Genomic DNA, 60,948 nt, shown 5'->3' with positions numbered 1-60,948 from the left:
AAGGCATTCTTGATTATTACCCATGATTAAGTTCAGATTTTTCATCATCGATAAGTATATGTATGGCTCCTTTGGAAGAATGGGCATGGCAATTTATGGTACAAGGACAATTACTTAATGCCCTTGATGAGAGATTGAGGGCTAGAGGTGGGTTTGATGAGGGGAAGATTAAGTTGGATGAGTTAGAAAGTGAGGACATGGATATATATTTGCTCCAAAAAATGAAATCCAAGGATATATGGTCTGAGTTTGAACAAAATTATGGCTCTTCATTATAGCCAACATTTGGAGATATTCTTGATTATTACCCATTATTAAATTCAAATTTTTCAACATTTGAAGATTTTTCATCATTGAAAAGTATTGTATTTGCTATTGTAAATAATTATAAGTAAATATATTTAGTTTGTTGGTTTAATGTGGTATTGTATTTGCTATTGGAAAATATGAATTGTGATTCATTACAGGTGTTATAAAATAAGTATTGGAAAATATGTATTTTAGGTACATTACAGGTGCTAAATTTTCTTTTTTAAAAAAAGGACCTATACCAGCGCTTTTGAAAGCGGTGGCATAGGTCCTTTTAAATTATACTGATTCACAACCTATACCAGCGCTTTTGTGAGCGCTGAAATAGGTATAGTCTATGCCAGTGCTTTCAAAAGCGCTGGTATAGGTCTTTTAAATTATATTGATTTAAGACCTATACCAGCGCTTTTTAGAACGTTGAAATAGATTCTGCCTATGCCAGCGCTTTCAAAAGCGCTGGTATAGGCCTTTTAAATTATATTCATTCATGACCTATACCAGCGCTTTCAAGGTAGTACCTATTCCAACGCTTTCAAAAGCGCTGGTATAGATCTTGAATCAATATGATTTAAAAGGCCCTATACTAGCGCTTTCAAAAGCGCTGGTATAGGGCATATGCCTTTTCCAGCGCTTTTGAAAAGTGCCGGGACAGGTTCGGCGACCCTATACCCACATTCATTGTGTGGCGGTTTGAAGCGCCGGGAAAAAAAACGCCGAGATAGGAATTTTGACCCTATTCCAGCGCTTTCTGGGGCTATCCCAGCGGTTTTGAAAACGCTGGGATAGCTCTGTTTTTTTGTAGTGTAAAAACCTAGGTATGGATTTAGACCCAAAATTTCAATTTTACAACTTAACCACTTTTAAGTTAAGCTAGCAATTAGTTTCAAAAATAAGTTATTAACCAATTGAACATTGTATGGACCTAAATATAAACATCTAAAGCATATAAAGCAATAAAATAGAGTAGCAAAAGGATGCAAATCACAACATAACATTGGATGTATTATCAAAGAAGGAAATCTAAGACCCAGACTGTTAGGGTCATATTTTCTATGTATTGGCATATTCTTTGACAAGATGCATTGTACTTGTAATTGGATAGATCTAAGTTATGTTTAATGTATCAAAAAGTATGTAAAGTTTACATTACAAGTAGTATCATTATAGACATGAAGACTGAACCAAGAAACAAGTAAAGAAAAACTGATTCAGTGAAACTCGACACTAGCATCTATTGAGACTTAATGAAGAATTCTCGATACAAGCTCGATCTATCGAGAACTACGATTTCAGAATTCTCAGATTTGAATTTCAGCCCATGATGACTTGGGTTGCAAGGGTTTCGTTCTTTAAACCTCTAGACCATATAAAAGGCTTATTTTAAAGTCATTATTGACATAGAGACTTAATTAGAGAATACACAGAGACTTAATTAGAGAATACACAGAGACTTAATTAGAGAACTTATACACTCTATGAGAAGTTACTGTGTTTGGTGGGCCTTAGAGTTTTGTAACCAAGTACTTCTAGATCTTTAACGTGCTTTGGAGTAAAAAACTTTACAACCCATAACAATCATTTAGTTGCTGGGAGTTAGTCACATACTGGGATCCATGTAAAGGAAGAAATCTTCTGCAAGATCAAGTCCAAATGGGGATTGGAGCAGGTCAAACTATTGGTTGGTATTTGGGGATAGGCCTGGTAGTGTTAAGATTCTTTACATTTGTAACTACTTGTTCTTGCTTAGTGGATTCTTCAGAGTGGTGACCTGAAATTCACCCGGTGAGGCTTTTGCCTTGTGAGAGGTTTTCTTTATTCATCAACAAATCACCGTGTCTATTTTATTTTTACTACACTTAGTTTATTTGGTGATTTGTTAGTGCCTCCACGATTTGCATATAATTTGATCTAATAAATCAACTTGGGTAATTGAATTAACTAACCGGGGTCAATCTATTATAACATAACATAGACGAAAAATCCTTTTTGCGGCACTGACACTGAAACCATAAACTAGATTAATAGTTGCAGTATAGGATACACAATAAACCCTCCAATCCTAATGCTATCCTTGTACTTGAACTCTCCAAGTTCTAGCTAACAACTTGTTAGGACATATATAGAACTTGTTAGAACAATTGTCATATAGTATTGGCTAATCCTTTGACAGAATGCACTTTATTTGTAATTGGGTAGATCTAGGATGTGTTTAATATTTCAAGGAATAAGAATTTAAGTCTAGTATTGAAGCCATTCAAATCTGTCCAAGAATTAAGTGAAGAAGTGCTGTTCATTAAAACTTGACAGATAGCTCAACAGATGTATTTATCGAGATTTAATATGTGATTCTCAACAGCTCTCGACAAAAGTTGTATCTATTGAGAATTACGAAATTCAGATTTCTAGATCTGTTTTTCATGCATATCCAAGCTATTTGTGTAGGGTTTTTTTTTTTCTTCACAACCCTAGACATGTATAAGGATTATTTTAAGGGCTGTCTAAGATGATGCAATTTGATGCAAAGTGATTATTCACTCAAATTGTGAGCGAAGACAATTTGCCATAGTTCATCTTTTTCTTGAAGAAGCTGCTGCGTTTTTGTGTAGGGTTTCTTTTCTCACAACCCTAGACATATATAAGGATTATTTTAAGAGCCGTTTAAGATGATACAACTTGATGCAAAGTGATTATTCACTCAAATTGTGACCGGAGACAATTTGCCCTAGTTCATCTTTCTCTTGAAGAAGCTGTTGCATTTTTGCGCCAAGGGTTTTGTAACCATGGAGCTTCTTGATCTTCATCGTGTGGATGAATTGAAGAACTTTGTAGCCAACATTTTTTTCAAGTTGGTGTGTTAGTCATGTATTGGGATCCGAGCATCAATTGGCTAGTCACGTACTTGAAGCCGTGTACTGAAAGGAGAGATTGTCATTACATTACAAGTCCAATTGTATATTGGGGTAAGGGTTCAACTGTGGGTTGATATAAGATATTGAGATTTGTTTGCTTGTAACTGCTTGTTTTGATAATAGGGAATTCTCAAGAGTGGTGACTTTAAATTCACCTGGTCGGGATTTGTTTCGATGGTTTTCCCCATTCGTAAACAAATCACCCGTGTCAAATTTATTTTCCGTTGCATTTAACTTAGTTGGTGATTTGTTTGTGCTATCACACTTATTACATGTAATTGAATCTAATTAATTTCACTTGGCTAATTAATTGATTAATTTACCAAAGGGGTCAATACATTCTTGGCCTATCACAACTTATTACGCTGGGTCATTTCTTCATCCAGTTGCGAGATTTGCAAGTTGAGCCACCAATCGCAAGCAGCCAAGTCTCCTTGAATTAGTGGTATTGCTACAATGATTCCTAGCTTCAAAAAACTCTCAACACTCAAGTATGGTGAAGATATTGATGAAAATAATCTCCTCTCGTTGATATGGAAATGGGGAGAGGGAAAGAGAAGAGAGAAAGGTTGTGTATGTCTCTCTCTCTTTCTCTCTCAAATGGGCAATTTGAAAGGTTGTGTAAAACTCTAATATTGAACACTAGTACAGAAAGAATAATGTAAAAATAAGGACTTGAGCACCAGATTCTTATTAAATTTAATCCCTTTTTCCATCTCAATTTTTCGATTCATTTTTTTGGAAAATTCTTTATTGTTGTGAAAGGGTCATGACTCATGAGCATTGGAAGTTATATAGGACTAATACATCACCTTGACTTATAAAAATTACAATGAAACACAAAACTAAATAAGGAAATACATATATAGCCGAAGTTGGTTTGAAGGGTCATGAGTGATTATTTCCCTAAATGCAACTTTAGCTAGTACTAAAATTTCTTTGTCAAGCATATCTCTTGCTAATCCTCACCTTCAAACCATGTTTCATATGAAGAACAACGGAAATACTTGGTGAAACAGGATGATCTTCAACCACACGAACATGGTATTTCCAAATGATGGCAGTTGCAATTATTTTCATTTGAATGAAAGCTATATCCTTACCTAAACAAGTCCTCGCTCCCGCATTAAATGCTATGAACTTGAAAGATGGTACATGCACTATTCCGCCGAACTCAGTAATCCATCTCTCTGGCTTGAAGTCCAAGCAATCTTCACCCCATATGCTTTCCATCCTTCCCATTGAGTATAAAGAGTATAAAATTGTTGTATTTGGCCTCATGGAGTGACCACTAGGAAGAATATCAGGTTGAACTGAACATTTGTGCTCGAAAGGTATAGGTGGAAAAAGGCGTAAGGATTCGCATACCGCTCCATGAAGATAAACTAGCTTACTTAGCTTATCTATGTTCAAATCCTTTGACTTTCCGTTGTCCAACAAATGCTCCTTGATTTCTTCTAAAATCTTGGCTTCCACTGATGGGTGTGTTGCAAGAAGCCAAAAAAGCCACGTGAGTCCGGCACTTATGGAGTCTCTCCCTGCTGCCAAGAGATTAGTTGCAGTGTCCCTTAGAAACTTGTCGGATTTTGTAATAGTAGTACTCATTTCTCCTTCTTGTTCCTCCATAACTATAGCTGTCAACAAGTTGAATTTTAGTTCCTCCTTCTTTAGGGTCACTTCCTCTCGCTTGGTTGAGATGCATTCGTATACAAATTCATCAAAAACTTTCCAAGCATGTGATAGCTTCTTCTCCGATCCAATTTGAAGCCTTCTTTGTAACTTCCACCATCTTTCTGGCACAATGTGTCGGTATAACAAACATTCCTCTAATTGATCAAACGATTTTGCATAGGAAACATCTGGGAATTCAATGGAGAGGCAGTTTGGATCAAAACCCAAAACCACTAAGCAAGCACTGTCGAATGTGAACCGTTGAAAAATGTCTTGTAAATCCACCTCAATTCCAAAACTTGAGATATGATCAAGAACTGGAACGAGGCTCTTTTCCACTTTTCCCTTGACAAATTGTTCAAAGAACAACTTAAACTTGTTGTCCTTTAACATCGTGTGAAGTAGCTTCCTTTGATATGTCCACGAGTCAGAATCAGAATTGAAAATCCCATCTCCCAGAACATCAAAAATTTCCTGGAACTTCTGCCCTTTTGTGTAGTTAGAAAAGTTTTTGCTCAACATGTGGTTGATATTCATGGGATCACTCGTGACCATGAAGGTCATGTTAGTGAACCAAGGACCCTTAAACTTGAAAGTGCCCCCATTTTGTTTTAGGAGCCAGGTAACATACTCGTGCACATTGGATGCATTTTGAAGAAGGCCTGGGAGCATTCCGACAACAGGCCAATTTGTAATGGTTCGGCTTTTGTTCCATCTCAAATGACAAAGAAAAAGGAAGCATAGAGATATTGCTACAAGTATCTCTGGGTACAAAGGTATGGCCATCGGAGTTGTATGAAGTTTTCTTTAGGCCCCAAAGTTGTATGAAGTTTTGTAGGCTTGCATAGAAGAGTCTTTGCCTACCCTTCCATTGAAGTAAAATATCAGTTAGGATATAAAGAATTTAAGTCCACTTGTTTCTTATCTAGTTTAGGATAAGGTTGCAGATGGGTGATATGCCGAAGAGATTACGTTCTCTTGTCTTCCTGACTTGTTGTCAGTGATAATCCTTCTTTTCGGAGAATAGGATAATGAAAACTTCATCCCAACATTTATCCATAGATGCTTAATTAGTATACGTTTATTTGTAAATTTCCTTTTAAAATTATATGTACAAGAAGATTGTTTCAGGGGATGATTATTATATTTTAAACGTGAATATTAATTGTATATTTGATTCTCAACTTTTGATCTGTCTTGTTTTAATCCTTATGTTTGAGGAGTTACTCCACAAGCCTTGTGAGAAACTTACCTAAAAATCTAGGCAAGTAATTCTGGGTACAATAGTATGGCCATCGCCCATCGGAGTTGTATGAAGTTTTCTTAATTAGTTCCCAAAGTTATATGAACGTTTGATCTCAAGGCACGACCAGGAAGAATGGTGTACCATTACTTTGAAGACATTACGCTGTCAGATTGATCGTACCGGTGAGCATGGGGGCCTCAGGAAAATCTATCTGTCCGGGGCAATAATTCTGTGTGGAGAACGGAATAGTGAAAACTTCGTTCCGCATTTTACCTGTAGACGCTTAATTGGTACACGTTGTTTATTTTTGAATAGGAAATTATTGTTGCACACACAAGAAGTTTGTTTGAGGGTATAGTTATTACTTTAAACTAAGCTGTGACAGTGCTTATGCATGGGAGTAATTAACAGTAATGATGACAAAGTTATCATCACTTCGGAATTCGTGTTAAGTATCAATGTATCATATGTATGGGACATGTTGAATAAATGCAAATACTTTCATTTCATCGAACGGGCATAGGGTATTCAATGGCTTTTTTATTTTTTCTTTGGGTCTTGTTAATGGGTGCTGCACAGTATCTGTTAATGTGGTATAAAATTACAATAAAATACTCATATTTTATAAGGAGGAGGAAAAAGTTGAATTTGTGTTAGACGTGTGTCAGCTTTATTGAAAAATCAAGTTATTTTGCATACAGCACTAGCACCAGTTAATGTGATATAAAATTACAATAAAAGGAGTAGGAAAAAGCTGAATTTGTGTTAGACGTGTGTCAGCTTTCATTGAAAAATCAAGTTATTTTGGGTACAATACCCATTAATGTGATATAAAATTACAATAAAATACTCATGTTTTATAGGGAGTAGGAAAAAGCTGAATTTGTGCTAGACATGTGTCAAAACAATGCCTAGTGCACCAGAAGGTTATTGAGGAGGATAAATGTGATTTTTGTGGAGAGTGTGAATCATCGGCCCATGTTTTGTGGGGGTGTAAAGTCGCAAAAGAAGCTTGGAGCGAGACATGCTTCAAGCTGGACAATGCTGACCGCCCCCTAAGGGAGTTCCTTGATGTGGTTTGGTTGCTAATGGCTTCGTCAGGCAAGAAGGATTGTGAGAAGTTTGCGGTTACGGCGTGGCTGCTTTGGAACAACAGAAATGCTGTCAGGTATGGGGGCAAAGGCAAGAATGGGAAGACCATTGAAGGGGAAGCAAGGAGTTATATGGAAGAATATAGTGCGGTTTGTCTGAATATGAGCAACAAAACCCAGCCAACCACTCGGGGCAAACATTGGTCCCCGCCTCCTCAAGGTAAGTATAAGGTGAATGTTGATGCAGCGGTGTTTAAGGAGCAGGGGTGCTGCGGTCTTGGAGTGGTCATTAGAAATGACAGAGGCCAGATGATGGGGGCGTTATGCAAGAAGGTGGCTGCTCCTTGGGGAGCCTTAGAGGCCGAAGCAAAGGCTGCTGAAGTATGAATTATGTTTGCTTGGGACCTGGGATTGAGGGACATTATGGTGGAAGGGGATTCTCAGCTGGTAATGTTGGCGCTAAATGGCTCCAATCTCCCTGCTTCGGTCATCCAGAAAGTGGTTGAAGGCTCACAGAGGTGCCTTAGCCATTTCAAGTCTTGGAGGGCTGATCACACCAACAGGAATAATAATAGGGCTGCCCACTTACTTGCTAGGAATGCTTTAAATGTTGTTGATTGTGTTATATGGGTGGAGGACACTCCCCCTGTTATTGAACTCCAAATTCAAAATGATGTACTTCTAATGGACCTTGGTCCAAAACAATGAACTTTGCTATATGTTTGGCAATCAAAAAAAAAAAAATTGAAAAATCAAGTTATTTTGCGTACAATACCCATTAATGTGATATAAAATTACAATAAAATACTCATGTTTTATAGGGAGTAGGAAAAAGCTGAATTTGTGCTAGACGTGTGTCAGCTTTCATTGAAAAATCAAGTTATTTTGCAACTAGACCAAAGTGCCCTTTTATTTTATTTTTTTTCCAATTCCTTCATCTAACCGATTAGGCTAATTAGCTTTATGCCTTCATCTCTGGAGTCACTAACCCTTTTTTTTTTTTTTTTTTGTCCCTATACAGGAGTTGAGATTCCCGTTTCTTTTCTTTCTTCCTTTTTTTTTTTTTTTTTTTTGGTTTTTTTAAAAGGGTAATGCTAGGCTCCCATTATTTTTAAAACAAAAATATAATGAAAACAGTTTTTCCATAACAAATTTTATAATATTTTTAAAGTGGTCAATTAGATGTGACAAATTCAATTATTCATGAAATTGAAAAGAAAAAAAGGAATATATATATATATATAAATATAAAGTATATTACAAAACAAAAATGAAAAACTTTTGTTATATGTTGGGAAAAGTAAATATTAAAAGCACTGGCGGCTCCATGATTTTTTTTGGGGGGTTATTAATATCTTAAGTTAGGATTTTGTTGTGGAGAGTAAAAAATAAAATGATTAATTTTTTTTTAATATAAAGTTTTCATATAACATGCAATAATCTAACATAATATTCTAAATAGTATACAATGCAACTATACTATACAATAGTCTAAAAAAATTATTAATAGTTTAAAGATCGGTACGTAAGACAACAACAATTAAATGCATAAATAAATATAATTAAATAAATAATCATAAAATTTGTCAAAATAATAATAATTCATTATAATCATATGCAATACCGATTAAATAAAAATATATGATAAAAAAGAATAGTAACACACACAAGAGTAGGTATGGGAGTAAACGTGAAACTAAGAAAAAAAAATAGTAACTGATATAAGATTTTGCTTTTGAAGTGTATGGATTTTTAACTACACAAGTGGTCGTTCTCTTGGAATTGGAGTAAGTACTAAAAGACTTTTTGGACTCAAAAAACTGTAAAACACTTATCAAACTACTTGATTAAACATAAAGAAAATATAGAAATGAAAAAGAAAGAATGAGAAAAAAATCATATATTTAAATACAGAATATTTGGTATGGTGTAATTTTTTGCTGATGAAGAAGAAAAGTGCAAGAAAAAACAATTTTATTTTACCATCAAAGGTAAAGTAAATTAGAGTCCGGAGAGAAGGTTTATTTATTAACAAATGAGCAATTTTAATAATAGTGCTATTGACACAACATTTATGAAATAAAATCTAGATGTCAAGTTGTTAAAAGTATGTAAAAAAGTGACATCAATTATGGGATCAGATAAAAAGCCAATTACAACTTGTCATTTAACCTTTATTGTAAAAATATTATGAAAATAGCACTAAAATGATCATATTTCAAGTTTATTTCATTTGGGTTTAAACAAAATTTAGAGTCGAAATGTTCAAAATTTTATTTTAGGAGTCAAAAAAAAAAAATAATTAAAAGCAAAAAAATGAGTTTGTTTGTATAATTATTTTTAGGCTAAAATGCAAAACTCATTCTTTAAATTTCTTCAAAATTCATTTCAGTCCTCTAACTTTCATTTTTTTTTTTCCATTTCAATTCTCTAAATTTCAAATTTATTCAATTTTAAACTTTCCATCAAATTTTGTTAAAATTTTTTGAAAAAAAAAATTGGAAAATATTCTTCATCATTAATTCAATTGAATTTTTTTAATTTAAAAAATTTGAACAAAAAATTAAAAAAATTGGAAAATTAACCACAACATATAACAAAAGTTGATGAAAAAGTTATAATTGAATAAACTTGAAAGTTAAAAGACTGAAATGAACAGCCAAAGGCCTTGTAGCTGAATTAGCACCTCTCCATGTACAAAGTGCTTAGAGGTTCAAGGGGGAAAGGGTTCGAGCTGCGGGATTAGCAACATGTTGTAATTATCTCTAAAAAAAAATGACTACAATGAACGAAAGCAAAATTAAAGGATTTAAATGAATTCTGTTGAAACATAGAGGGTAAGTTTTATATTTTAGACTTTTTTTTTTTTGATATGAAGAGGGGCAATTCTTTAATGATGTTTGTCAGCTGACATAGAAAAAAACAAATGTTGCCTGCTTTTACTTAAATACCCCTTAAACCATTTTTACCAGAGTCTTTTGGGTTAATATTGCAAAATCTGAACTTAATTTGCGTTATAGGAACTGTTGAAAGTTATTTGGGATTTTAAGGAGAGAGACTGAATTTCGGTATCACCATTGCCGAAATTCAGCCAAAAGTATGAGAGAGAAGAAGAAAAAGGTGGAGAGAGAAAATGTTTAATTTCGGCAATGTGGATACCGAAATTCCTCTACCCAATTCTGCTGCCCGAGTCCTGTGTCCTGTGTGCCCGAGTGTGGAGTGTTCAAAAAAAAAAAAAAAAAAAAAAAGCAATTGTGGCAATGCCATTGCCGAAATAGGGAAAAAAAAGAAATTTTTTTTTTGGTAATTGTGGCAATGACATTGCCGAAAATGGGGAAAAAAAATGTGGTTCCGAAATCTGGGGAGGGTAAAAAAAAAAAAATTGTTACGTTCACAATAAATTGATTAGTTATTATTAGTTCAAATTTGAATTTAACACTGATAGTATTTTTTTAATCCAACAATAACAACCTGGCACTTAAAATTTGTTGTAAAAATTGTGTGCATGTATCATTTCTTAAAAAAAAAAAGTGGAATGGATTTGTGGCAATGGCATTGCCGAAATAGGGAGAAAAAAAATTGTGACAAACTAATTGTGGCAATGGCATTGCCGAAATAGGGAGGAAAAAAAAAATTTGTGAGCACCTAATTATGGCAATGCCATTACCGAAATAGGGGAATAAATTTTTTTTTTTTTAGCAATTGTGGCAATGGCATTGCCGAAAATGGGAAAAAAAAAAGTGGTTCCGAAATCTCTGGAAGAGTAAAAAAAAAAAAAAAAAGGTGTCATGTCTACAATATTTTTACAACATTTTCACAATAAATCACATGTAATTAGTTATTATTAGTCCAAAAAAAATTTGTGACAAACTAATTGTGGCAATGGCATTGCCAAAATAGGGAAAAAAAAATTTGTGGCAAACTAATTGTGGCAATGCCATTGCCGAAATAGGGAGAAAAAAAAAATTGTGACAACCTAATTGTGGCAATGCCATTGCCGAAATAGGGGAATAAATTTTTTTTTTTAGCAATTTTGGCAATGACATTGCTGAAAATGTCGAAAAAAAAGTGTCATGTCCACAATATTTTTACAACATTTTCACAATAAATCACATGTGATTAGTTATTATTAGTTCAAAAAAATTTTGTGACAAACTAATTGTGGCAATGGCATTGCCGAAATAGGAATTGCTAAAAACTTTTGTTACAAACTAATTGTGGCAATGGCATTGCCGAAATAGGGAAAAAAAAATTGTGACAAACTAATTGTGGCAATGCCATTGCCGAAATAGGGGAATAATTTTTTTTTTAGCAATTGTGGCAATGGGATTGCCGAAATTGGGGGGGGGGGGATTTTCACCTATTTCGGCAATGCCATTGCCGAAAATGTGAGGAAAAAAAAATTTGTGGCAATGGTATTGCCGAAATAGGCGAAATTTTTTTTTTTGGTAATTGTGGCAATGGTATTGCCGAAATAGGTGATTTTTTTTTGGGGGTAATTGTGGCAATGCCATTGCCGAAAATGGGAAGGGGAATAATGGAATGGAATTGTGGCAATGCCATTGCTGAAATAGGTGAAATTTTTTTTTTTAAAAAAAAGTGGTTGCCGAAATCTTGGGAGGAATTTAAAAAAAAAAGTGTTACGTTCATAATATTTTTACAATATTTTCACAATAAATCACAGGTAATTAGTTATTATTATTTCAAATTTGAATTTATCACCGAGATTACTTTTGTAATCTAACAATAACAACCTCCACTTAAAATTTGTTGTTAAAATATTGTAAAAATTGTGTGTACCTATCATTTCTTTAAAAAATAAAATGTGGAATGGATTTGTGACAATGGCATTGCCGAAATAGGAGAAAAAATTGTTCCCATTGCCGAAATAGAGGAGAGAGATATAAAAAAGTACGCATATTATTCTTTCAATATTTTTTTGACTGAACCAGTTTGGTTTGTCATGTTCTTTTAGAAATAGATAAGGATAGATTCAAGTACACTATCTGGTACATTGATTCTTATTCTAAAGTGCACGTTGTAAATAAAAACAAAAAAAGTACATAGATTCTTATAGAAGAAAAAAATGACTGATGTGCACGCTGTAAACAAAAAAAACAAAGAAAGTATATAGATTCTTACAATAGAAAAAAAAAAGATTGATGTGCACACTGTAAACCAAAAAAAGTAAAGAAAGTACATAGATTCTTACAATATAGAAGAAAAAAATCATTGATGTGCACACAGTAAACCAAAAAAGCAAAGAAAGTACATATATTCTTACACTACGGAAGAAAAAAAATGATTGATGTGCACGCTGTAAACAAAAAAAAAAAAAAGCAAAGAAAGTACATAGATTCTTACATGTACGCTGTAAACAAAAAAAAAGCAAAGAAAGTAAACCAAAAAAAACAAAGATTCAATCAACCAATCACCTTAACTCCTCATCTCATCTAATTTTTATTCTCTACAGAAAATATATTTTGCCACACCTAAATCTCCAACATGATTCTTTTTTGTCTACTCCTCATCTCATTTGATTTTTATTCTCTGCAGAAAATATATTTTGCCACGCCTAAATCTCCAACATGATTCTTTTTTGTCTTTTTATTCTTCAGTTGGTAATAAAAGGTAAGGGAAGTGCAAGGTAAGGCAAGTGCATGGCAAGGCAAGGCAAGTTGCTGAAGAATTAGAATTGCATCTCATCACAGTTCCTCAGGTTGCAAAGTTACTCTTTTACTTTGCTGCAGTGTGCCACAACTAAGGATTGTAAGTTTTTTGTTAATGTAAGTTTTTTTGCTTTGCTTATTAACTTATAGCTCTAGAAATTAATAGATTTATTATTATTGTATAAACATGTGCTTTGTAAATATTAGATGCTAATACATTGTAAAATATTATGTATTATTGTAATTGCAGTTAATATTATTTGTATGCCTATGATTATGATTATTGTTGTTGTTGTTGTTGTTCTTGTTATTCAAATTTTAGATTAATGAGTTGTGTACTGCTGCTATTAAAAAAAGCACGGAGATTGCAGGTCCTGTTTTCATATTACAATTATGGGGGTGGGAGCATCTTCCATATCTGACCCCAATTCCAATAAATCCAACAAATTTAAATGGCGACGACCCATACGGTTGCAGGTATAATATTTACTTTTTATTTCTATATAATTTTGTAATCCTTGATACTTCCAAACCCTAAATATTGTATGACAATCATTAATTGTGTATAGGTGGGATACCCAGAGAACGTTTACTCACACACCAACGCATGTTTTGCGTGCGTACCGTTTTAATCACGACACACATAATAATGAACAGGTAATATATCACAATGCATCAATGGTTAATTTACTAGTTATATTATTGTCTTGATTGATTATAACATAGTTATTGTAATTGGAATTGCAGGTTGTTTGGACACTATACGATAATTATTTGCATCCATGGTGTCTTGCAGAAAGAAATATATGGACTACAACAGCGCTATTGCTGTGCTTCCAAATTGTAGAGTATTACCACCCAGAAAGAGTTATGCAACAGTTTGGGTTGTTGCAAAGATGTCCAAGGTGGCCTACTGACAATTTGGATAAATCTGTGCATTGTGTAAAGTTGACAGGAAAGTCCACTGTCAATTGGAGAACGCAGCATGAACAATACTACCAGCGTTGGAACATGCGAGCTGAACTTCTAGTTGGGTATGACCATTTTGATTCAAGTGTGGACTACACAACATGGTACCAACAAAATAGTCACCTATTCATGACACCAGAGGCGGCTGCCCATATGTACCAGGTTATTATTTTAGGTTTTTCAATAATACTGCACTAATATTGATAACAAGTTATTTACATATCCAAATATTGCACTAATATTGATAACAAATTATTATTTTCGCTTTTTCAATAATACTGCACTAATAAATGTTATTTTCCTTTTTCTGTAGTAGCAAACTGAGGTAAAAAATATGTTAAATTTAGCTGTTGCAACCCAAATATTGCACTAATATTGATAACAAATTATTATTTTCGCTTTTTCAATAATACTGCACTAATAAATGTTATTTTCCTTTTTCTGTAGTAGCAAACTGAGGTAAAAAATATGTTAAATTTAGCTGTTGCAACCCAACAGAGGAATGATCTCACAGCACAACAAGTCCTTCCACCAATAGTAGAGGGCCTTACCCGACTGAAGTTATCGATGGAAGCAAACATTTCCTCCGTCCCTACTGAGAGGGTGACAACCTTCGGGCGACGACAAAGGCGCCAAGGAAGACAACCGCAAACCTATACTGAAACCCGCTCGTCCACCTCTGCACAACGTGGGCAATGTAGAAATGATGATGCCGGACCATCCACCTCCACACAACACAATATGTACAGCTCTACCCAAACTGGGCCATCAACATTTGCTGGTAATGAGCCAACCACCTTTAGTGAGTATAATCCAATTAATGTCAACGAGTATTGCATAAATTTATATCAACAGATTGGGTCATCCACTTCCATAGGACAAGGATTTGAGGGTTTGTTTAGCTATGACCATTATCCCCAACCTAATTCAACACCTCCCTCCTATCACCCATCGCCACCTCCATCTTATGCTGGGCAATACAATTATGGCCAAGATAGACAGTACAACTATGATTTCTGCACACCACAACCTTCCCAACCACCCCTTCATGTTGGTGATTTTTGCACGCCACAAAATACATGGGCATGTGCTCCAAACTTCGAGGAAGAGGCCTCCGTAACAGACTCTGAGGAAGATGCCTCAAATGAGGATAGTGGGGAAGATGTAGAAGATAGCCAAGATATGGAGGTGTCTTCAGATAATGAAAATGACGACTGTGGTAATTATCAAACAGAGGTTGATATTAGAACACAGCCGAGGCGCATGGGGAGAAGTCCTGTGCAAGCACGAAGGTACCCATAACGAGAAAATAGGCATCCTCCATGTTGTGGAACACAGCAAAAATTGAATGTATCCCATTGTCGCAATCGCTAATCAAAGTAAAATGACTGTTTATTAAAAATATATTAAAGTATTATCATTATTTATGCATCATTGTAGCAAAAAATATTATGCCTAGATAGTATACATAGCACATTATATTACTAACTGTAAGACCTTTGTGAAAATAAGAAATGTGTACTTATTTTTTGGCATTTGAAATTAGTGCCCAATTAATCTAATCATACATCTATTTACTATAATTGTCCATTCCTAATCCGACATAGAATCTATATGTGTAGCCACAACTGTAGGCGCATAATAGGCGGAATAAAAAAGGTGTCAAACTTCAATAAATGGGAAATCTTTTTTCCTTTGCATGATGGCTATTGTGGTGTACATTTTTATTTTCATCCTCCACAGCCTCTCTTCCAAACCCTTGTAAAAGTGTCAAAGACAAAAAAAAGTACATAGATTCTTTTTCTCCATAGCATCTCTTCCACAGCCTCTCGTACATTGATTCTTATTCTAAAGTGCACGCTGTAAACAAAAACAAAAAAAAGTACATAGATTCTTATAGAAGAAAAAAAAAGACTGATGTGCACGTTGTAAACAAAAAAAAAAAGAAAAAAAAAGAAAGTATATAGATTCTTACAATAGAAAAGAAAAAATGATTGATGTGCACACTATAAACCAAAAAAAAAAGCAAAGAAAGTATATAAATTCTTACAATATGGAAGAAAAAAATGATTGATATGCACACAGTAAACCAAAAAAGCAAAGAAAGTACATAGATTCTTACAATATGGAAGAAAAAAATGATTGATGTGCACGCTGTAAACAACAATAAAGTACATAGATTCTTACAATACCGAAGAAAAAAATGATTGATGTGTACACTGTAAACCCAAAAAAGCAAAGAAAGTACATAGATTCTTACAATACTGAAGAAAAAAATTGATTGATGTGCACGCTGTAAACAAAAAAAAAAGCAAAGAAAGTACATAGATTCTTACGTGCACGCTATGAACAAAAAAAGCAAAGAAACTAAAAAAAATAAAACAAAGAGTCAATCAACCAATCACCTCAACTCCTCATCTCATCTGATTTGTGGCAATGGCATTGCCGAAATAGAGGAGAGAGATATAAAAAAAAAAAGTACGCATATGAAAAAAAATACCCTATAAGGATAGATTCAAGTACAATGACATTGCAGAGATTCTTTTCAGTATTTGTGGCATTGCAGAGATTCTTTCAGTATTTTTATGTTGCTGAAATAGAGGAGAGAGATATAAAAAAAAAGTACGCATATAAAAAAAAGTACCCTATAAGGATAGATTCAAGTATAATGGCATTGCAGAGATTCTTTCAGTATTTGTGGCATTGCAGAGATTCTTTTAGTATTTTTTTGACTGAAGGAGTTTTGTTTGTCATGTTCTTTTATGGTAAAAGTACCCTATAATGTCACTGAATTTAATTGATATGAAACTTGCATCCTATTTATACAACACTAATGTCACTGAAATTTCCACAGTTCTTATTTTCTACTCTTTTTCCCCTATAAATTCCATCAACCTTCTTCTCCACTCTTGTTCCCCTCATAATTTTACCAACCATTTTCAAATCATGCGTGCCATACATTTTACAAACAACTATAAGTAACAACATTTGCAAATATCTATCCGTTCGTTATCTCTTAGAAGGTGAGTTATATTTCTTAAGTAGTTACTTTTCTTTTTATAATATTCATGTTGATATGTTTTGGGGGCATAGCTAAGCATGGAAATCTTGTTTTTGTTAAATTATTTGTTCATGCAAATCTTATTTTTGTATTATGTGTTTTGCAACATGAACTGATTTGTATGATATGTTTTAAATTATTTGTCCATGAATTCTTGCCTAAATTTCAAAATTGACGTATATTTCCTTAAAGAAATACTTAGTTTGTTAGCCTATAATATACACGTATGCTATAAGAAAACCAAAAAAAAAAAAAAAGGTTAGTATACGTTCATAAACCTTAATAAAAAATAATTTAATACTATTATTATCAATGAATATTTTTAATGGATTACCTTCTTGTATTGAATTGTAATGGTTGTGTAGTGTTAATTTATTAATACTATTATTATGTTTTAGTGTAGATGGCAGAAAATTTGTCCATTTTTCTCATCCATTCCGGTGGAATAATTAAACATGGAGAAAATGGGGTTTATTACGAAGGGCCACCTCCTTCTGTACTTCCATTAAGCCGGGGTGTTACATTTGAAGATCTATGTAATGGAGTAGCATCCATGCTTCATATAAATAGAGAAGATTCAAAATTGACTATTTGGTATAGATTTCCATTTCAATGTCATCCACATCCTGTGACTTACCAGCAAGTTTTGGTAGCAGATGATAATGGTGTCAATGCAATATTCGATATGTTAGACCGCCAATATGGATTTGTAGGTGCAGAGTTATACGTGGGTGTAGAGCCTATAAGAAGCCACCGAGATGTTTTTCCCATTCGATATGCCAACGAAAGACTGAGTGCATCGTTTAGTTATTCACATGGCGGGCACTTCCATGATCCATATGCCACTCATATTGGTCATTATTCTCAAGATGCGGTTCATTCCCCAATCAACATTGGCGGTGCTGACTATCATGCTCCATATACCCATGTTGCAACTGAGGACCAACATGTTCCTTCTCGGCCAATGAACAACAGTGATGCTGACTATGGTAATCCAATTGAGCATGGCACACAAGAGGCTACTTGTTTTGAGTTTGAAGCTCAGTATGACCAAACCGCCACTCAGAGAGTTGCTAATGATCCCAATGATACACATTGCATAGCAGCTACTATTGAAAATGCGGTCCATACATTATCAGAAAGGATGCAGACCATGGATAGTGATGACCAACTTGATGACGATGAGGTGCTTGATGATATTGGAGATGAACAGGAGCATCCAAATGAAGGTAATCATGAAAGCAGTCCAACTATGGCAGTCCATCAACCTTCATCACTAAGCTTTTCACAGAACATGTGGGATAATATGATTGATCCAACCCACCATTTGAAAAGCCCACTCAGAGTATTTGGGACCCTACCCAAGAGTTTTATGTGGGCTTGCTTTTTGCCGATAAGGATGAACTACAAGTTGCTGTTAAACGCTATCACATCAAGAGGAACCAAACATTTTGTGTAAGAGAGTCAGATCCAGAATGTTGGTCTGTAAGGTGCAAAAATTGTTCTTGGCGTCTTCGAGCATGCTTTCGGGCTACATATGGGTTGTTTGAGGTTAGGAAATACAATGGTCCACACACATGTACACAGTCCACGCTCACACAAGATCACGAGCAATTAGACACCCATGTTATTGAGAAAGAGTTGAGGGATGTTGTCAAAAATGATCCAACCATAAAGATTGCTTCACTTCAACAAACTCTTTACAATAAGTACCAATACAGGCCTTCTTATTTTAAGGTGTGGGAGGCAAAAGAGAAAGCAATTGGTAGAGCGTTTGGTGATTGGGACAAATCTTACCAATTATTGCCAAAATGGTTGAAAGTTTTGATTGATTCAAACCCGGGCAGCAGGGTTATTTGGAGAACAATACCTGCTACTATGCCAGGCTATGCGATATTCGAGAGAGTGTTCTGGGCTTTTGGTCCATCAATTGAAGGTTTTCAACATTGTAGGCCAGTGATTAGTATAGATGGAACTTTCCTATATGGTAAGTACAAAGGTACGTTACTGATTGCATTAGCGTGGGATGGTGACAACAGACTTTTTCCACTTGCCTTTGCCATTGTAGAGAAGGAAACTAATGATAGCTGGTATTGGTTTTTGCGTTGTATTCAGATTAATGTCATTAATTGGGAAGGGTTATGTGTCATATCTGATTGTCATCCTGGTATAATGGCAGCGATATGGACTATATGTCAATCGACACGTTAGTATCATCATTTTTGCCTTCGCCATGTGGCTAGCAATTTCAATCAACAAATTGGGAATAAAAACTTGAAGGCTATGGTAATGTGGGCAGACATGGAGAATCAGTTACGAAAGTATCAAATCACCAAGGATAGAATTACTCAATTAAGTGCAGATGGTGAGAAGTATTTAAGTGAAATGCCGGTGGAAAAGTGGACGTTAGCATACGATGGTGGACATCGTTATGGGGCAATGACCACAAACTTGTCTGAAAGCTTTAACGGAATTCTAAAGATTGCTAGAAATCTGTCCATAACTGCATTAGTTGAACTTACATACTATCGTTGTGTAGCCTATTTTGCCGATTGGTATACTAAGGCATGTGCAGAGGTTACTACCAGTGAACGCATTACGGCCTATGCAAAGAATAAATTCAATAAATGGGAAAAAAAAGGCATCAAAGCATTCAGTTACTGTGTTCAGTCATGAAGATGGTCTGTTTGAAGTCAGAACACCAATAAACCCTAACTCTGCATATAGGGGTAATCATCGTCATGAGGTAAATTTGAGGCAGAACACTTGTAGTTGTCAAAAATGGCAGGTTTATAAGATTCCGTGCTCACATGTCATTGCCATGTGTAAATATCAAGGCATCTCTGCAATGCTATATATTGACCGTTGCTACCATTTGCAAGAACAAGTTGCTTGTTATGCACCTAGATTTCGCATGGTTCCAGACAGTGTACATTGGAATGAGCCTAATTTCTTGGTCTTGTATCCTAATGTCAAGCTGCGCCGTGAAAAAGGTCGACCAAGAACAACTCGACTTCGAAATGAAATGGACGAAGGGGTAGAGCATCAACCAAGGCCATTGTGCAGTCTCTGTAGGCAAGAAGGCCATAATAGAATAACATGCCCCACTCGAACTGTGGCTGGCTCCACTAGTGGCTAAACTGAATGACCCAACATAAGTATTCAATCTACTTCAGTGGATTGGTTGGATTGTTGTTGTTGTTGTTGTTTTTTTTTTTTTTTAATTATGTTTTTAGGAGTTGGACCATATTGTTAGTTTGTATTATTTGAAAGAACATGGTACTAATTCCATATGCTATGATGTTTTGTAGCACTGCAAGTTGGATTGGGGTGTACGTTTATTTATTTTGTTTCTGTGTGTGTCTATATATATATTGTGTATTATAGTTTAGGGTTTCGATAACACCTTAAAATGTATACTTTTTATGGAGTGCTTGGGTCATTTACCATGTTTGAAAGCTTCAAATAAGGAAAGAAATCAAAGGGCCACAATCTGAAGAGGAAAAATCAGATTTGAGCACTACGTACTTTAGAATAAGAATCAATGTACGAGAGAGTGTACTTGAATCTATCCTTATCTATTTCTAAAAGAATATGACAAACCAAACTGGTTCAATCAAAAAATATTGAAAGAATAATACGCTTACTTTTTTTATATCTCTCTCCTCTATTTCGGCAATGGCATTGCCACAATTTTTTTTTCTCCTATTTCGGCAATGCCATTGCCACAAATCCATTCCACATTTTATTTTTTAAAGAAATGATAGGTACACATAATTTTTACAATATTTTTACAACAAATTTTAAGTAGAGGTTGTTATTGTTAGATTAAAAAAGTAATCTCAGTGATAAATTCAAATTTGAACTAAAAATAACTAATTACCTGTGATTTATTGTGAAAATATTGTGAACGTAACACTTTTTTTTTTAAATTCCTCCCCAGATTTCGGCAACCACTTTTTTTTTTTTTTTTTTTTTTTTTTTTTTTAAATTCACCTATTTCGGCGATGGCATTGCCACAATTCCATTCCATTATTCCCCTTCCCATTTTCGGCAATGGCATTGTCACAATTACCAAAAAAAAAAAAATTCACCTATTTCGGCAATACCATTGCCACAATTACCAAAAAAAAAAATTTCATTTATTTCGGCAATACCATTGCCACAATTCTTTTTTTTTTTCCCCCCTCACATTTTCAGCAATGGCATTGCCGAAATAAGGGAAAAATTTTCCCCCCCTATTTCGGCAATCCCATTGCCACAATTACTAAATTTTTTTTTATTCCCCTATTTCAGCAATGGCATTGCCACAATTAGGTTGTCAAATTTTTTTTTTTCCTCCCTATTTCGGCAATGGCATTGCCACAATTAGTTTGTCATAATTTTTTTTCCCTATTTCGGCAATGCCATTGCCACAATTAGTTTGTAACAATTTTTTTTTTCCTATTTCGGCAATGCCATTGCCACAATTAGTTTGTCACAAAATTTTTTAAACTAATAATAACTAATCACATGTGATTTATTATGAAAATGTTGTAAAAATATTATGGACATGACACCTTTTTTTTTTTTTTTTTTACTCTTCCCCAAATTTCGGAACCATTTTTTTTTTTTTGTTTTTTTCCCCATTTTCGACAATGCCATTGCCACAATTGCTAAAATTTTTTTTTATTCCCCTATTTCGGCAATGGCATTAGGTTGTCACAAATTTTTTTTTCTCCCTATTTCGGCAATGCCATTGCCACAATTAGTTTGTCACTTTTTTTTTCTCCCTATTTCGGCAATGGCATTGCCACAATTAGTTTGCCACAATTTTTTTTTCCCTATTTTGGCAATGCCATTGCCACAATTAGTTTGTCACAAATTTTTTTTGAACTTGATGATTCCTTGGATATCAGTGGGTTGACAAGACTCGAGCGATGATCTTTGGGCTATCTCCTGTAATACAAAGAACACTGAATCAGAGGGGACCGGCCAAAAATCCTCCAATGATGAAGTTAGTTACTCTTGAACTCTCTGTAAGAAAGAAGTATTCTCTCAAAAAATGAAATTGTCTGAAATCCCCTTACCCTCCATCGAAGTAGCCTTATATAGTATGTGTGGAATGGTTATCTATTTAGTAACCATTCCCAATGTCGAGGAGTCCGGAGAATTGGGGGTAACTTCCATAACCGATATGGAAGTTACCTGGGTTGGATGGCCGGTGAACTCGTCCATCCTTAGTAAAGATGGACGAGACTTCCACGATGAGCTCGTCCATCTTTAGTGAAAGATGGACGAGACCATCTTGGAAGGCTTGCCCTGCGTAGATGATGTGTAGATTCCATGAGGTATTGTTCGTCCATATATGGACGAGGTTCGCCAGAACGCTTGGAACTTTCTCTTCGCCTATCGTAGCTTCTTTCATTGGACGAGACATATGGACGAGTTATGGACTTGGATGATTTGTGACACCATCAGAACTAATAATAACTAATTACATGTGATTTATTGTGAAAATGTTGTAAAAATATTGTGGACATGACACATTTTTCTTTTTTTACTCTTCCAGAGATTTCGGAACCACTTTTTTTTTTCCCCATTTTCGGCAATGCCATTGCCACAATTGCTAAAAAAAAAAATTTTATTCCCCTATTTCGGCAATGGCATTGCCACAATTAGGTGCTCACAATTTTTTTTTTCCTCCCTACTTCGGAAATGCCATTGCCACAATTAGTTTGTCACAATTTTTTTTTCTCCCTATTTCGGCAATGGCATTGCCACAATTAGTTTGTCACAAAATTTATTTTTTTCCTATTTCGGCAATGCCATTGCCACAAATCCATTCCACTTTTTTTTTTAAGAAATGATACATGCACACAATTTTTACAACAAATTTTAAGTGCCAGGTTGTTATTGTTGGATTAAAAAAAATACTCTCAGTGTTAAATTCAAATTTGAACTAATAATAACTAATCGATTTATTGTAAACGTAACAATTTTTTTTTTTACTCTCCCCAGATTTCGGAACCACATTTTTTTTCCCCATTTTCGGCAATGCCATTGCCACAATTACCAAAAAAAAAATTTCTTTTTTTTCCCTATTTCGGCAATGGCATTGCCGCAATTGCTTTTTTTTTTTTTTTTTTTTTTGAGCACTCCACACTCGGGCACATAGGACACAGGACTCGGGTAGAGGAATTTCGGTATCCACGTTGCCGAAATTGAACATTTTCTCTCTCCACCTTTTTCTTCTTCTCTCTCATACTTTTGGCTGAATTTTAGTAATGGTGATACCGAAATTCAGTCTCTCTCCTCAAAATCCCAAATAACTTTCAACAGTTCCTATAACGCAAATTAAGTTCAGATTTTGCAATATTAACCCAAAAGACTCTGGTAAAAATGGTTTAAGGGGTATTTAAGTAAAAGCAGGCAACATTTGTTGTTTTCTATGCCGGCTGACAAACATCATTAAAGAATTGCCCCTCTTCATATTTAAAAAAAAAAAAAAAAAGACTAAAATATAAAACTTACCCTCTATGTTTCAGCGGAATTCATTTAAATCCTTTAATTTTGCTTTTGTTCATTGTAGTCTTTTTTTTTAAAGATAATTAAAACATGCTGCTAATCTCGCAGCTCGAACCCTTTCCCCCTTGAAACCCTAAACACTTTGTACATGGAGAGGTGCCAATTTAGCTACAAGGCCTTTGGCTGTTCATTTCAGTCTTTTAACTTTCAAGTTTATTCAATTATAACTTTTCCATCAACTTTTGTTATATGTTGTGGTTAATTTTCCAATTTTTTTAATTTTTTGTTCAAATGTTTTAAATTAAAAAAATTCAATTGAATTAATGATGAAGAATATTTTCCAATTTTTTTTTTCAAAAAATTTTAACAAAATTTGATGGAAAGTTTAAAATTGAATAAATTTGAAATTTAGAGAATTGAAATGGAAAAAAAAAAATGAAAGTTAGAGGACTGAAATGAATTTTGAAGAAATTTAAAGAATGAGTTTTGCATTTTAGCCTAAAAATAATTATACAAACAAACTCATTTTTTTGCTTTTAATTATTTTTTTTTTTTGACTCCTAAAATAAAATTTTGAACATTTCGACTCTAAATTTTGTTTAAACCCAAATGAAATAAACTTGAAATATGATCATTTTAGTGCTATTTTCATAATATTTTTACAATAAAGGTTAAATGACAAGTTGTAATTGGCTTTTTATCTGATCCCATAATTGATGTCACTTTTTTACATACTTTTAACAACTTGACATCTAGATTTTATTTCATAAATGTTGTGTCAGTAGCACTATTATTAAAATTGCTCATTTGTTAATAAATAAACCTTCTCTCCAGACTATAATTTACTTTACCTTTGATGGTAAAATAAAATTGTTTTTTCTTGCACTTTTCTTCTTCATCAGCAAAAAATTACACCATACCAAATATTCTGTATTTAAATATATGATTTTTTTCTCATTCTCTCTTTTTCATTTCTATATTTTCTTTCTGTTTAATCAAGTAGTTTGGTAAGTGTTTTATAGTTTTTTGAGTCCAAAAAGTCTTTTAGTACTTACTCCAATTCAAAGAGAATGACCACTTGTGTAGTTAAAAATCCATACACTTCAAAAGCAAAATCTTATATTAGTTACTATTTTTTTTTCTTAGTTTCACGTTTACTCCCATACCTACTCTTGTGTGTGTTACTATTTTTTTTTATCATATATTTTTATTTAATCGGTATTGCATATGATTATAATGAATTATTATTATTTTGACAAATTTTATGATTATTTATTTAGTTAGATTTATTTATGCATTTAATTGTTGTTGTCTTACGTACCGATCTTTAAACTATTAATAATTTTTTTAGACTATTGTATAGTATAGTTGCATTGTATACTATTTAGAATATTATGTTAGATTATTGCATGTTATATGAAAACTTTATATTAAAAAAAAATTAATCATTTTATTTTTTACTCTCCACAACAAAATCCTAACTTAAGATATTAATGACCCCCCAGAAAAAAATCATGGAGCCGCCAGTGCTTTTAATATTTACTTTTCCCAACATATAACAAAAGTTTTTCATTTTTGTTTTGTAATATACTTTATATATATATATATATATATATATATATATATATATATATTCCTTTTTATCTTTTCAATTTCATGAATAATTGAATTTGTCATATCTAATTGACCACTTTAAAAATATTATAAAATTTGTTATGGAAAAACTGTTTTCATTATATTTTTGTTTTAAAAATAATGGGAGCCTAGCATTACCCTTTTGAAAAAACCAAAAAAAAAAAAAAAAAAAAAAGGAAGAAGAAAAGAAACGGGAATCTCAACTCCTGTATGAGGACAAAAAAAAAAAAAGGGTTAGTGACTCCAGAGATGAAGGCATAAAGCTAATTAGCCTAATCGGTTAGATGAAGGTATTGGAAAAAAAAATAAAATATAAGGGCACTTTGGTCTAGTTGCAAAATAACTTGATTTTTCAATGAAAGCTGACACACGCCTAGCACAAATTCAGCTTTTTCCTACTCCTCATAAAACATGAGTATTTTATTGTAATTTTATATCACATTAATGGGTACTGTACGCAAAATAACTTGATTTTTTAATTAAAGCTGACACACGTCTAACACAAATTCAGCTTTTTCCTCCTTCCCATAAAATATGAGTATTTTATTGTAATTTTATATCACATTAATGGGCGCTGCGCTCAAAATAACTTGATTTTTCAATGAAAGCTGACATACGTCTAACACAAATTCAGCTTTTTCCTACTTCTCATAAAAAATGAGTATTTTATTGTAATTTTATACCACATTAAAGACCCTACCATGTATACTGCTTTGAAGTGCACTACCATAATATTGTCATTTATTTCAGGAAGACTCTTTTTAAGTGTGACGCACTTATAGCTATAGGATAGTACTTTAGGTAAAAGAAATTTTGTTTCACATTTATGAATTGATTTTCTTATTCTTTTAAAAAATAATAAAAGTATTCTTCCACAAAGAGTTTGTTTCATTAAGTGTTTTATTCAATTGAATAAAAATATGAGAAAATTAGTAAAACTAGAGAATGATAGAAAAATGGGAGGCTAGGAAGAAAAAGATTTTAATTTTTCATTGTGTATTTAATTAAATTTATTTTGTTTTTGTGGGGCCTAATAATTTATGGGCCAGACCCATTTACCCGTGGGGAGTCCAAGGGCCCAAGCCGAGGAGGGCTATGCCCCAAGCTCAATAATATAAAGTACAAGATAGCCTTGGGATACAGCCGAGGACAGTTCAGTCCTCGGCAGACCCAAAGTCCCACCGGAAAGAAGGGCAAAAACTGTATAGGACTAAGCTTGAAAGAAAATCTAAAATATCCAGGGAACGCTGCCCTTACTGCCATTCAATACTCTGTACCTGACAGAGCCGTGTTCTTCAGCTTTTACAACCACCCCCAACGACTTTGGGTATGGACTGATGGGACAAGTATCAGTCTTGGAAAGGTTGACCCTACACGTGGACGAAGGACAGTGAACGCAGACTAGTATAAAAGAAAAAGTAAGTAATCTGGGGGAGTGGCTGGGAAAGATGGCCAAAAACCAGAGCCTCCCAGCCCACCTCCAGGAGAAGGACTCCAGGGGTGAAGACAACTTAACCATGCATGAACACCACGAAAAACCCACCGCCTGGTGACCAAGGCCTAGCCTTTCAAACCCACACTCTACAAATCATATTGTCTGGGCCTTTTTACGTGCGAACCCAATACTGTTACGGTTCGTTACAAAATCGTGTCCTTACAGTTTTGTTTTTTATTTTTTATTTAGAAGAAGGCTGAAAATTTAATTAAAGAAATGTCATATAGGCTTGGATTATAATATTAAGATGTGATGGAACATTCTCTATATATACCAAAAAACTTGTGACATGTTTAGCATATCTAGTAAGGCTATTTCCCTCTACTTTGTGAGTGTGTTTGTTTCTTAAAAAAAAAACCTTTGTACTAACATTACTTTTAGAAGTCAAGAAAAGAAGTCAAAAGAGGAATGGAAAGCAAATAAGGCTAGGGGTGTGTGTGGTTCAGTAAGGGCGGTTTTTTTTCAAATTTATTACCGAACCGATAGAGATCGGTTTTTTCATAATTGGAATCGATGCACACCGTCTAGGGTCGGTTTTCCCATTTATAGCGGTGCGGTTTTTGCGGTGCGGTTTAATCGGTTTGAAATATTAAAAAAAAGCTATTTTTTCAATAATAAAAAAATTGGGCTTTCAAGCCCAATATCAATATATCAACTTGTTCAAGAAACCTGTACCAAATAATGTATTTTTCATTTCATAATGATCCAAAATTTCAACTATATTAAATAAATAAATAACTAACTAAAAACTAACTAAATAAAAACTCAATAAATAAATAAACTCACACAGTCACACCACACGCACGACACAACTCACAGTCACACAGTCACACGCATAAATAACTAAATAAATTAACCGAGTCTCAGTCAACAGTACACACTCACACGCACGCCTTTGTCTCCTCCAATCTGCAATCTCCATTTCTAACTCTAACTCTCTAAGTCTCTTACTCACTTCTCTAACTCCAACAACTTACATAGTCACACTCACACTCACACGCACAACTACAAACAGTCAACATCTCTTTCACTTCGTTTCCATTAAAACCAAAAGAAAGGGGCTGAGTTGATGGCTTACCGTGGTTTGGCGCGGGGAGCTGCTGCTACTGCTGCTGCGAGGTGCGACTCATGCCTGCGAGACCGCGAGCGAGAGGCTAGAGGCGAGGAGAGCGACTGGGGCAAGAGCGAGAGAGAGAGTTAAGGGTCCCAGATGTGAACAGAATGAATTTATAGTGAGGTAAGTGTGTGTCTGTGTCTGAAAACCTACATAAAACGATGCCGTTTTGTGTTTTGTGTTTTTTTTTTTTTAATAACCCAATACGTTATACGACAACGTTTTACTAAAAAAATTTAAAATAGATACACACCTAAACGACACCGTAGTATCCTGATCTGAATTGAAAATATATCTCTGTTTGTATCGGTTCAGTTCGGCTCTACTCGGTGCGTGCTTTGCGTCTTCGATGTCCTTACCGCACCGGCATCGGAGCTCCGTTCGCGTTCCGATCGCCGGCATCGGCTCCGTCGGTCGGTGCTAATGGCGGTGCGGGAGGGTCGGTGTCGGTCGGTGTTGTCGGCTCCGGTGATAGTTTGCACACCCCTAAATAAGGCTATTTAGGAATCAACAGTTCTTTATTAATTAGAATATGAAAATTAAATGTTGCCTACGTCAAACGTTGATAGGTTAGTCTAATAATTATTAGGCTAGTCTAGGATATTAAGGACATGTTTCGTTAGATTCAGCAAAAAAAAAAAAAGACTTGTTTTTGTTGGGTTTCAAGACTTTAGGTTTAAATATATTAGAACTTTAATTTGTAATGTTGGCAAATTATGATCAAAACGGTTTAGTCTTGTTTAGACTTGCTCAAAGTATTTGATTTTTATGTAAAGTTGGAATCGAGTTACTGCAGAATTTATTGTTCAATTCTGTCTGGCTCGATTGATCGAGAATTAAACTCGATCGATCGAAAGTCGTGCAGATTGTTTTTTTTGCAGAAATTTCCAACTCAGCCCAAGCCTGTTTGACGTGTAGGGTTTTATGCTTTGTCTTAAGTATAAAAGGGAAAACCTTAGCCACGTTTTGGAGATACTCCTTATGCAGTTATGCTATGTGTGAGAATCTTTTGTGAGATCAAGAGGTGTTTGCCTTCACACATACTTAAGGTTTCCAAGTTTCAAGATTATGTCAAGAACTTGGTGATCGATTCAGTTGCTGCATTAAAGAGCTTAAAGATATACAAGCGGGTGTGCTTATAATTGCTGGAATTCAAGAAAGAAGTAGTTCGTGGACTCGGAGCTGTCACGTGGTCGTGGTAGTAAGTTTCCTACTCGAGGTAGCAATAGGATGTTAGTTGTCTAAGTCACTATTGTGTAAACTTCAATTCTTTTATAGTGGATCAAGGTTTACCTTTAGGATAGCTAGATTAAATCCTCCCCAGGTTTTTTCTGGTTTGGTTTCCTAGGTCATCATATCTTTGTGTTCTTTATTTTCCGCACTTTACATAGATATGATATATTTGTGTTAAACTAGATTTGTTAATTTGACTAAGTAATTACTTGGCTAATTACCTAGGTTAATCAAGTTGTGTTTTAAGGGGTCTAAAAACGTACTGATTCGTTAGTTTTTAAAAAGGTTAAAACTGTTATAAATTTTTATTACACAATGTTTACAAATCGATAATATCACAATAAATGTGAATAGTAAATTCAAAAACAAAATAAGAATCTATGGTGATTATGTTGTGAATGATGAATATGAATCAATTACCGAGAATATAAGATGATAGAATTGAATAATTATATCTATTTATTTCTTTTAATACTAACATTTGAGTAGACAAAAACATAAACAAAATAATGTTTTTTTTTTTAATACTAGGTTGGCTAGGATTTTTTTTTTTGGTTGAAGTTAGAACATTCATAGTGGTGGTGCTAAAAATTTTAGCTTTTAGCACTTCAAAAAGCTATTTTATTTATTTTACCATCACACTTTACAATACACCAAATATCAAATGTTCTATTTTTTATTACTCTATTTAAAATAATATAAACAACTCATTAAAATAATAAAGGAAGTAAGAAAATTTGAGTTTTTTAATTAAAGAAAGAGATATAATCTTAATAAGATATTGTATTTTATTTTTAACAACTTGCTATTGTTAAGTGGTATTTATACCAGTTTACTATAGTTACAAAAAATTTAACTTTTTCTTCTTCAATAACACATGATTTTTTGGTTCTTTGTTGGCAAAATAGTTTTTTTTTTTTTTTTTTTTGCTAAAATACAATCACCATTGTGAATATTTTTATTATTTTTGTTGAGTTTTTGGGTTAGATAGTTGCTATTTGAGTGAGGCTAGTTAGACTTATTGAGCAGAAGGTGACTTAAGGTTTTAGAACGGGGGATCAACTACAAAAATAACATATATTATAACTAAAAATTTTTTTACCCCTAAACATATCGATACTGACTATTAATAACTATATTATAGTTGAAATAATATTATTTGAGTTAATTAAATAAAATGACTTTTATTTGATAAATTATAAATAATAATTTGATATCTTATGAACTTAATTACAAATTTTCACAATCTAATCTCAAATCTATATAAATATATTTTTATGCATGTATACATACAATAACAACAACAACCACGGGCATAGTCATAAATTTTTGTTTGGGGGGGGGGGGGCCAACTTGTGATACTAATTTATTAGCCTATACAAACTTTCATACACATGCACAAACACAAACATCTATACACACATATAACTTAGTATCCTCCATAGTGAATCCTTAAAATTTTCATTTCGAATATAAGTGTTTGTTTGACAAAGATTATTTTTGCCAACTTATTTTACTATTAAGCTTATTTTTACTACTATTTAACTTATTTTTGCTACTATTTATGAGTCCTATTGCACTTTTTGTACTATTCATAGGTTTCACTGTACTATTTATAAGTCCCACTGTACAAGCCAAATCCCATTTTGTAGGCTAATTATTAAAATGTTAAATATTTATATATAGTATAAAAATATTTTTAAAATATGTTTTTTTGGGGGGGGGGGGGGGGGGGAATCTTGTAGCTCCGCCCTTGACAACAACCACCACTACCAAGCCTTAGTCTCAAATTATTAGAGTTTGTTTGTTTGTTTTTTTGTTTTTTTTTTTTTTGTTTTTTTTTGTTTTTTTTTTGAGAAAGCTCAAATTATTAGAGTTGGTCATTGATTCTCAATATATTAGTTTGGGTCAGCCCCATGTATTATTTTATGCCATTTTATTTTAATTTATCTGAAATCATACTCTCTACCCTCAATTTGCATGTCTTTTTTAATTACTCTACTAATGTTATATTTTTTATCTTCCTCTACATTTTTTCATTTCCTCAACGTGAATCAACTCATTTATTTCTCATTTATGTATCCATCGCTCTTATCTAAACATGATCGAACCATTTTAAATGACTCTCCCTCATACTTTCATCAATAAGAAATACTCCTATCTTTAAGGGAAATTTCTCATTTTAAATCAAATATTTCCATGTGTTTTCACTTATTCATTTTAACATTCTCATTTCAACCACAATTTTTTTTTTTTTTTTTGAATATGTTGCTTTTTATTTTTTAGTAGTCCAACATTTACTATAATTGAAGCGTGGAAGGGAATGAACTTGGCAACTTGGCACGTGAGTTGTTGATGGGCTATCCACCAAGGCACGGTACTACATACTAATTTGAACTTGGAAGTGTATTAGGTACTAATTACGTACAAATCTTTTGCTTATTCTCGTCTTCTAACCATGTTTCATGTGAAGTACAATGGAGAAACTCGGTGAAACAATCTGACTTTCAACCTTGTGGATACGACAATTCCAAATGATGGTGCTTGCAATTATTTTCATTCTATTGAAGGTTGTATCCTTACCTAAACAAGTCCTTGGTCCTGCATTAAATGCTACGAACTTGAAAGACGGTACATACACTATTCCTCCACGCTTTGAAATCCATCTCTTTGGCTCGAAGTCCAAGCAATCTTGACCCCATATGCTCTCCATCCTTCCCATTGAGTATAAAGAGTGACACATTCTTGTATTTGGTCTGGTAGAGTGACCGCTAGGAAGAATATCAGATTGAAATGAACATTTTAGATTGAAAGGTACAACTGTACAAGTAGAAAAAGGCGTAGGATTCGCATATCGATCCACGGAGATAGACTAGCTTACTTGGTTCGTCTATGTTCAAATCCTTGGACTTTCCGTTGTCCAACGATTGCTCCTTGATCTTTTCTAAAAACTTGGCTTCCACTGATGGTTGTATTGCAAGAAGCCAAAAGATTTCCGTGAGTCCGGCATTTATGGTATTTAAATGAATAAAAAATATGAGAAAATTAGAAAATGTGGGAATTATAGAAAAATAGGAGGATGAAGAAGATTTTAGTTGTTCATTATGTGTATTTAATTAAATATATATATATATATATATATTTTTGTTGGAAAGAAAAATTAGATGAGAAAATTTTTTACTTTTCTAACTTCACTATTAATGCATTTTTAGCTTGTAACCTGTCCTTATGCACGAAAATATTGAATAATAGTAATAATTAATGAAAGTCATCCCTGCTTTCTCTTTAAGTATTATGAATGGGTCACTTAATACAAAATTAAACTATAATTAGAAGCTAATTTGAATTTTGATTATGCCTTGACTTTAATATATTATCGATTTTCTCATTTATTGTGCTTTGATCCCAATTTTCTAGGGATAGCTGCTAACTCAAGTGATGCATTGGAAAATTTTGTACACGTGTCACTTCAATCAACCTACCAACACAATAAGAACAGAAACAACAAATTAGTATCAGTTGTAACTAAATCATGGAGCTTTAGTAATTGTCTCTAAAGCTAAAAACATTTTACAATTATATGCCGTAGTAATTGGGTCATAGGCATTGTATTTGTGAAACTTGAAACTCTTTCAAGTATGACCTTTGTTTTGTGCTAGCAATTCCATATCAATGGTTTGTTTTACTCATTTACAATAGCATTTCGAACCAAGTTGCTGCATGAACTGGAAATGTTTGATGTTACTGTATGTTTTGGGTTCAAACAACATGAACTATAGTGATAATCTTACTAATAATCGGTTAGTGATTTCTTCCATTGGGGTTTTATGAGGGATGATTCAGAATGATTTTGCAATTGTCCCAATCAATATTATTGGCTATGTAAAAACTGATGCAAGAAGGCATAAAATAAGATACGAAGATTCATTGAAATGGATACAATAAGCCAAAAAAGGACATTCTATTTTAGAATTAGGCAAATGCAAATTTTCGAATCAAATCAGTTGTCCACAAAATACAATGAATATTCTGCTCACATAAGTAAAATAAGTAAGATACGAAGGTTTATTGAAATGGATACAATAAGTCAAAGGAGGACATTCCATATTAGAATTGCAAATGTAAATTTTCGAATCAATGGATATTATGCTCTCATAAGTTTTGGCAAAATAGCCAAAGGATATTCCAAAAAAGAAAAAGACACTTTCAAGGTCCTTATGTCACAAAAATCTTATAGTCAAGGACTCAAGCATTTGACAAACATCTTGCCGGCAATTTTTAAGAGGTAAAATTAAAAGCCAATGCTAAGAAAAAAGATTTGACCATAGTCTGGCATTCATGTTTATGAGCTATGGAATTGAATGTTGTTTTGAAGGGAATTGAGTGGGTACGTACCTCTTGCGATCATCTTCATCACCATCGTCTAAGCTATTCTAAATCTATAGTCTATATTTTTCTCATAATAGATTAGTTTATCATCCAAAGAATCATTTTTGGGGAACCAAGTTTACACCACTCAATATTTTTTAATTAGATGTAAATATTGACAAATTTACTATTAGATTATATTATCTTTGTATATTCTCCATGCTTGCAAAATTTTAAGGAGATCAAAGATTAATAGTCATATCATTAATTAATTGTTAAAATACAAGTTTTTGTAGTTTAAAATAATATATAAAAGATTAGTTTATCCATCAAATAGTAAATAATATCCGATTGATATAAAAATTGGCATGCAAATTAAGAACATATAGAATATGTAATTTAACGGTTGGATTTTCAAAATATTAATTTAATAACAAGTTATTGGGTGGTATAATATTACTTAGAGTTACATCAAGTGTAACTTAAATATAACCCATATATATATATACCCTGAGGTGCACAAATTTCTACATGATTTGTGAGCCCTTATTTAGTATATGGCAAAAATTACTTGCCCCTCATAGGACCGCCCAATACAGTTTGAGGTTTAAGACAAAAAATTTATATGGACCTTTTTATATTTAAATATCACTTAAATGATTTTTGGTTTATTAACCAATAATTTAGTTAATGTTCTATATTATAAATTTTTATTTTAAAATCCATTATTTTTACTTGTTAATATGACTTATTCACCCGAGCGGTGTTAGGGATACTAAAAATTCTACTACAGGGTATTTATAATAGGGTATGAGATAGAATGTGAAAAGTCATTTTTCAGCAAAACAAGGTGCACTGGTGAGTCATTCGCGACTGCGATGAGTCGTGAGTTCCAGTCACCTGTTACCAGACTAGGCCAGACTGTATGTTTTGTCCTATAGTAATCCAGCTAGTCTGACTCTTCATCTTCTTGCATACTTCACACGTGTGCTTCATTTTGGTGAGTCACCACTTGCAAGTCTAATCGTGAGTCACCTTCTTGTTGCACACTCTTGATCAAATCTTCAAACTCTCACACACACAACCCTTACATTATTTCCATCTAAATACAGGGTTTTTAAATGCTAAATTACAAGCAAATTTGGCACAGAATAAAGCCAACACATAATTGAATAAATTCAACTTTACACACACTTTGAAATTTCAAAATTTAGATTTTATCACCTAAAATTATATTTTGTTTACATTGGTAGCACCCTCATCCAGTTTGACGGTGGAAGGAGGCCAATTTTTCGATAGTTTGACGGTGGTGGCAGCCTTGAGATTTCTGTCCTTTCACCCCCCTCCTCGAAATAGGGTGCATTGGCAAGTCACTCACGACTGCAATGAGTCGCGAGTTCTAGTCGCGAGTTATCAGACTAAGCCAGATTGTACTTTTTATCCTGTAGTGATCCAGCTGGTCTGACTCTTCATCTTCTGGCATACTTCACATGTGTGCTTCATTTTGGCGAGTCACCACTTGTGAGTCCAATCGTGAGTCACCTTCTTATTGCACACTGTGGATCAAATTTTCACACTCTCTCACACACAACCCTTACATTATTCTCACCTAAATGCTGAATTACAAGCAATTTTGGTACAGAATAAAGCCAACATATAGTTGAATAAATTCAACTTTACACACACTTTGAAATTTCAAATTTTATATTTTACCACTTAAAATTATATTCTTTTTACATTGCTAGCACCCTCATCCAGTCCTACGGTGGAGGGAGGCCAATTTTTCGATAGTCGGAGGCTGACAGTGGTGGCAGCCTTGAGATTTCTATCCCCCCACAGCACCTTACTATTACTACTGAATCTCTATTGATCTCAGATCTATTTTTCTTACCTTCTAAAATGAAACTTTTGTTAACGGCCCACATCAAATGGTAAAAGTGGGCCTAAACTGGCAAGTGTTTATCTTGATTTCTACAAAGTTTAATAGGCCACTTACAAAATTTAGACCATATTATATAATCTCACTTGTCATGAGAGAATTTAATGTTTCACTTTAAACTATTGAAAGCATCCACGCAAAACCCTAGACTCAGTAAAGCTCGAAAGAATCTTCTCCAGCTCGGCCACGCAATCTCTTCCAATCGACGGGTCTAACGGTTCCTCGTCCTTCTCGACATAGTTGACGTTGTTGATGATGATGGCTTTGGCCTTAAGAGTGACAACGCAGAGAGGGTCGGTGTCGAAGAATCAGAGATGGAGGGTGGCTCGGCATGATGAGAGCTTGCCGGAAGAGCCATCAAAGAAGTGGTTCTCTTGACGGTGTTCTCTGTGTTGTGTTTGTTGTGCCTCATTGTTCTCTGTGAGAGCTAGAGAGAGAAAGAGAGAGCGCAAGTGAGAGGAGAGAGAGAAGTGTTTGGAGGTCGAGAAAATGAAGGAAAATGAAAACCCTGAAAGACTGAAAAGTCTAAGGGCTTTTTTTTTTTTTTTTTTTTTTTAAATTTATTTATGGGAAGGGCTGGGTTGAATTTAGGTATATTGTTTTTGGGTTAAATGGGTCTTAATAGGTTTTTAGTTAAAACTCAATAATCACTGAGTCTAATTGAGTTGATGCTCATTTAACCCAACTAATAATTGGGTGGATTTGGGTTCAATTAGAGTGAATAGGTTTGGGTGAGCAAATGGGTTTGAGCGTACTTTGCCACCCCTAATCGTACCGGTGAGCATGGTGGTCTTAGGAAAATCTATCTGTTCGGGGCAATAATTCTGTGTGGAGAACGAAATAGTGACAGCTTCATTCCACATTTTGTCTGGAAGTGTTCTCCTAAAGGTGCTTTTGACCTTAAAAGTGCTTACTTATTAGCTATTGAGCCTGTTCAGGATATTCCTTTTAAAGGGAGCTGGATTTGGAAGTTGAAAATTCTGCCTAGAATTCAAGTTTTTGTGTGGAAATGTATGCATCACAGCATCGGAGATAGACATTATCTAAGGGAAAGAGGAATGTAAATTGAGGCCAACTGCCCCCAGTGTCATAGGGAAGGTGAGACCATTCTTCATGTGTTGCGTGACTGTCCCTTAAGTAAAAATATCTAGTATCAGCTTGGGAGGCGGACTACTGACTCTAATTTCTTTACCCAAAATTGCATGATTGGCTGAGCATCAATGCTACATCGGGTCAGCGCCATGTATCAGGTCAACCGCCTTGGAACCTTGTGTTTCTCTTTGGAATTTGGCTTTTTTGGAAAGGTAGGAATAATCTCATATTCAAAAAAATAAACCAAAATCCCAGCTTGGCTAATGAAATAGTGGATTGTGCGTTGGAGTACCATTTTTGTGCTAACAGTTCCTTAGCTACTAAAAGATTGGTCCTGAAGAATATCAGATGGGAAAAACCAAGAAATGGATGGTTAACCTTGAATACGGATGGATCAGTAGCATGTATATCTGGGATAGCTGGAGGAGGTGGATTAATTAGGGATGCCAATGGTGATTGGGTCACAAGTTTTGCTAGGAGGATTGGGACAACTTCAAGTTTCATGGTGGAGCTATAGGCCCTTCGTGATGGGCTTCAACTTTGTTTACAAATTCACACTCAAGCCGTGCTTATTGAGCTGGATTCTAAAACCATTGTTGAGGCCTTCAATTCGCAAGCCCATTCTAATACTTTTATATCTTCCATGATAGAAGACTACAAACACATGATTTCAAGGATTCCCCAGACAAGGATTAGACATATTTTCAGAGAGGCTAACAGATGTGCAGATTTCTTAGCTAAATTAGGCACCTCCTGTGAGGATGATATCATTGTTTTTTCCAGTCCGCCTGTGGACTTAGTTTGTGTGTTGGAGGCTGATGCCAGTGGGCAGTTTGTAAACAGGCTCTGTCCTGAGTTGTTCTTTACATTTTAGGGTGTGTTTGGTTCCTGTAAAATGTTTTCCGAAAAATACATATTTTCCGGAAATGCTAATTTTCGGAAAAGGAAAATGTATTCAGACTGTTTGGCTATCTCAAAAATCGTTTTACGGAAAATCAATTCTGGTGTTTGGTTCGTCCAAACATTTTACGGAAAATGCTTTTCATTTTACGGAAAATCAATTCCCATGTTTGGTTCGGTCAAACATTTTACAAAAAATGGAATTTGTTTTTTACGGAAAATCAATTCTGGTGTTTGGTTTGTGGATCATTTTACGGAAAATATGAAATGTGTTACAAATTCAAGCACCTGCATTATCTAGACAAACCTGTAACAGTACAAAACTAATCATCCACTTCAACATCAAAAATAATCATTCAAATTCAAGAACCTGCATTGCCTAGACATATCTGTAACAGTACAAAAATAATCATCCACTTCAACATCAAAAATAATCATTTGAATATACCCATAATATTTATAAAAAAACAGCCACATCAATCGTTCACCATTGGCATTACACCTCCATGGTGTACAAAAATGATACCTATTCGTGGTATTTAAACAGTACAAATACATAATTTGGGCAATTGTATCGTCCCAATAATACAAAAGACTACATATATAATACAATGGTAGATCAATACTAGTACTACAACAAAAGTTAATTCCTAAATCTACCATCACAGTCAACATGAAATAAACAAATCAAATTTGTGAGAACAAAAAACCATCTAACCACAGCTTCCTTAACCTAGCATTCTTGGCTAGAAATCCATGAGCTGTCTTCTCATTTTCACAAAGATGGTCGAAGGCAGTTGCGAGCATATCTTTGCTATATCCATCCGCCATCATAGCCATTACCTCATTGTACAGAGCTGTGTAATCAATCGGGCCTCGATTGATTTCTTTCAGAGCCACAGCTATTTTCTTCAGCTGATCAGACAGATCAGTCAGCACACTATCATCAGCATTAGAAGGTGCACACCCTCTTTTGTGAGACTTGGAAATTCCCGATCCAGTGGTGGATGACTCGACTGCATTCTTCCCTTTCTAGACCACACCTTCCTCCACACTGTCTGCAACAAACTCCACACTGTCCCCATTGTCTAGCTCATTCTTAATATCCACATAGGACTTAGAAAAGCCACCCGTGGCAGTGTCCTTCCCCACAACAATCACTAATTCATCATACATGTCAATTTTTTTGTTTAGATAGTCTGCATGCTTTCGATGTGCCTGTAAGGGAGAAAGGAACGTATATAACAATGCAATAATAACTTCACTCATAAATTCAATATAAAAGGCTATGACATAACAATTAAAGCAAAGACTCCATACTTTTTCCTACATTTTCTCAGTAATCAAACAAGTAATGCAAGAAAACTCTCAAATAAGGATTGAACAAGTCAATACATTGTGTTACTATTATGCACACTTCACTGCTGAGAGAGCCCAATTAAAAAAATAATAATAAAAAAAAATTACAACAGCAAGCACAAATCTTTTAGTCAAAAACTTTGTTTTCTTTCCTTCACTTTTTCCTGACAACCAAATAGAAAGATCAAAGAAAACAGTGGGTCCTTAATTTCCTATTATTCCCAAGTCATTGCTGAGAAAAACCCATTACAAAAATAACCTTAAAAAGAAAGTATCAATCTTTTCTTTACTTTTCCAACATTTTATTAGCAACCAAACAGCGAACCAAAGAAAATTGTAGCTCAGACACATATACACATATAGATAGATGAAAACACATAGGTATGTATAGATATAATACATAGCTAAGCCCAGATTTTACAATAGATCCGCACATGAAAATTATATTTGAAAAACCTTATAAAAGCAATGGAATCCTAAAAAGAATGACACTATAAATTTCATATAAAAGGAAAAAACATATATTATCATCTATATTAAGAAAATATAGTTGGAAGCTATACCATGACTTCTTCTTGGTATGTCTTAGCGTCGCAAGTTATCATTTTCAGATTATCGTCCACTATTCTTTCTAAGAGTTTGAATAGTGAACCACATGGTCCTTAGAGTTCGCATATGGTAGTCAACATAGGATGGGTGGCACTCAACCCCAAATTGGGCCGTTATCTCCTTCGCTACAAGAGCAAAGGAGCCGGCCTTGAAAGTACTAGAGGGCTTATTGCCCTTTGCAGCCTCCTCTGTAAGTATCCTAAGCATCATTTCATGCATGGGTGGCAGCCACCTAAATTGCTTGCTGCTGCTAACTTTCTCTTTGCCTTTTGACATTACTACATATGAAAATAGTATAGTGAGAGTAGCATTTAAAAATGAGAGTAGCATTTAGTAATTACGCTCGGAACATGAACAACAAATCAAACACACATACAACCACGCTTATAAATGTGCACAACAGAATGAAACATGCTAACACTGGAAATGACAATGTAATACCATCAAATAACAATGTAATGCTGAAAATATTTTTTCATTACACCACCAAAAGTCTATAGTAAATACATTGTCTTTACAAAAAACAGAAAGAAAAAACACATTACAATCATAGAAATCTAAATAAAATACTACTCTCCACTCCTGGTATAATCAGACCACATAGCTTGGCATATCTCATCTCTCTTAGCATTCCACGATCTACTATCTTCAACGGACTCCCGACGTGATTGTGTTTCTTGTTGGTGGTCACTAGACTCTACTTGGTTCATTGCATCTTCCATAATATGGTCATTTGGTTCAACCCCCATAATGTGATTATGAACCACACAACATGCTAACACTACTTTCACTTGGGTTGGGAAAGACCAAAATGGTTCTGCATCCAACACTCGAAAACGTTTTTTCAACACTCCAAACTCTCGCTCAATGGTAGTTCTCAATGAAGAGTGTCGGAGGTTGAACAATTCTTGCTTATTCTCAGGAGGACGATCACTAAACTCTTTCAAGTGATATCGCACACTCCGATAAGGTGACAATATTTCATTTTTATTACCATACCCAGTATCACCAAGATAATATTTACCTACATATATTAAAAAATAAAACCAAATCACTACTATGCTTAGGAAAACGCACAATATTTATTAAAATAATAAACCAAAAAGGTGAAGTAATCGTATAATACCATTGGGAATTGAAAATCCCCCTGGCCTAGCAAATGCATCATTTAACACACGTGAATCATGTGCACTGCCTTCCCATCCAGCCAATACATAAGTGAACTTTAAGTCAAAACTAATGGCAGCTAACACATTTTGCGTGGTTCCATCTTTGCAACCACGGAATCTTCCTTGTATTTCAAGTGGCACAGATGCACGAACATGTGTACCATCTATTGCTCCAACACAATCCTAATTTTCGACAGACATAATGGTTAAAATTACACAAATCTTCACAATTTACAAAAATACACAAGTCGCAATATTTACCTTAAAATATGGGTAAAACCTTCTGCTATTCCTTATCTCTGGGGGTGTATCTTCGCTACGCAGTCTTATTAGAGCTCTATATAATTTTAGAACCCCCCTAAGGACGACCTTGAAGTATCTATGAACAGTCTCAGTTGATCTATAGATCCGACTACCCATTACACGAAACCTCACATTATGACCAATAATGTGTAAGAAAATGAACACTTGCTCCGTAACAGACATGTGAATAGTCGGGCGTACGTGCTCCCCCTCAGTGAGGATGTGACATAAGTGGTGGAAAGCTATAGGCTTCATCCTAAGTTGATTCACACAATGTCTCTCAGTTCCATGCAAAACACTATTTATGTATTCCTCTCTCTCAGCGCCCTAGGCAGTTGTCTACATCTACGTCGCAATTTCCTTAACAATGCAACCCCCACAAGGAGGATAGATGCAACTGAGGCAAGAATTGCGGCTTTGGTTTTTTTCTTCATCTAACAAAATCACAAACACTGTGGTCTAAGAGATATGTAAACAAGCATGCTATTGATTACACAATAAATAAAAACAGCCACAAACAGAAAACATCCAAACCACATTGATAACGAGTACCAAATCACATTGCATTCTATTTACAATCAATATTTACACTATCACAATACCATCACATTGCATTCTATTTACAATCACCTATATACCCAATGCACCTTCAATTAAGGTTTAAACACACCCATATTCTATTGCAAGAACATAATAACACCAATCATGGGTCAAGCTCCAAAATTTCTACACATAACCCAACTAGCCAAATTAAAAAAAAAAAAATCATAGCAAAAGTTCTACACATAACCCAACTAGCCAAATTCTAAAAAAAATCACAGCAGAAACCAATCATGAATAACCAGTCAAGCTCCAAAATTCTAAAAAAATCAAAGCAAAAACCAATCATGAATAACGAGCAAAAACTAATCAAGCTCCAAAATTTCATACGCATAACCCATGAATAATACACAGTTTAAATAAAAAATGGATAATTAAAAAAAATAAAAAGTAAATAATTATATAAATAAATATATAAATAAATAAATAAATAAATAAATAAATAAATATATATATATATATTTATAAAATGGTAAGATCGGATCCGGGAGGTGGGTCGGGAGGATGGGTTGTGGATTTTGGCATATCTGAGTTGGAGGGGATGTGGATCGGACTTATGTGTGGATCGGAGGTGAGGTGAGTGTGTGGATCGGAGGTGTAAAATGGTCAATCGGTTCCAGAAAACTCACCGTGAGTCTGTGTTTGGCTCGGTGAACGGATTGGTTGGACCGGTGATCGACTGGCTAAGCTCGGCGTGACCCGGAGTAAGCTGGATCGGGCGCGTTTGTCTGGATCGGTGTGAGTTTGTGGATGAGCTCTCACTCACCGTGGGTCTGCATCGTTTGGCTCGGTGATCGGACTACCATGAGGGATCGGTGATCGACTGGCTGAGCTCGGCGTGACCCGACATGAGCTGGATCGGTGTCGGTGGCTGGATCGGAGGGAGTGGCTAGCTGAGCTCTCTTTCTTTCTCTCGCTCTCTCTCTCTTTTGCGCGTGACCCAGAAATGATTTGAAGTGAAAATGAAAGTGTAAAATCATTTTCAGGTCAAAGCAGTAAATTTTGGTCAAAAGGAAATGATTTTCTGAAAAATAGAATTTTCCGTAGCTACCAAACAAGCGGGTCAGGGGGAAAATGATTTCCTGAAATCATTTACCACCAAAACAAACGCATCCTTAGTTTTTATACAATTCCGGTTTTACCAAAAAAAAAAAAAATTCCGCATTTTATCTGTAGACGCTTAATTAGTACACGTTGTTTATTTATGAATAGAAAATTATTGTTGTACACACAAGAAGTTTGTTTGAGGGTATAGTTATTACTTTAAACTAAGCTGTGACAGTGCTTATGCGTGGGAGTAATTAACAGTAATGATGACAAAGTTATCATCACTTCGGAATTCGTGTTATCTATCAATGTATCATATGTATGGGTCATGTGCAAAAACTTTCATTTCATCGAATGGGCATAGGGTATTCAATGGCTTTTTTACTTTTTATTTTAATAAAAACACCATTTTGGTTTCCACTTTTTTTATAGCAGTTAATTTGTTTTCTATTATTTTCAATTTGTAGACAAGTTGGTCTTTATTGACAACTCACTAACGAAAAATGCTTACGTGACAAATGGTACGTATCATTGACACACACGTGGCTAATAAATATTAAAATAATATTTAATTGCTACTTAAAGAGCCACATCAGCAATTTTAAAGAATAAAAAAATCCACATCGAAAAAATATTTTTTTTTTGAAAAGTTTATCTTTTAAAAACAAATTATCAAGATTTTCTTGGACTTTCTTGTTAGCCAAACTGAGGAACTAAAAACACAAAAATCAAGCTATACCCAGAAAATGCTTTCATTATCTCACAATAAGACTTATCATTATCACTTACTAGCCCTTCGAATATGTGGGGGTGACAACTAATTATTTTGAGTCTATTTATAGCTCAGGTGGTAGCAACCAAATGGAAGAGTGCCTTGACACAGTGCTGTAAAGTGACCACAGATATGATAGAATTTTTGTTCAGTGATTATAATGCGGAAGAGATCAAAGCAGCGGTGTTTCAGATGGGACCAACAAAGGCTTCTGGCCCAGATGGTATGAATGCTTTATTTTATCAAAAATTCTGGCATATTGTTGGTGATGACGTGATAGCTCCTGTGTTGAATTTTTTGAATTCTGGTATAATGTTGCCTGAGATAAATTATACTCATATTGTTCTTATACCGAAAATTAAGTCACCAGAGAGAATCTCGGATTTTAGGCCTATAAGCCTCTGTAATGTAATTTATAAAATCATTTCAAAGGTCTTGGCCAACAGATTAAAATCGATTCTCCCTAGCTTGATTTCCCCATCCCAAAGTGCTTTTGTTCCTGGGCGGTTGATCACTGATAATGTCTTAGTTGCATATGAAACCTTACATGCTATGCATAGTAGGAGATCGGGTAAAAGGGGCTATATGGCATTAAAATTGGATGTTAGCAAAGCATATGATAGGGTTAAATAGAGCTTCCTGAAGGGTATTATGTCTAAGTTGGGTTTGCCTGAGTGTTGGATTGATAGGGTGATGAGTTGTGTGACATCCACCTCTTTTTCTGTTCGTATTAATGGAAAGGCCTATGGTAATATTCGTCCATCTCGTGGGCTCCGTCAAGGAGACCCTTTATTACCTTATCTATTTCTGTTGTGTGCAGAAGGGTTCTCTTCTATGCTAGCCAGAGCATAGGAGGAAGGGAGGCTCCATAGGGTGGCGGTTTGCAGAAGAGCACCTTGCATATCCCATCTATTATTTGCAGATGACTCGCTTATATTCTGTAAGGCGAGCCAAGAGGAGGTGCAGGTTATTTCAGAAGTGCTACAGACATACGCTGCTTCATCAGGGCAATGTATCAATTTTGAGAAATCTTCGGTCTACTTTAGTAGCAATACCACATTGGGAGATAGGGAGAGAATTAAGGAGACAATGGGGGTGAAGGAGGTGGAGAGGTTTGAATCCTACTTGGGTTTACCTACACTGGTTGGCCGGGCCAAATACCAAACCTTTTCCTTTCTTAAGGATAGGGTTTGGAAAAAAATTCAGGGTTGGAAGGGACAATTATTGTCAAGAGCTGGGAAGGAAATTCTGATAAAAGCCGTGGCATAAGCTATACCTACATACACCATGGGGGTGTTCCAGCTACCAGTGAAACTTTGTGATGAGCTCAATGCTTTGTGTGCAAGGTTTTGGTGGGGACAAATGAGCAATGAGAGGAAAATCCATTGGAAAAGTTGGAATGTGTTAACTCAAGCTAAGAAGGATGGCGGTATGGGTTTTCTTGATTTAATAAATTTCAACCTTGCAATGCTGGCTAAACAAGGATGGAGGTTGCTACATGAGAAGGAATCTTTGGTCTTTAAGTGCTTTAAGGCCAAATATTTTCCCAGGGGCAACTTCTTGGAAGCAACAGATGTACCCAACAGCTCCTTTGTATGGAAGAGCTTATTAGCAGGCCAACATATTTTGAAGAAGGGTTGTTGTTGGCGGGTTGGAGATGGCAGTTCCATTCGGGTCCTACATGATAAATGGATTCCTAACCATCCAACTAATCAAGTACTTCATCCACCACTAGGAGCAGAGGAGGATTGGAGAGTGTGTGAGTTGATTGATTGGGAAACACACGGCTTGGACCGAGGATTGATTGGGAGGAATCTCCATAGAGAGGATGCAGATGCTATTTATCACATTCCCTTGAGTCGAAGGTCCATTCCGGACTCACTTTTTTGGCTGCCTAACAAGACTGGAGTGTATTTGGTTAAGTCTAGTTACTACATTGCAAGTGGCCTATCAAGGGAAAGGGATGGTATGGAGGAGAGCTCAGGCGTGAGAAATAGGGGACTTATATGGCCTAGATTGTGGAAGCTTAAGTTACCAAGTAAAATAAAGGTATTTGGGTGGAAGGCTTGTCAAGAAATCTTGCCTACAAAGGGGAATCTGGCTCGTAGAAGAATCATTGAGGATGGGAGGTGCGAAGTTTGTAAACAAGAAACAGAGACGGTGATGCATGCTCTGTGGGACTGTGGAGTAGCGCGTGACGTGAGGGTTGGGTGTCAGGGAAGGATACAAAAAAGGGTGGGAGGCCAAGCAGATTTCATCAATTTATTTGAGGAGATGATGGACAAATTAGAGGTGGAGGAGCTCGAGTTGTTCCTGGTGCAATGCTAGGTTATCTGGGGTCAAAGGAACTCGGTGATACACGACGGGATGCTTCAAGAACCGTCTCGGTTGGTCAAGCGTGCAATAGACGTGTTACAGGAATACCGTGGTACAAAGGAGCTTTTGGCTATCCACAGTAGCGCTGGATTGGTGCAGAAGTGGGAACCGCCGGCTGGTTCAAGTTACAAGATCAATATTGATGCAGCGGTTTTTGCCGAGATAAATGCATCGGGTGTTGGGGTGATTGTGCGGAATGACAAGGGAGAAGCCATGGTAGCGTTGCCAGCTAGTGGGCCACCGGTGCAGAACAGCAAGGAAGCGGAGGTGCTGGCTTGTCGGAGAGCATTGGAGTTCGCGGTTGAAACAGGGTTCACGGAGCTGGTTCTTGAAGGAGACAACAGCACAGTCATGAAGTCTATCACGTCTCCTCAACCAAATATGTCCCGTCTGGGTCATGTATATGAGGATATAAAGTGTATTGCTGCTAGATTTCAAAGGTTGGAGGTGAGCTTTGTAAAACGAAGTGCGAACGCTATGGCCCATGCGTTGGCTAAGCATGCTAGGCAAATAGATGAGGAAGTGGTTTGGCTAGAGGAAGATCCTCTGCCTGATATTGAAGCTCTGTACTGTGACTCTCTAAATTTAAATTAATGAAAGGCATGTGTTTTCACTCTCAAAAAAAAAAAAAAAAAAGAATATGTATTCAGCAACACAAAAGTAGCAAATCCCATGTCACATGAACACGGACAATCATGCAGTGCTCAACAACTGCTCCTCATTTTACACTAACAAAATCAATTGATTAATTCACAATTCATAATCAGAAGGTTATTATTAAACAACTCTTCCTTACTTTTACCAACAATAACTATCTCAAATTAATTAAAAAAAAAAAAAAAACTGAAACCCTAATAATTTTGAAATCTTAAATTCTTATTTGACAACCATCGACGACCCCAACAATCAACCTCGCCACCTCTGCAATCTGTGTGCCGCCATGAACTACCATGGCCCTAGGTCCCATCATGGCCCTTTCACAGTCACAGACCTCCCAACCACCACTACCACTGGGTGATCTCGTCACCGTAAAGCCTTCAACCTCATGCGCCTTCGAATCTAACTTGAAGGAATTAGCTATGTGGGATTCCCATTAGGTAGCAAAAGAGAGATCGAAGTTAGTGTGGAAAAGGGAAGTGATTTTGGGTTTTGGCTTGGTGTAAGTGCCTAAGCCAGATGATGAATTTCTTTTATGTTGTGGGTTTTACTTTTAGGTACTAGTATTCATTCTGAGGTATTTGAGTCTGGCTTGGTTTACAAAATTGGGTTATGGTTGTATTACGGGTTGTTGTGTTTGGCTAACAAGAAAGTGCAAGAAAAGCTCGATGGCTTTAAAAAAAAAAAAAAAAAAAAATTTCTCATCGATCTTACAGTTTTTCCCTTTCTGACGTGGATTTTATTATTATTAAAGTTGCTGATGTGGCTTTTTTAAATAGCAATTAAATAATTTTTTAATATTTTATTAGCCACATGTGCGTCAATGATGCATACTGTTTGTCATGTAGGCATTTTTCATTAATGAGATAACAGTAGGAGACTAAATTAATTGTAAATTGAAAATAACAAGAATCAAATTTCCTGCTACCAAAATGTAAAAACCAAATTAACTATGACTTCAAAATGTAGAGATTAATAAAGCCCATATCTACCCATTAAATACCCGATGTGGGACTCATCACACAATCAATCAAATTGGGGCATCACAATCTCCCCCACTTAAATCTCTAACGTCCTCGTTAGAGCCCACTTTGTAGGGTAGTGTCTCTAAACCCACACAGGGTTATTGGGTCAGCTCTGATACCATATGTAACAACCCCACCCCACCTGTGTAGATATTGTCCACTTTGGGGCTTTATACCCCTCACGGTTTTATTCTTCCCTAAAGCACACAGCAGTGGGGGAAAAGGCCTCTACACATTGAAGGGAAGTCATTCTTTATAAACACATTCTCATGTGCTTCCCTAGGCGATGTGGGATTCCATGGAATGCAAGACCCCCTTTTTTGGGTCACTACAATCCACCCCCCTTACGGGCACACGCGTCCTCGTGTGTGGGGCCCACACTTCCGGCTAGGGCATGGTTCTGATACCATCTGTAACAACCCCACCCCACCTGTGTAGATATTGTCCGCTTTGGGGCCTTATACCCCTCACGGTTTTATTCTCCCCCAAAGCACACAGCAGTGGGGGAAAAGGCCTCTACATATTGAAGGGAAGTCATTCCTTATAAACACATTCTCATGTGCTTCTCTAGGCGATGTGGGATGGAAGATAGATTGATGGGGATACTTGTGTTCCTCCATACAATAATGGCAAAAGGGCATTCAAACAAAACATGGACCACTGATTCCTAAGGATGATGACACTGGGGACAAGATGAATCCAACCTAGTAATTCTTTGAGCAAGGAATTCTCTAGTGGAGAGAACATCCCATGTGATTTTCCAAATGTGGTATTTGAGTCTTTCATTAAACTTCATGGACCATAATTTCTTCCATTCAACAGCGGTAAGGGGACCAGAGTTTGTGAATTTGGCATTTTGGTCAGCAAGGTAAGTCGACTTGATAGAAAATTTCCCACTTGGACATTTTGCCCAAATAATGGAATTTGCAATTGGAGTGAAGGGAATGTGGATTTGTTGAGTTGAAGAGGCTGTATCATGGTCAAAGAGGTTGTGGAGAAGAGTTTGGTTCCACTGTCTAGTTTTAGGAACAATTAGTTCAGAAACTAATTGTTGGTTTGGCAGCAAGGTTATGGGGGTTGGGGTGAAGGATGGAATTGAGGGAATCCATGGGTCATGCAAAATGTTCAACAAAGAACCTGATCCAATGAGGTAGCAATAGCAGGAAGGTATTGCCTTTCCAAATGTAAGATGAGTTTTGTTGGAGGGTAGAGGTTAGGATGGAATGACCACGAGGGTATTTGGATTGGAGGAGGTTGGCCCAAGGTTTATCTGCACTAGATGTAATAATCCACCCAAGTTTGCATATTAGAGCATTGTTGATGTCATGAGCACGACGGAAGCCCAACCCCCCAGCAGATTTTGGTTTGCATAAAGAATCCCATGCTTTTGGATAGATATGGTGACCTGAATCAATAAATGCCCAGAAAAAATCTCGACGTCTAGCATTAATTTTGCTGCAAAGAGACTTTGGTAGCTTAAAAGATGACATCCAATAAGATGGTGTTGAGGATAGCACAGACTTTACAAGAGTTGCTTTGGCAATTTGAGATAAAATCTTTGCTTTCCAACCAGAAATTCTGCTGTTGATCTTTTCCGAAATGATGTTGAACTGAGCTTGGTGACCTTTTTGGATATGAGTGGGAAGCCCAAGGTAGAAATTCTTGGAAGTTGGTGGTTCAAACCAATCAGATTGTACAGAGAGATTTTGGATGATGGAGGAACATTTCGACTAAAAGTTATTGCCGATTTCCTCTTGTTGATGGAAAGCCCAGACCAAGTCTGAAATTGAGATAAGCATGATTGGACTGTCGCAAGGTCGTCATGATTAGCTCGAGAAAATACCACAAGATCATCAACAAACATAAGATGTGAAATTGGGGGGTAGTTTCTTGCAATCTTGATGCCTTGGAGAGAACCTTCAACCTCTTTCTGAAGAAATAATCTAGACAAAACATCAGTAACCAAAATAAAGAGGAAAGGAGAGACGGGATCACCTTGATGAATGCCACAGTTAGAGGTGAAAAGACCTGCTGGAGAGCCATTTATTAATATGAAGAAGGATGGCGTAGAGATGCATTGACTAATCATTTGAATCCATTTGTCTAAGATGTTAGGATTACTGCCCTTAAATCCTATCGTATGATGCTATTTATGACATTATGTATGACTTAATGTTGTAATTAATAAAGTTGTTTTATTATTATCTAAAATAATGGTCACATGAATATTTGGACATTATCATTTAATCCATGAGATGCATAGTATGTGATTTAGTCACAGAAGATATAAATCACAAGTTTTTTGTTAACTAAGAATTTTAGTTTGTAGTTGGTGATGAAATTGGGCATTTCATCTACAAAGACTATAACATATCAACTAAGATGATTTGTCTTGATCATGGAAGTGGAGACTTCAAGTTCGTATGTTGATATGTTTTAAGAGTTAAGACATATTGAACTGGACTGTTGTGAAATTTATTATTTTCCTAACGACTGTCAAATGAATAATAAATCTCACGACTTCTATTTACATGAACTCTTAATCCTGAGTGAATAATGGACCTGATCATGAAGTGTAGGTTGCTTTGATATATCAAAAGTGAGATCTAAAGTCACGATCAAAACATCAATATGTTGGGCAGCTACATTTAGTGTTGATGGAACATATATTCTCAAGATGAAATTCATAATCTCTTAACGGAGATATAAAATATTCCCTTGAGATAAGTTTAATGGATTTGGTTATTTAGAGTGTTAGGTCTAACCACTTTAGTAAGGAGTTACTAAAGTATATATTTATGAAATTGGATTTCATATATATATGATGAATAACTTAAAGGATTAAACCGGGTACTCAAGAATTAAGATGTAGTATTCTTCAAAGTGGCAATCTGCATTCATAACTTTATGTTACTACGAATATTTTATGAAGGAGTTGCATGTACAATAAAGTCTTGAGATATAATTTATTAATAAGGCCTAGAGTGCAATTATATTTATATAGTGGTATTAAATATAACTAATGGTAATTGTGGACTTGTCAAGAGTTGAAAGAAAAGTTTAAGGCCCATTGGAGCTAGAGTCTTATCTATTCCCTTTTGGTCCCACTCCAAGCCACATACTAAAGCTCAATTGGAATGGCCCAAAAGGTTAGCCCAATTAGATAATCAGTTATAAGGAGAGAAACATACAAAATTTTATAAGAAAATGAAATGGTTTGTATGTGAGTGTGAGACACTATTTTATTCTCCCTTGAACACACACATATAAACTGATTGAGAGACCACACTTCTTGGGCACAAGTGGAATTGGAGTGAAGATTAAAAGTGTTCCCAAGTACTTTTAATCTTTGGTTTTGAATTTCACTGCACCAAGGTACACTCTCTTGTTCTTATATTCTGAAATTTACATAGTACATGTTATCAATGGTGAATGAAGTAAATCCGTTAATTTTCCACTACGTATGTTTTGTATGTGATACAAACATATATTTTTCCAACATGAGAAACCAAAATGCTTGAAGATTGAGAGCAAAAAAAGCCATTCAACCTTGTTGAAAGCTTTTTCCAAGTCATGGTTTAGGGGTGCCATTCCAAAAGTGCCTGTGCGTTTTTGGTGAAAGGTGTGGAAAATTTCATGTGCGATGATTGAGTTGTCTTGGATGTTTCTACCAGGGATAGAGGTGGCTTGCCATGGTGTCATGAGTTAGGGAAGAGAATTTTTAGGTGATTGGCTAAGGTTTTGGAGATTATTTTGTAAGAAATATTGCAAAGGCTTATTGGGCGGAAATTATGAAAAGTGGATGGGTTAGGGGTCTTGGGGATGAGAGTGATGAAGGTGTGGTTCATTTCTTTTAACATGAGACCACTGGCAAAAAAATATTGAACCATGGCTATGACTTCTTTGCCAATAGTACCCCAATAGGATTTGTGAAAAAATGGCAGACATACCATCGGGACCAGGGGATTTGGAAGATGCAAAGCTGAAAGCAACATATTTTATTTCATCATCAGAAGGGATGGCATATAAGGCTTCGTTTTCTTTAGAGGATATAAAGTGAGGAATGATATCCGAGAGATTGATATGATGGCTTGGATGGGTATGTTGGGAGGTGAAAAGATTTTTGTAGTAATTGATGAAACAATCACTAACCAGATGGCGTCCTGACAGCCAAGTACCATTTTCGTCTTTTATAAAATCAATTGCAATCTTCCTTCTTCGGATAATGGTGGCTAGATGGAAGAATCTGGTATTGAGGTTAGTAGAGGTCAGCCATTGATTTCTTGATTTTTGACGCCAATGCATATCTTCACGAATCATGCATTCATTGAGCTCACACAAAATAGAGTTTTTTGAGGAAAAGTTGGAAGCAGAGGGAGGAAGGTCCTGGATTGTGTCTATTTGTTCAGTGAGGGTCTTGATTTTAAAGTGGATGTTGCCAAAGACATCTCTGTTCTATTTTTTCAAAGAGGATTTGGATTCTATTATTTTTTGGGAAAGGCAAAAAGCTAGAGTGCCAACGAACTGTTTGGACCAGGCAGATTTGACAACGACAAAGTTGGAGGGATCACTAGTCCACATTGATTCAAAACGGAACAGTTTAGGTGTGTTTTGGTCTTCCCCCATGGTGCAGAGAAAGATTGGGGCATGGTCAGAGGCAATAATAGGGTGGTGAAGGAGATTGGCTCGCAGGAAGAGAAGCCTTCACTGGTCATTTGCAATTGCTCAGTCTAAATGCTGTTTAATGGTACCAATAGAACGTTTGTCTGACCAAGTAAATTTATTACCTTGAAAACCAAGGTCGATGAGACCATTGTTGGTGATGAAACCAAAGAAACCGCCATCGGAGGATGAGGCAAAAGTACGTCCCCCCTATTTTTCTGACTGGGAGAGGATGCAATTGAAATCACCAATCCCCACCCAAGTACCACAAAAAGAGTTTATTGTGGTTTCAAGATTGTTCCAAAAGTTGGCTTTGAGAGAAGAGTATGGAGGACCATATACTAGGGAAAGCATCCAGGGAGTGTTTGGGGGATCAGAAAAGATAATGACATTGATGAGGTTGTTGTTGTTGGAGGAAAGGGGTTCAATATCCAAAACATTTTTCCAAGCAAAGCAAAGGCCGCCAACTTTTTGAATTGGATTGATATAGAAAATATTTACAAAACCAAGTTGGGTAAGAAGAGGAGAAATTATTATTATTATTTTTTTTTTAATTTTTTTTTTTTCAGAGAGAAAGATTCAATCGGGGTTGACATCTCTTAAAAGGCCCTTGAATTTTTAGATTGCTGCATCCCGGGCAAACCCGTGGCAATTCCAAGAAAGAAACTTAATAAGGGGGTTGGAGGCATGGGTAGGCCCGCCTCCTCAGCCATAGGTAAAACCAAATAAAAAATTAAAGGGGTGGATTGGGGATGGGTTTTGGTTCTAGACAATGTCTTCCATTTGGGTTTAGCTTTAAGATGCTAGGGGTATGAACTAAGATGGAAGAGGGGGACATCGTCGGGTGAAGGAGGCAGGATGGAGGTGGTAGAAGTTTCAACTTCAACTTTTTGTTGTTGGAATTTTTTGGGGATGAAAGGAGTTTTCATTTGGTAGTTGTGGAGGTATCCATAGGGATTTGAATTTGGAGGGAAGAGAGGTTAGGGCACGAGAAGTTGGGATGGATGATGGGTGAGGATGGCTTTTCATTAAGGTTGACAAAACTGGTCCATTGGAGGACTCAAGATTGGGCTTTAGGAGCTTTGAGCCATGATCCTAATGGATTAGAGTCAAGGATGTTAGGCCCAAGAGAGGGGATTAGAGACTCTAGGATAGATTGTGGGCTTTTTGTGGGCTCAAGTTGATGTTGGGTTCGGTTAAGAGATGGGCCTACTGTGATTGTTGGGTTATGGATACAAGAGTTTAGATGGCTTATGTTTGGTAAAAGGGTAGGAGGGTGATAGTTCCCAAATGTTTCTAGCCATAACGTGTTATCAGAGAGATTTTGGGTGGTGAATGGATTTGGCAAGAGCTTTGTCGTTGGGGAATGGGAATGAGGGGATGGGGATATGGGATTTGGGTAGGAGGTGTTAGAGGGTGATGCTGAAATTACGGGAAGGATGGCTTAGGGATTTGACTTGAGGGAGGTTGGTGGAGTGTTTTGGTTTGTTTCTTGGGGTAAGTAATTGACCTGGGTAATGCTTGTGTCAGAAAAAGGAGGGCTTGAATCAGTAACCTTCTATTTGAGAAATTCCAACCAGGTGAGGGCCTTGAGGCTGGAGTTGCCTACTTTGATCCAAGGGCCAAATCCACGGGGTCAAGATGAAAACGGTGCAGAGGACTTTTGTGGTGGATAGGCGATGTACACTGGCTTCTAGCATGCCCAAGTTTGCCACATCCATGATAGTAATCTTGGAGTTTCTCATATTTGAAATCTATCCACATATCTGGGTTTGGACGGCAATCTAGATAGAAGCCATAAAGGAGTGGTTCATTGACATCAACGTGGACTTTGAGGCGAAGGAACTTGTTCCAACAAAGGCTACCCTTGACTAGGAGTTCAGTTTCCAGTAGCTTACCCAGTTGGTTCCCAATAGTGTCTGCATTTTCTTGGTACATTCGGTCAGGAGGGAGGTTGTGTACTTGGACCTAAAATGGTGACCAAGTGAAGTCAATGTTGCAAATAGGGGTGAGGGTACTACATGGTTTGAGGACCAAAAGAAATCCTTCAACAAACCAAAGGGCAAGGTCAAGAATGGTTTGTCTGTCATCTTCAGTATTGAACCTGAAAAGGAAAAGGTTGTCTCCCACATCATTCACTGAGACACCACTGGTTGTTTTCCAAGCTTTAGATAGGATTGCTCTAATTTTGTTTCTGCTGATGGTTTTGCATGCTATTAAATGACCAACTAGACTGAGTGATGCAGCTCTTTGGCTGCCTCAAGTTTTGCTGGGAGAGAAAGGGATGAATTTGAGTAGTAGGGATGTTTTTGGTTGTGGGTTATTATTGTAAGTTCTAGTTTGTTAGGACATATGTGATTCACTTGTTAGGAATATATGTCACTATTTTATGTAATTGGCTTATCCTTTGACAAAATGCACTTTACTTGTATTTGGATAGATCTAGGATGTGTTTAATACTTCAAGAAACTGTGTTTCAAGTTCAAGTGTTAAAGCCATGCAAGTCTGTTCAAGAATCAAGTGAGAAAGTGCCGAATTTTAAAGCTCGATAGTTGCTCGACACCTCTTGACACCTGGCTATCTGTCGAGTTTCTTAAGCTTTTTCTTATCGCAATCTTGACAGCTTTTCGACACTTGGTGGATCGATCGAGATATCTCCTGTCCCCTCGACACCTACTTGACACCTGCTCGATCGATTGAGAATTACTGAGCTTTACAAAATCCAGTTTTTCAGATCTGATTTTCGATCCATGCTGACATGTATGTGTAGGGTTTCTTTTCTCACAACCCTAGACCTATATAAGGCTTATTTTAGAGGCCGTCACATAAGAGAATACAAGGAGAACATATGCAAAAGGTGACTAATGCCTTATTCTCTCTGAAAGAAGCTACTGCGTCTTTGCGCCTTAGGGTTTTGTAACCAAGTGCTTCTTGATCTTCATTGTTGATGAAGTGAAGAACTTTGTAGCCAACATTATTCTTCCTCAAGTTGGTGAGTGAGTCACGTACTGGGATTCGTGCAAAGGAGTTAGTCATGTACTGGGATTCGTGCATCAAAGGGTGGCGTTCATATATTGAAGAGTTCAGAGGTTTTGAAGCGGTAGAAGGTTTCTGTTGTAAGTTCATCTATGGGGATTGTAGAGTTTTGGGGCAAAAGTTTTGTACTAAATCTGAAACTTCTTTTTACTATAGCGGATTGCTTTTCGGGAACATTCCCCCCCCCCCCTCGGTTTTTTACTATGAAACTATTTTGTTTCATTGGTTTTCCTGAATCATCATATCTTGTCTTATTTATTTTTCCGCTAGATGATTTTGACATGATATTGATGTTTGTTTGTTTTAACAAGTTTTATTGATAATAAATCTAATTAACAACTTGGATTTAAAACTTGGATTTAAAACTTGTTAATTCTATCAATCGGGCTCTAAATTTCCCAACAAGTGGTATTAGAGCGGGTTCACTTTAATTGGATTAATTTCCTGAGTGTGATCCTTGACCCCTGTTGTCATGGATTATGGACAATCTCTTTTGATTCCTCCTTTATTTGATGGAACTAATCATACGTACTGGAAAGTTCGTATGAAAGTTTTTTTGCAGGCTCTAGGTGAACAGGTATGGCAAGCTATTGAAGTTGGCTGGATTAAGCCAAAGGAAGTGCCAGTGGATTGGGATGATGCAACAATCATAGCGGCAAATTTCAACAGTAGGGCCTTAAATGCTTTGTTTTGTGGGGTGACCAATGAGGAATTCAAGAAAATATCATCCATGAAAGTTGCCAAGGAAGCATGGACTATTCTTGAGACCACCTATGAAGGTACCAAGGCAGTAAAGAATGTGAAACTTCAAAGACTTACTAGTAATTTTGAAGAAATAAGGATGGAGGAGGATGAGTACAAACTTGACTCTTAAGGGTATAGGGGAAGAGATTGAGGACTCTGAAAGTGAAGATGAAGATGAAGATGATAATGAAGATGGGGATCTAACCTTCATTACTGATGAGATTATCAAGCTTCTTCAATTTAGGAAAAAGGATAAGGGCAAATCCTCTAGGAAGGGTAAGAATGAGAAACCCCTCATCCAATGCCATAAGTGCAAAGGTTTTGGTCATATGAGGATAGAGTGCCCAAACTACCTTATGAAGGAAAAGACCAAGAAGTCAGATGATAAAGGGTTGGTTGCTACCTGGAGTGATTTTGAGAATGACTCTTCTGATGAGTATGTGGATGAATGTAATCATGTTATGGCCTTTACTGCCTCAACCGATAAGGTGATTGTGGAGAGTGCTAGTGACAATGAGGATTCTTCTAATGATGAAGTACCAAAGAAGATGACCCTTTAGGAAGCCTATGATAAGCTATGCACTGAATTTATAAAATCTGAAAAGACTTCTGATCTTTGTAGAAAAGAGCTTAATGAGGTAAAAACTGAAAAAGTTGATCTGTTAGTCAAACTTGATGAGACTACAAGGTTAGTTGAGACTCTTGTTGTGGAGAATACCTCATTAGAAGAGAAGTTCAAGAATCTTGAGGTTGAGCTTAGTCAAGCAAGAACTCAAATAGAGAGGATGTCTAGTGCAAAGCTTGATGAGGTATTGAGATCTCAAAAGCCCAATTCTGATAAGACTAGCTTAGGATATGCTCTTTCCTCCAACCCCTCCTCTTCCATGGCTTCTGGATCAAGGACTGTCTTTGTGCCTCAATTTGATAAAGGTGATAAATGTATGAAATCCAAAACTGATATGACTAATTCTAAATCCTTTGTTAGACCTCATATCTGTCACCATTATGGTGTTTCTGGACACATTTGTCCTAATTGCTTTAAGTTGTATCCTCATAAGCAATTGTCCAAACGGTCACAGGTTTACTCTCAAGGATCTACACCTTTGTTTGGAGAGTTATTAAAATTTTTGAGCTTTTTAACTCAATTTCAGGAGAATTCTAATTCTTCTATGTCCTTTAGTAGACATGCTAGGACACGTGCCTTTTCATCTTCACGGCCAAGGACTTGCACTGTGTGGGTGAGAAAGGAGTCTAATACTTAATTGTCTTTTCTGTTTGTCCTCTGATTTAATTCTTTCTATCTATAGTAGGACTCTTTTTGCTTGATTTCTTATCTGCTTTTGAAATTATGCTTTCATGCATTTGCACCCTTCTATCATACCTTCATGCATATGCATCTTTCTTTCATGCTTTCATGTGTTTGTCTGTTTTTGTTTGGTTGTTTAGTTTTTATTTTGTTTTTCTCTCAAAATAAAAATAAAAAGGAAAAATAAAAAAAATACAAAAACAGTGTGTTATGTGTACATTGGTACTTGTGTACCTTGGATGGCCATTGAAACAAAGTTTTCTAAACTTTGTATCTCTTGTAGCTTAGATGAGCATCTCTATGCATAACTAAGCAAGTGAGCTTATTGGCTCTTGTTTGTGATGAGTAAGATTAAGTTATCTCTTATACTTAACACTTATATCACTCTTTTTGACAGGAAGGACTAGAAAATTCTAAGAGAAAGACATAAATAACCATCTCACCACTGTTGCCCGCCAATCATAATATGACACATGTATGCTTCGACATAGCAAAAGTGTAGTGTCAATGACATTTGTGTGCTTCGGCATAGCAAAATTAGAATGTCAAATGCTTACCATCATTGGGTATTTTCTTTTCTCTCTCTTATATGCCCATGCATGATTTTCTTAAATAAAATATGCAAAGAAAATGAAAAGCAAAAAGATCAAAAATGCTTTAAATATGATTGCAAGCGTGTATTCTAGGAGATGTGGGAGTTATAGGATGTACCTCGAAGGTGATAGTCCCCATCAAATAGTTATGATTGTGTGTGAGTTAAAGTGATTTTCTCATATCTCAAATCGTCATAACATATATACACTTATGCAATCTTGCGATGTTTTTCACACACAACACGCAATATTCTTTGCTACTCTTGATACATGTGCAGGTACAATGTGATTTGGCCATCACAAAGTTTTACATATGTTAATGTATGCTTACTAAACTGTCTTAACTTGTTTTTGAAATATAGAATTGGTTAGACTTATTTAGTGTGTGTGTGTGTGTGTGTGTTGCATCTTTCTGTTATTTTATTATCCATAGCATCTTGTTTCATCACATTCATGCGCTTATATGGATTTCTTGTACCCCCTTGATCATTTTTGATCATCTTTATGTTTCTCAGGTGAAGCTTTATAGCTTCCTGTACCCTTTGTCAATCATGACAAAAAGGGGGAGAAATTGTGGAGAATATGTGGTTTTTTTCTAAGATTCTACATGTTAGGGGGAGAAATACATTCCTTGTAATGGGGAGATGTGTTCATCTTGTTAGGGGGAGTGCTTACTTCCTTCTTCTTGTACCTTGGGTCTTGTGACCATTATTGACATACATTATACTTATCTTCTTTATATGTGATGTATGTTTCTTTCACCTACCTCTACATGTGTTGTTTCTTTTCTATCTCCATACAGATGTTTCTTATTACTTGTATGCAATCTATTATTTCTGTTTCACACAAAGATGCCTTGATGAGTTTTGTTTAAAGTATTTCAGAAATACAGGTTGTCAAAATCTACTTACCATAAACTCTTTTCTTGCAAAGTTTTTCAAGAGTTTGTGTTAGGATAGATTTTTTTATATTCAACAAGTGAGTATGAGTTGAGTGATTTATGACTTCTCTCATATGTTCATTTGTTTGTTGTGGTTTTGTCACGGATTGCTAAAGGAGGAGATTGTTAGGACATATGTGATTCGCTTGTTAGGAACATATGTCACTATTTTATGTAATTGACTTATCCTTTGACAAAATTCACTTTACTTGTATTTGGGTAGATCTAGGATGTGTTTAATACTTCAAGAAATTGTATTTCAAGTTCAAGTGTTAAAGCCATGCAAGTCTGTCCAAGAATCAAGTGAGAAAGTGCTGAATTTTAAAGCTCGATAGCTGCTCGACACCTTTCGACACCTGGCTATCTGTCGAGTTTCTTAAGCTTTTTCTTATCGCAATCTCGACAGATTCTCGTCACTTGGTGGATCGATCGAGATATCTCCTGTCCCCTTGACACCTGCTTGACACTTGCTCGATCGATCGAGAATTACTGAGCTTTACGAAATCTAGTTTTTCAGATCTGATTTTCGGCCCATGCTGACATGTATGTGTAGGGTTTCTTTTCTCACAACCCTAGACCTATATAAGACTTATTTTAGAGGCTGTCACATAAGAGAATACAAGGAGAACATATGCAAAAGGTGACTGATGCCTTATTCTCTCTGAAAGAAGTTACTGCATCTTTACGCCTTAGGCTTTTGAAACCAAGTGCTTCTTGATCTTCATTGTTGATGAAGTGAAGAACTTTGCAGCCAACATTCTTTTTCCTCAAGTTGGTGAGTGATTCAAGTACTGGGATTTGTGCAAAGGAGTTAGTCACGTACTGGGATTCGTGCATCAAAGGGTGGCGTTCATATATTGAAGAGTTCAGAGGTTCTGAAGCGGTAGAAGGTTTCTGCTGTAAGTTCATCTACGGGGATTGTAGAGTCTAGGGACAAAGGTTTTGTACTAGATCTAAAACTTCTCTTTACTATAGTGGATTGCTTTTCGGGAAGGTTTCCCCCCAGATTTTTTACTGTGAAATTAGTTTGTTTCATTGGTTTTCCTGGGTCATCATATCTTGTCTTATTTATTTTTCCGCTGCATGATTTTGACATGATATTGATGTTTGTTTTTTTTAACAAGTTTTATTGATAATAAATCTAATTAACAACTTGGATTTAAAACTTGTTAATTCTATCAACCAGGGTCTAAATTTCCCAACATAGTTTATTGGTATTGGTTTCCATGATTGGGTGGGAAGATTAGATGTTGGGATGTAAACACAAATAACGGGGAGATTGAGGGTATTTAGGGAGATAGATGTTTGAAATTGATATTGAGAATTGGGTTGTGTTGATGTTTGTCAGATGTGAAAGGGTTGGATTTTTGGGTTGATGTTTTCTAGATATGGGAAAAAAGAAAGGGTGGGATTAGTTGGAGGAAAGAGATAAAGATGCTTGGGTAAAGAGACTAGGAAGATTTGTGAAAGGTTGGAAATAGGCCACATACAATGGAGAAGGACCATAGACGGGCTATGGAGAGAGCCACCACTGCAAGCAGAGTGGAGTGATTACTTCCAACCATGAATTAGTTGGAAACTCCCTCTAGGGGCTTTAGAGGGTGATCAAAAAATTTAGGATGTTTAAACTATTTGAGAGAGAGAGATCCAAAAATTCCAGATATTTAGCATATGATCAGATTATTTGGAATAATTAGCATTATGTTTAAACTTATTTATTGACAACAAAATTGAGTTAAACTTTTAAAAATTACACTTATTGTCTTAATAATTCTTTATTGAACTAATATTTTAAAATTTTCATAGTTGGGTACATATTTTCTATATTCTTTACATGCATACTATATTTTATGCCAATCGAATGTTATTCATATTTGATCCATAAATTCATCTTTTATATATGAATAATTTTAAAATACATAAACTTAAAAAAAAATTAAATATTTTATAAATAAAATAGCAGTTATTAATTTCGGATTATCTTGAAGTTTGGTAAGTATAGAGTTTAGAAGAAGAAAGAAATTCCAATGGTACTGTGGGGACCGGCCCAGAATAATAAGTTGGCTGGGCCTTGGGCCCGTCTGAGGACGATCCTGTCCGAGGAGACGTCGCGGCCCATAATCCCTGCCCGAGCCAACTGGGCGAAGAAAACACGTCCGAGGAGTGATTCCTCCTCGGACATCCCAAAGTCCAGATCAATAATGCATCCCAATTACTGTAGCCCTCACCCCAGACACATAAAAAGAAAGAAGGCTCAAAATATCTTAGCAAAGGCTGTCACCACTACATTAAATGCACCACAACTACTCTCCTGGTCGTATTAATGAAGAGAAGACCCCTGAACAGTGTTACCTTGGTCATTGCAACTCACAAAGAACTGGTAAGGGTGTCTGATGGGACAGGTGCTCAAGTGGGGGTTTGGATGATCAACAAGTGTAGGGCCCAGATGAAAAAAAAAGGGCCTATATCATATGTAAGAGTCCCCCAGAACGTGGGACGAAAAAGGGGGAGGAGAGGAGAGAGAAAGGAAAGAAGTCATTGT

The 60,948-nt window shown here is 35.7% G+C and overlaps 3 protein-coding genes across 3 annotated transcripts; 2 read left to right on the top strand and 1 right to left on the bottom strand.

Annotated features, from left to right (window-relative positions):
- Positions 1 to 4,008: 4,008 nt before the first annotated feature.
- LOC115976576 (noroxomaritidine synthase-like) lies at positions 4,009 to 5,836 on the bottom strand. Its single transcript, XM_031097926.1, has one exon. It carries the CDS (start codon positions 5,673 to 5,675, stop codon positions 4,161 to 4,163), a length of 1,515 nt encoding a protein of 504 aa, XP_030953786.1. The 5' UTR covers positions 5,676 to 5,836; the 3' UTR covers positions 4,009 to 4,160.
- Positions 5,837 to 7,223: 1,387 nt separating this feature from the next.
- On the top strand, positions 7,224 to 7,613 carry LOC115970503. The gene has a single exon (XM_031090133.1). The coding sequence runs from the start codon at positions 7,224 to 7,226 to the stop codon at positions 7,611 to 7,613; it is 390 nt and encodes a 129-aa protein (XP_030945993.1).
- Positions 7,614 to 43,199: 35,586 nt separating this feature from the next.
- On the top strand, positions 43,200 to 44,336 carry LOC115970494. The gene is made up of 2 exons (XM_031090124.1): positions 43,200 to 43,374; positions 43,990 to 44,336. The coding sequence occupies exons 1-2, from the start codon at positions 43,200 to 43,202 to the stop codon at positions 44,334 to 44,336; spliced, it is 522 nt and encodes a 173-aa protein (XP_030945984.1).
- The last annotated feature ends 16,612 nt before the right edge of the window (positions 44,337 to 60,948 follow it).

This window comes from Quercus lobata, chromosome 2, assembly GCF_001633185.2.
Source record: "Quercus lobata isolate SW786 chromosome 2, ValleyOak3.0 Primary Assembly, whole genome shotgun sequence".
Taxonomy (NCBI): Eukaryota; Viridiplantae; Streptophyta; class Magnoliopsida; order Fagales; family Fagaceae; genus Quercus; species Quercus lobata.
Note: the sequence above shows the minus strand (reverse complement) of the source record. Positions and strands in the feature narration are given on the sequence as shown.

Bases quoted from the DNA above. Each gene is read 5' to 3' on its own strand.
- LOC115976576 (XM_031097926.1), bottom strand. From the start codon at position 5,675: ATGGCCATACCTTTGTACCCAGAGATACTTGTAGCAATATCTCTATGC.
- LOC115970503 (XM_031090133.1), top strand. From the start codon at position 7,224: ATGGCTTCGTCAGGCAAGAAGGATTGTGAGAAGTTTGCGGTTACGGCG.
- LOC115970494 (XM_031090124.1), top strand. From the start codon at position 43,200: ATGATAGAATTTTTGTTCAGTGATTATAATGCGGAAGAGATCAAAGCA. The intron at 43,375-43,989 runs GTATAATGTTGC...TATTATTTGCAG, and splicing joins GTTGAATTTTTTGAATTCTG to ATGACTCGCTTATATTCTGT.